General features: G+C 49.1%; 1 protein-coding gene across 3 annotated transcripts; it reads right to left on the bottom strand.

Annotated features, from left to right (window-relative positions):
• Positions 1-29,563: 29,563 nt before the first annotated feature.
• On the bottom strand, positions 29,564-68,217 carry LOC140493970 (uncharacterized). Of its 3 annotated transcripts, none has more exons than XM_072592911.1 (5): positions 68,183-68,217; positions 51,364-51,498; positions 45,550-45,684; positions 36,358-36,485; positions 29,564-30,967 (listed from the first exon to the last, which is right to left on the bottom strand). In XM_072592911.1, exon 5 carries the CDS (start codon positions 30,635-30,637, stop codon positions 29,609-29,611), a length of 1,029 nt encoding a protein of 342 aa, XP_072449012.1. In that variant the 5' UTR covers positions 30,638-30,967; positions 36,358-36,485; positions 45,550-45,684; positions 51,364-51,498; positions 68,183-68,217; the 3' UTR covers positions 29,564-29,608. The 3 variants fall into 3 exon arrangements, with proteins under 3 accessions (XP_072449012.1, XP_072449011.1, XP_072449013.1); XM_072592910.1 differs by lacking the exon at positions 68,183-68,217 and adding an exon at positions 57,858-57,962; XM_072592912.1 differs by lacking the exons at positions 45,550-45,684; positions 68,183-68,217 and adding an exon at positions 57,858-57,962.
• Between the last annotated feature and the right edge of the window lie 3,872 nt (positions 68,218-72,089).

The following is a 72,089-nucleotide window of genomic DNA, read 5'->3' as shown; positions in this document are numbered from 1 at the left end:
GGAACGACATACCTCCCACTGTACAGTAACCATCACGGCCCGACATACCTCCCACTGTACAGTAACCATCTTTGACCGACATACCTCCCACTGTGCAGGAACCATCACGGCCTGACATACCTCCCACTGTGCAGTAACCATCACGGACTGACATACCCTCCACTGTACAGTAACCATCACGGCCCGATATACCTCCCACTATACAGTAACCATCACGGCCCGATATACTTCCCACTGTGCAGTAACCATCACGGCCTGACTTACCTCCCATTGCACAGTAACCATCACGGCCCGACATACCTACCACTGTACAGTAACCATCACACCCCGACACACTTCCCACTGTACAGTAAACATCACGACCTTACATACCTCCCACTGTGCAGTAACCATCACGGCCCGACATACCTCCCACTGTACAGTAACCATCACGACCTGACATACCTCCCACTGTACAGTAACCATCACGACCTGACATACCTTCCACTGTGCAGTAACCATCACAACCCGTCATACATCCAACTGTACCATAACCATCACGGCCCGATATACATCCCACTGTACAGTAACCATCATCGCCCGACATACCTCCCACTGTACAGTAACCATTACGAATTTATATACCTTCCACTGTGCAGTAACCATCACACACGTACACACCTCTCACTGTACAGTCACCATCACGACCTTACATACCTTCCACTGTGCAGTAACCATCACAACCCGTCATGCATCCAACTGTACCGTAACCATCACAGCCCGATATACATCCCACTGTACATTAACCATCACGGCCAGACTTACCTCCAACTGTACAGTAACCACCAAGGCCCGACATATCTCCCACTGTACATTAACAATCACAACCCGACATACCTCCCACTGTACAGTAACCGTCACGGCTTGACATCCCTCCCACTGTACAGTATCCATCACAGCCGATCATACCTTCCACTGTATAGTAACCATCAGGGCCGGACCTACCTCCCACTGTACTGTAGCCATGACAGCCCGAAATACCTCCCACTGTACAGTAACCATAATGGCCTGATATTCCTTCCAATGTACAGTAACCATCCCGGCCTGACATACCACCCACTGCACAGTAACCGTCAAAGCCCGCCAAATGTCTCACTGTACAGGAAACATCACAGCCGGACATACCTCCCACTGTACAGTGACCATCACACCCGAAATACCTCTCACTGTACAGTAACAATCACGGTCCGACATACCTCCCACTGTACAGTAACCATCACACCCCGACATTCCTTTCAATGTACAGTAACGATCACTTCCACACTTACCTCCCACTGTACAGTAACCACCAAGGCCCGACATACCTCCCATGGTACAGCAACAATCACGGCTTGACATACCTCCCACTGCACAGTAACAGTCAAAGCCCGACATACCTCCCACTGTACAGCAACCATCACGGTCCGAAATAGCTCCCACTGTACAGTAACCATCACTGTCCGACATACCTCCCACAGTACAGTTACCATCACGGTCCGACATACCTCCCACTGTACAGTAACCATCACAGCCCGACAAACCTCCCATCGTACAGTAACCATCACACCGAGACATACCCTCCACTGTACAGTAACCATCACGGCCCGACGTACCTCTCACTGTACAGTAACCATCACGGCCCGACGTTCCTCTCACTGTACAGTAACCATCACAGCACGACATACCTCCCACTGCACAGTAAACATCACGGCCCGACATACCTCCCACTGTACGGTAGCAGTCACGGCCTCTTATACCTCACACTGTACAGTAAACATCACACCCCGTCAACCTCCCACTGTACAATAACCATCACGGCCCGAGATACCTCCCACTGTACAGTAACCACCACATTCCGACATACCTCCCACTGTACAGTAACCGGCACAGCCAAACATACCTCCCACAGTACAGTAACCATCACGGTCTGACATAGATCCCACTGTACAATAACCATCACAGTCCCAAATACCTCTCACTGTACAGTCATCATCATAGACCGAAATTCCTCCCACTGTACAGTAACCATCACGGCCCTACATACTGTGCACTGTTCAGTAACCATCACGGCCTGATATTCCTCTCACTGTACAGTAACCATCACGGACCGACATACCTTCCAATGTACAATAACCATCACAACCCGTCATACCTCCAACTGTACCGTAACCATCACGGCCCGACATACCTCGCACTGTACCATAACCATCACGGCTTGATATTCCTCCCACTGTACAGAAACCATCATGGCCAGACTTACCTCCCCCTTTACATTAACCACCAAGGCCCGACATACCTCCCACTGTACAGTAAGCATCACGGCCCGACATACCTCCCACTATAGAGTAACCATCATGGACCGACATACCTCCCACTGCAAAGTTACCATCACAGTCCGACATACCTCCCACCGTACAGTAACCATCACAGTCTGACATACCCCCCACTGTACAATAACCATCACAGCCCCAAATACCTCTCACTGTACAGTAAGCATCACGGCCCGAAATACCTCTCCTTGTACAATAACCATCACGGTCAGACTTACCTCCCATTGTACAGTAACCACCAAGGCCCGACATATCTCCCACTGTACAGTAATCACCAGACCCCGGCATACCTCCCACTGTACAGTAACCGTCACGGCTTGACATACCTCCCACTGTACAGTAACTATCACAGCCCATCATACCTTCCACTGTATAGTAACCATCACTCCCGACATACTTCCCACTGTACAGCAACCATCACGGCCCGACACACCTCTCACTGTCCTGTAACCATCACAGCCCGATATACCTCCCACTGTACAGTAACCATCCCGGCCTGACATACCTCACAATGTACAGTAACCATCCTGGCCTGACATACGTCCCACTGTACAGTAACCATCACGGCCGGACCTACCTCCCACTGTACTGTAACCACCAAGACCCGACATACCTCCCATTGTACAGTAACGATCACGGCTTGACATACCTCCCACTGCACAGTAACTGTCAAAGCCCGACATCCCTCCCACTGTACAGTAACCATCACAGCCCATCATACCTTCCACTGTATAGTAACCATCACGCCCGACATACCTCCCACTGTACAGCAACCATCACGGCCCGAAACACCTCTCACTGTCCTGTAACCATCACAGCCCGATATACCTCCCACTGTACAGTAACCATCCCGGCCTGATATACCTCACAATGTACAGTAACCATCCTGGCCTGACATATGTCCCACTGTACAGTAACCATCACGGCCGGACCTACCTCTCACTGTACTGTAACCATGACAGCGGGACATACCTCCCACTGTACAGTAACCATCATGGCCTGATATTCCTTCCAATGTACAGTAACCATCCCGGCCTGACATACCACTCACTGCACGGTAACCGTCAAAGCCCGGCATACGCCTGACTGTACAGTAACCGTCACGGCCTGATATTTCTCCCAATGTACAGTAACGATCACGACCAGACTTACCTCCCACTGTACAGTAACCACCAGGGTCCGACATACCTCCCATTGTACAGTAACCATTCGGCTTGACATACCTCCCACTGCACAGTAACTGTCAAAGCCCGACATCCCTCCCACTGTACAGTAACCATCACGGTCCGACATACCTCCCACTGTACAGTAACCATCACACCCCGACATACCTCCCACTGTACAGTAACCATCACACCCCGAAATACCTCTCACTGCACAGTAACCATCACGGTCCGACATACCTCCCACTGTACAGTAAACATCACACCCCGACATACCTCACACTGTACAGTAACCATTACGGCCCGATATAACTCCCACTGTACAGTAACCATCACACCCTGACATACCCTCCACTCTGCAGTAACCATCACGGCCCGACGTACCTCTCACTCTACAGTTACCATCACGGCCCGACATACCTCCCACTGTACAGTAACCATCACGGCTTGACATACCTCCCACTGTACAGTAAACATCACACCCCGACATACCTCCCACTGTACAGTAATCATCACGGCCCGACAAACGTCCCACTGTACAGTAACCATCACACCCCGACATACCTCCCACTGTACAGTCATCATCACGGCCTGATATTCCTCCCACTGTACAGTAACCATCACGGCCCGACATACCTCACACTGTACAGTAAACATCCTGGCCTGACATACCTCCCACTGTACAGTAACCACCAAGGCCAGACTGACCTCCCATTGTTCAGTAACGATCACCGCTTGACATAACTACCCCTGCACAGTAACTGCAAAGCCCGGCATACCTCCAAATGTACAGTAACCATCACGGCCCGACATAACACCTACTGTACAGAAACTGTCACGGTCTGACATACCTCCCACTGTACAGCATACATAACGGCCCGACATACCTCTCACTGTACAGTAATCATCACGGCCAGACATACCAACCACTGTACAGTAACTATCACAACCCGTCATACCTCCAACTGTACCGTAACCATCACGGCCCGACATACCTCGCACTGTACCATAACCATCACGGCTTGATATTCCTCCCACTGTACAGAAACCATCATTGCCAGACATACCTCCCACTTTACATGAACCACCAAGGCCCGACATGCCTAGCACTGTACAGTAACCATCACGGCTTGACAAACCTCCCACTGTACAGTAACCAACACGGCCTGACATAACTCCCACTGTACAGTAACCATCACGGCTTGACATACCTCCCACTGTACAGTAACCATCACACCCCGACATACCTCCCACTGTACAGTAACAATCACGGCCCGACATACGTCCCACTGTACAGTAACCATCACACCCCGACATACCTCCCACTGTACGGTAACCATCATGGCCCAACATACCTCCCACTGTACAGTAACCATTATGGCCCGACATACCTCCCTCTGTGCAGTCACCATCACGGCCTGACCTACCCTCCACTGTACAGTAACCATCGTGGCCCGATATAACTGCCACTCTACAGTAACCATCACGGCCCGACATACCTCCCGCTGTACAGTAACCATCACACCCTGACATACCTCCCACTGCACAGTAACCATCACACCCCGACATATATCCCACTGTACAGTAACCATCACAGGCCGATATACATCCCACTGTACAGTAACCATCACGGCCTGACATACCTCCCACTGTACAGTAACCATCACGGCGGGGAATACCTCCCACTGTACAGTAACCATCACGGCCTGACATACTCCCACTGTACAGTAACCATCACACCCTGACATACCTCCCATTGTATAGTAACAATCGCACCTCGACATTCCACACACTCTACAGTCACCATCGCGGCCCGATATACCTCCCACTGTACAGTAACCATCACGGCCTGACATACCTCCCACTGTACAGTAACCATCACGGCCCGACATACCTACCACTGTACAGTAATCATCACACCCGGAAATACCTCCCACTGTACCGTAACCATCACGGCCCGACATACCTCGCACTGTACCATAACCATCACGGCTTGATATTCCTCCCACTGTCCAGAAACCATCACGGCCAGACATACCTCCCTCTTTACATTAACCACCAAGGCCCGACATGCCTAGCACTGTACAGTAACCATCACGGCTTGACATACCCCCCACTGTACAGTAACCATCACACCCCGACATACCTCCCACTGTACAGTAACAATCACGGCCCGACATATGTCCCACTGTACAGTAACCATCACACCCCGACATATCTCCCACTGTATAGTAACCATCATGGCCCCACATAGCTCCCACTGTACAGTAACCATCACGGCCCGACATACCTCCCATTGTACAGTAACCATCGCACCCCGACATTCCACACACTGTACAGTAACGATCACAGCCCGATATACCTCCCACTGTACAGTAACCATCACGGCCTGACATACCTCCCACTGTACAGTAACCATCACGGCCCGAATAACCTACCACTGTACAGTAACCATCACGGCCGGACCTACCTCTCACTGTACTGTAACCATGACAGCGCGACATACCTCCCATTGTACAGTAACCATCATGGCCTGATATTCCTTCCAATGTACAGTAACCATCCCGACCTGACATACCACTCACTGCACGGTAACCATCAAAGCCCGGCATACGCCTGACTGTACAGTAACCATCACGGCCTGATATTTCTCCCAATGTACAGTAACGATCACGACCAGACTTACCTCCCACTGTGCAGTAACCACCAGGGTTCGACATACCTCCCATTGTACAGTAACCATCACGGCTTGACATACCTCCCACTGCACAGTAACTGTCAAAGCCCGACATCCCTCCCACTGTACAGTAACCATCACGGTCCGACATACCTCCCACTGTACAGTAACCATCACACCCCAACATACCTCCCACTGTACAGTAACCATCACACTCCGAAATACCTCTCACTGCACAGTAACCATCACGGTCCGACATACCTCCCACTGTACAGTAAACATCACACCCCGACATACCTCACACTGTACAGTAACCATTACGGCCCGACATAACTCCCACTGTACAGTAACCATCACACCCTGACATACCCTCCACTCTACAGTAACCATCACGGCCCGACCTACCTCTCACTCTACAGTTACCATCACGGCCCGACATACCTCCCACTGTACGGTAACAGTCACGGCCTCTAATACCTCACACTGTACAGTAACCACCACACCCCGACATAGCTCACACTGTACAGTAAACATCACACACCGACATACCTGCCACTGTACAGTAACGATCACGGCCAGACTTACCTCCCACTGTACAGTAACCAACAAGGCCCGACATACCTCCCATTGTACAGTAACGATCACGGCTTGAAATACCTCCCACTGCACAGTAACTGTCAAAGCCCGACATCCTACCCACTGTACAGTAACCATCACGGTCCGACACACCTCCCAATGTACAGTAACCATCACGGTCCGACATACCTCCCACTGTACAGTAACCATCACATCCCGACATACCTCACACTGTACAGTAACCAGCACAGCCCAACATACCTCCCACAGTACAGTTACCATCACTGTCTGACATAGATCCCACTGTACAATAACCATCACAGTCCCAAATACCTCTCACTGTACAGTAACCATCATAGGCCGAATTACCTCCCACTGTACAGTAACCATCACGGCCTGACATACCTCCCACTGTACAGTAACCATCACACCCTTACATACCTCCCACTGTACAGTAACCATGACGGCCCGACATACCGTGCACTTTACAGTAACCATCACGGCCTGATATTCCTCGCACTGTACAGTAACCATCACGGCCCGACATACCCTCCACTGTACAGTGACCATCACGGCACAAAATACCTCTCGCTGTACAGTAATCTTCGCATTCCGACATACCTCCCACTGAACAATAACATTCACGGCCCCAAATACCTCAAACTGTACAGAAACCATCACGGGCTGAAATACCTCCCACTGTACAGAAACCATCACACCCCGACATACCTCCCACTGTACATTAACTATCACGGCTTGACAAACATCCCACTGCACAGTAACAGTCAAATCCCGGCATACCTCCCACTGTACAGTAACCGTCATGGCTAGACTTTCCTCCCACAGTACAGTAACCACAACACCCCGACATACCTCCCACTTTACAGTAACCATCACGGTTTGACATACCACCCACTGCACAGTAACCGTCAAAGCCCGGCATACCTCACATGGTACAGTAACCATCCCGGCCTGACATACCTCGCACTGTACAGTCACCATCACGGCCTGATATTCCTCCCACTGTACAGTAACCATCATGGCCCGACATACCTCACACTGTACAGTAAACATCCTGGCCTGACATACCTCCCACTGTACAGTAACTACCAAGGCCAGACTGACCTCCCATTGTTCAGTAACGATCACGGCTTGACATACCTCCCCCTGCACAGTAACTGCAAAGCCCGGCATACCTCCCACTGTACAGTAACGGTCACGGCTTGACATACCTCCCACTGTACCGAAACTGTCACGGCCTGACATACCTCCCACTGTACAGCATACATCACGGCCTGACAAACCTCCCACTGTACAGCATACATCACGGCCTGAAATACCTCTCACTGTACAGTAATCATCACGGCCAGATATACCTCGCACTGTACCATAACCATCACGGCTTGATATTCCTCCCGCTGTACAGAAACCATCATGGCCAGACATAACTCCCACAGTACAGTAACCATCACGGCTTGACATACCTCCCACTGTACAGTAACAATCACACCTCGACATACCTCCCACTGTACAGTAATCATCACGGCCCGACATACGTCCCACTGTACAGTAACCATCACACCCCGACATACCTCCCACTGTACAGTAACCATCATGGCCCAACATACCTCCCACTGTACAGTAACCATTACGGCCCGACATACCTCGCACTGTGCAGTAACCATCACGGTCTGACCTACCCTCCACTGTACAGTAACCATCGCGGCCCGATATAACTCCCACAGTACAGTAACCATCTCGGCCCAACATACCTCCCACTGTACAGTAACCATCACACCCTGACATACCTCCCACTGTACATTAACCATCACGGCTTGACAAACATCCCACTGCACAGTAACAGTCAAATCCCGGCATACCTCCCACTGTACAGTAACCGTCATGGCTAGACTTACCTCCCACAGTACAGTAACCACAACACCCCGACATGCCTCGCACTTTACAGTAAGCAACACGGTTTGACATACCACCCACTGCACAGTAACCGTCAAAGCCCGGCATACCTCACACCGTACAGTAACCATCCCGGCCTGACATACCTCGCACTGTACAGTCATCATCACGGCCTGATATTCCTCCCACTGTACAGTAACCATCACGGCCCGACATACCTCACACTGTACAGTAAACATCCTGGCCTGACATACCTCCCACTGTACAGTAACCACCAAGGCCAGACTGACCTCCCATTGTTCAGTAACGATCACCGCTTGACATACCTACCCCTGCACAGTAACTGCAAAGCCCGGCATACCTCCAACTGTACAGTAACCATCACGGCCCGACATAACACCTACTGTACAGAAACTGTCACGGTCTGACATACCTCCCACTGTACAGCATACATAACGGCCCGACATACCTCTCACTGTACAGTAATCATCACGGCCAGACATACCAACCACTGTACAGTAACTATCACAACCCGTCATACCTCCAACTGTACCGTAACCATCACGGCCCGACATACCTCGCACTGTACCATAACCATCACGGCTTGATATTCCTCCCACTGTACAGAAACCATCATTGCCAGACATACCTCCCACTTTACATGAACCACCAAGGCCCGACATGCCTAGCACTGTACAGTAACCATCACGGCTTGACAAACCTCCCACTGTACAGTAACCAACACGGCCTGACATAACTCCCACTGTACAGTAACCATCACGGCTTGACATACCTCCCACTGTACAGTAACCATCACACCCCGACATACCTCCCACTGTACAGTAATCATCACGGCCCGACATACGTCCCACTGTACAGTAACCATCACACCCCGACATACCTCCCACTGTACGGTAACCATCATGGCCCAACATACCTCCCACTGTACAGTAACCATTATGGCCCGACATACCTCCCTCTGTGCAGTCACCATCACGGCCTGACCTACCCTCCACTGTACAGTAACCATCGTGGCCCGATATAACTGCCACTGTACAGTAACCATCACGGCCCGACATACCTCCCACTGTACAGTAACCATCACACCCTGACATACCTCCCACTGTACAGTAACCATCACACCCCGACATACCTCCCACTGTACAGTAACCATCACAGGCCGATATACATCCCACTGTACAGTAACCATCACGGCCTGACATACCTCCCACTGTACAGTAACCATCACGGCGGGGAATACCTCCCACTGTACAGTAACCATCACGGCCTGACATACTCCCACTGTACAGTAACCATCACACCCTGACATACCTCCCATTGTATAGTAACAATCGCACCTCGACATTCCACACACTGTACAGTCACCATCGCGGCCCGATATACCTCCCACTGTACAGTAACCATCACGGCCTGACATACCTCCCACTGTACAGTAACCATCACGGCCCGACATACCTACCACTGTACAGTAATCATCACACCCCGAAATACCTCCCACTGTACCTTAACCATCACGGCCCGACATACCTCGCACTGTACCATAACCATCACGGCTTGATATTCCTCCCACTGTCCACAAACCATCATGGCCAGACATACCTCCCACTGTACAGTAACCATCACGGCTTGACATACCCCCCACTGTACAGTAACCATCACGGCCTGACATACCTCCCACTGTACAGTAACCATCACGGCTTGACATACCCCCCACTGTACAGTAACCATCACACCCCGACATACCTCCCACTGTACAGTAACAATCACGGCCCGACATACGTCCCACTGTACAGTAACCATCACACCCCGAAATACCTCCCACTGTACCGTAAGCATCACGGCCTGACATACCACTCATTGTACAACAACCATCATGGCCCCACATAACTCCCACTGTACAGTATCAATCACACCCCGACATACCTCCCACTGTACAGCAACCATCACGGCCTGACATACCTCCCACTGAACAGTAACCATCACGGCCCGTCATACCTCTCACTGTACAGTAATCATCACAGTCTGACATATCTCCCACTGTACAATAAGCATCACAGACCCAAATATCTCTCACTGTACAAGAACCATCACGGCCTGACATACCCTCCACTGTACAGTAACCATCACGGCCCGACATACCTCCCACTGTACAGTAACAATCACGGCGCGACATACCTCCAACTGTACAGTAACCATCATACCCCGACATACATCCCACTGTACAGAAACCATCACGGTCTGACATAAATCCCACTATACAATAACCATCAAGGCCCGAAATTCCTCACACTGTACAGTAACCATGACACCCTGACATTCCTCCCAGTGTACAGTAACCATCACACCCTGACATACCTCCCATTGTACCGTAACCATCATGGCCCGACATACCTCCCACTGTACAGTAACCACCAAGGCCCGACATACCTCGCATTGTTCAGTAACGATCACGGCTTGACATACCTCCCCCTGCACAGTAACTGCAAAGCCGGGCATACCTCCCACTGTACAGTAACCATCACACCCCGACATACCTCCCATTGTACAGTAACCATCACGCCCCGACATTCCTCACACTGTACAGTAACCATCACGGCCCGACATACCTCCCACGGTGCAGTAACCATCACGGCCTGACATACCCTCCACTGTACAGTAACTATCGCGGCCCGATATACCTCCCACTGTATAGTAACCATCACGGTCTGATATACCTCCCACTGTACAGTAACCATCACGACCCGAAATACCTACCACTGTACAGTAACCATCACGGCCCGACATACCTCCCACTATACTGTAACAATCACGGCCCGACATACCTCCAACTGTACAGTAACCATCACACCCCGACATACCTCCCACTGTACAGTAACCATCACGGTCTGACATAGATCCCACTATACAATAACCATCAAGGCCCGAAATTCCACACACTGTACAGTAACCATGACACCCTGACATTCCTCCCAGTGTACAGTAACCATCACACCCTGACATACCTCCTATTGTACAGTAACCATCATGGCCCGACATACCTCCCACTGTTCAGTAACCATCACGGCCTGACATACCCTCCACTGAATAGTAACTATCGCGGCACGATATACCTCCCACTGTATAGTCACCATCACGGCCTGACGTACCTCCCACTGTACAGTAACCATCACGACCCGAAATACCTACCACTGTACAGTAACCATCACGGCCTGACATTCCTCCCATTGTACAAAAACCATCAGGGCCCGACATACCTACCACTGTACAGTATCAATCACACCCCGACATACCTCTCACTGTACAGAAACCACCACATTCTGACATACCTCCCACTGTACAATAACCATCACAGCCCCAAATATCTCTCACTGTACAATAACCATCATGGCCTGACATACCTCCCATTGTACAGTAACCATCACACTCTGACATACCTCCCACTGTAGAGTAACCATCACGTCCCGACATACCTCCCACATTACAGTAACCATCACGGTCTGACATAGATCCAACTATACAATAACCATCACGGCCCGAAATTCCTCACACTGTACAGTAACCATCACAGTCCCAAATATCTCTCACTGTACAATGAACATCACACCCTGACATACCTCCCACTGTACCGTAACCGTCACGGCCTGACATACCTCCCACTGCACAGTAACCACCCCGGCCTGAATTAACTCCCATTGTACAGTAACCATCACGCCCGACATTCCTCACACTGTACAGTTACCATCACGGCCCGACATACCTCCCACTGTACAGTAACCATCACAGCCCGACATTCCTCCGATTGTACAGTAACCATCACACCCCGACATACCTCCCATTGTACAGTAACCATCACGCCCCGACATTCCTCACACTGTACAGTAACCATCACGGCCCGACATACCTCCCACGGTGCAGTAACCATCACGGCCTGACATACCCTCCACTGTACAGTAACTATCGCGGCCCGATATACCTCCCACTGTATAGTAACCATCACGGCCTGATATACCTCCCACTGTACAGTAACCATCACGACCCGAAATACCTACCACTGTACAGTAACCATCACGGCCCGACATACCTCCCACTATACTGTAACAATCACGGCCCGACATACCTCCAACTGTACAGTAACCATCACACCCCGACATACCTCCCACTGTACAGTAACCATCACGGTCTGACATAGATCCCACTATACAATAACCATCAAGGCCCGAAATTCCACACACTGTACAGTAACCATGACACCCTGACATTCCTCCCAGTGTACAGTAACCATCACACCCTGACATACCTCCTATTGTACAGTAACCATCATGGCCCGACATACCTCCCACTGTTCAGTAACCATCACGGCCTGACATACCCTCCACTGAATAGTAACTATCGCGGCACGATATACCTCCCACTGTATAGTCACCATCACGGCCTGACGTACCTCCCACTGTACAGTAACCATCACGACCCGAAATACCTACCACTGTACAGTAACCATCACGGCCTGACATTCCTCCCATTGTACAAAAACCATCAGGGCCCGACATACCTACCACTGTACAGTATCAATCACACCCCGACATACCTCTCACTGTACAGAAACCACCACATTCTGACATACCTCCCACTGTACAATAACCATCACAGCCCCAAATATCTCTCACTGTACAATAACCATCATGGCCTGACATACCTCCCATTGTACAGTAACCATCACACTCTGACATACCTCCCACTGTAGAGTAACCATCACGTCCCGACATACCTCCCACATTACAGTAACCATCACGGTCTGACATAGATCCAACTATACAATAACCATCACGGCCCGAAATTCCTCACACTGTACAGTAACCATCACAGTCCCAAATATCTCTCACTGTACAATGAACATCACACCCTGACATACCTCCCACTGTACCGTAACCGTCACGGCCTGACATACCTCCCACTGCACAGTAACCACCCCGGCCTGAATTAACTCCCATTGTACAGTAACCATCACGCCCGACATTCCTCACACTGTACAGTTACCATCACGGCCCGACATACCTCCCACTGTACAGTAACCATCACAGCTCGACATTCCTCCGATTGTACAGTAGCCATCACACCCCGACATACCTCCCACTGTACAGTAACCATCACGGCCTGACATACCTCCCACTGCACAGTAACCATGCCGGCCTGAATTACCTCACACTGTACAGTAACCATCACGGCCCGACATACCTCACACTATACAGTTACCATCACGGACCGACATATCTCCCACTGTATAGTAACCATCACGGCCCGACATACCTCCCACTGTATATTAACCATCACGGCCGGACATACCTTATACTGTACAGTAACCATCACAGCCCCAAATATCTCACACTGTACAGTAACCATCACAGCCCCAAATATCTCTCACTGTACAATGACCATCACACCCTGACATACCTCCCGCTGTACAGTAACCGTCACGGCCTGACATACCTCCCACTGCACAGTAACCATCCCGGCCTGAATTACCTCCCATTGTACAGTAACCATCACGCCCGACATTCCTCACACTGTACAGTTACCATCACGGCCCGACATACCTCCCACTGTACAGTAACCATCACGGCCGGGCATACCTCCCAATGTACAGTAGCCATCACACCCCGACATACCTCCCACTGTACAGTAACCATCACGGCCTGACATACCTCCCACTGCACAGTAACCATCCCGGCCTGAATTACCTCACACTGTACAGTAACCATCACGGCCCGACATACCTCACACTGTACAGTTACCATCAGGGACCGACATATCTCCCACTGTACAGTAACCATCACGGCCCGACATTTCTCACACTGTACAGTTACCATCACGGCCCGACATACCTCCCACTGTATATTAACCATCACGGCCGGACATACCTTATACTGTACATTAACCATCACAGCCCCAAATATCTCTCACTGTACAATAACCATCACGGTCCGACATACCTCCCACTGTACAGTAACCATCACGGCCCGACAAACCTCCCACTGTACAGTAACCATCACGGCCCGACATACCTCCCACCGTACAGTAACCATCACGGCCCGTTCTACCTCACACTGTGCAGTAACCATCACGGCCTGACCTACCCTCCACTGTACAGTAACCATCACGGCCCGATATACCTCCCACTGTACAGTAACCATCACGGCCTGACATACCTCCTATTGTACAGTAACCATCATGGCCCGACATACCTACAACTGTACACTAACCATCACACCCCGACATACCTCCCATTGTACAGTAAACATCACGACCTTACATACCACCCACTGTGCAGTAACCATCAGGGCCTGACATACCCTCCACTGTACAGTAACAATCACGGCCCGATATACCTCCCACTGTACAGTAACCATCACACCCCGACAAACCTCCCACTGTACAGTAACCATCACAGCCCGACATACCTCCCACTGTACAGTAACCATCACGGCCCGTACTACCTCCCATTGTACAGTAAACATCACGACCTTACATACCTCCCACTGTGCAGTAACCATCAGGGCCTGACATACCGTCCACTGTACAGTAACCATCACGGCCCGATATACCTCCCACTGTACAGTATCAATCACACCCCGACATACCTCCCACTGAACAGTAACCATCACGGCCCGACATACCTCTCACTCTACAGTAACCACCACATTCTGACATACCTCCCACTGTACAATAACCATCACAGCCCCAAATATCTCTCACTGTACAATTACCATCATGGCCTGACATACCCTCCAGTGTGCAGTAACCATCACGGCCCGACATAGCTCCCATTGTACAGTAACCATCACACTCTGACATACCTCCCACTGTAGAGTAACCATCACGTCCCGACATACCTCCCACATTACTGTAACCATCACGGTCTGACATAGATCCCACTATACAATAACCATCACGGCCCGAAATTCCTCACACTGTACAGTAACCATCACAGCCCCAAATATCTCTCACTGTACAATGACCATCACACCCTGACATACCTCCCACTGTACAGTAACCGTCACGGCCTGACATACCTCCCACTGCACAGTAACCATCCCGGCCTGAATTACCTCCCATTGTACAGTAACCATCACGCCCGACATTCCTCACACTGTACATTAACCATCACGGCCGGACATACCTCCCACTGTACAGTAACCATCACAGCCCGACATTCCTCCGATTGTACAGTAGCCATCACACCCCGACATACCTCCCACTGTACAGTAACCATCACTGCCTGACATACCTCCCACTGCACAGTAACCATCCCGCCCTGAATGACCTCACACTGAACAGTAACCATCACGCCCCGACATACCTCACACTGTACAGTTACCATCACGGACCGACATACCTCCCACTGTACAGTAACCATCATACCCCGACATATCTCCCACTGTACTGTAACCATCACGGCCCGACATTCCTCACACTGTACAGTTACCATCACGGCCCGACATACATCCCACTGTACATTAACCATCACGGCCGGGCATACCTCCCACTGTACAATAACCATCACACCCCGACATACCTCCCACTATACAGTAACCATCACGGTCCGACATACCTCCCACTGTACAGTAACCATCACGGCCCGACATACCTCCCACTGTACAGTAACCATGACGGCCCGTACTACCTCCCACTGTGCAGTAACCATCACGGCCTGACCTACCCTCCACTGTACAGTAACCATCACGGCACGATATACCTCCCACTGTACAGTAACCATCATGGCCCGATATACCTCCCACTGTACAGTAACCATCACGGCCTGACATACCTCCCACTGTACATTAACCATCACGGCTTGACAAACATCCCACTGCACAGTAACAATCAAATTCCGCCATACCTCCCACTGTACAGTAACCGTCATGGCTAGACTTACCTCCCACAGTACAGTAACCACAACACCCCGACATACCTCCCACTTTACAGTAACCATCACGGTTTGACATACCACCCACTGTACAGTAACCGTCAAAGCCCGGCATACCTCACACGGTACAGTAACCATCCCGGCCTGACATACCTCCCACTGTACAGTAACCATCACACCCCGACATATCTCCCACTGTACAGTAATCATCACGGCCCGACATACGTCCCACTGTACAGTAACCATCACACCCCGACATACCTCACACTGTACAGTAACCATCGCGGCCCGATATAACTCCCACAGTACAGTAACCATCACGGCCCGACATACCTCCCACTGTACAGTAACCATCACACCCTGACATATCTCCCACTGTACATTAACCATCACGGCTTGACAAACATCCCACTGCACAGTAACAGTCAAATCCCGGCATACCGCCCACTGTACAGTAACTGTCATGGCTAGACCTACCTCCCACAGTACAGTAACCACAACACCCCGACATACCTCCCACTTTACAGTAACCATCACGGTTTGACATACCACCCACTGCACAGTAACCGTCAAAGCCCGGCATACCTCACATGGTACAGTAACCATCCCGGCCTGACATACCTCGCACTGTACAGTCACCATCACGGCCTGATATTCCTCCACTGTACAGTAACCATCACGGCCCGACATACCTCACACTGTACAGTAAACATCCTGGCCTGACATACCTCCCACTGTACAGTAACCACCAAGGCCAGACTGACCTCCCATTGTTCAGTAACGATCACGGCTTGACATACCTCCCCCTGCACAGTAACTGCAAAGCCCGGCATACCTCCCACTGTACAGTAACCATCACGGCCCGACATAACTCCTACTGTACAGAAACTATCAAGGCCCGACATACCTCTCACTGCACAGTAATCATCACGAGCACACATACCAACCACTGTACAGTAACTATCACAACCCGTCATACCTCCAACTGTACCGTAACCATCACGGCCCGACATACCTCGCACTGTACCATAACCATCACGGCTTGATATTCCTCCCACTGTACAGAAACCATCATGGCCAGACATACCTCCCACTTTACATGAACCACCAAGGCCCGACATGCCTAGCACTGTACAGTAACCATCACGGCTTGACAAACCTCCCACTGTACAGTAACCATCACGGCCTGACATACCTCCCACTGTACAGTAACCATCACGGCCCGACATACCTACCAATGTACAGTAATCATCACACCCCGAAATACCTCCCACGGTACCGTAACCATCACGGCCCGACATACCTCGCACTGTACCATAACCATCACGGCTTGATATTCCTCCCACTGTCCAGAAACCATCATGGCCAGACGTACCTCACACTTAACATTAACCACCAAGGCCCGACATGCCTAGCACTGTACAGTAACCATCACGGCTTGACAAACCTCACACTGTACAGTAACCATCACGGCCTGACATACCTCCCACTGTACAGTAACCATCACGGCTTGACATACCTCCCACTGTACAGTAACCATCACACCCCGACATACCTCCCACTGTACAGTAACAATCACGGCCCGACATATGTCCCACTGTACAGGAACCATCACACCCCGACATACCTCCCACTGTACAGTAACCATCATGGCCCCTCATACCTCCCACTGTACAGTAACCATCACGGCCCGACATACCTCCAACTGTACAGTAACCATCACACCCCGACATTCCACACACTGTACAGTAACCATCGCGGCCCGATATACCTCCCACTGTACAGTAACCATCACGGCCTGACAAACCTCCCTCTGTAAAGTAACCATCACGGCACGAGTAACCTACCACTGTACAGTAACCATCACACCCCGAAATACCTCCCACTGTACCGTAAACTCATTGTACAACAACCATCACGCCCGACATACCTCCCACTGTACAGTATCAATCACACCCCGACATCCCTCCCATTGTACAGCAACCATCACGGCCTGACATACCTCCCACTGAACAGTAACCATCACGGCCCGTCATACCTCTCACTGTACAGTAATCATCACAGTCTGACATATCTCCCACTGTACAATAACCATCACAGACCCAAATATCTCTCACTGTCCAAGAACCATCATGGCCTGACATACCCTCCACTGTACAGTAACCATCACGGCCCGACATACCTCCCACTATACAGTAAACATCATGGCCCGACATAACTCCCACTGTACAGTAACCATCACGGCTTGACATACCTCCCACTGTACAGTAACCATCACACCCCGACATACCTCCCACTGTACAGTAACAATCACGGCCCGACATACGTCCCACTGTACAGTAACCATCACACCCCGACATACCTCCAACTGTACCGTAACCATCACGGCCCGACATACCTCGCATTGTACCATAACCATCACGGCTTGATATTCCTCCCACTGTACAGAAACCATCATGGCCAGACATACCTCCCACTTTACATGAACCACCAAGGCCCGACATGCCTAGCACTGTACAGTAACCATCACGGCTTGACAAACCTCCCACTGTACATTAACCAACATGGCCTGACATAACTCCCACTGTACAGTAACCATCACGGCTTGACATACCTCCCACTGTACAGTAACCATTACAGCCCGATATAACTCCCACTGTACAGTAACCATCACGGCCCGACATACCTCCCACTGTACAGTAACCATCACACCCCGACATACCTCCCACTGTACAGTAACCATCACACCCCGACATACCTCCCACTGTACAGTAACAATCACGGCCCGACATACGTCCCACTGTACAGTAACCATCACACCCCGACATACCTCCCACTGTACAGTAACCATCATGGCCCAACATACCTCCCACTGTACAGTAACCATCACGGCCCGACATACCTCCCATTGTACAGTAACCATCGCACCCCGACATTCCACACACTGTACAGTAACCATCACGGCCTGACATACCTCCCACTGTACAGTAACCATCACGGCCCGAATAACCTACCACTGTACAGTAACCATCACACCCCGAAATACCTCCCACTGTAACGTAAACATCACGGCCTGACATACCACTCATTGTACAACAACCATCACGCCCGACATACCTCCCACTGTACAGTATCAATCACACCCCGACATACCTCCCACTGTACAGCAACCATCACGGCCTGACATACCTCCCACTGAACAGTAACCATCACGGCCCGTCATACCTCTCACTGTACAGTAATCATCACAGTCTGACATATCTCCCACTGTACAATAACCATCACAGACCCAAATATCTATCACTGTCCAAGAACCATCATGGCCTGACATACCCTCCACTGTACAGTAACCATCACGGCCCGACATACCTCCCACTATACAGTAAACATCATGGCCCGACATACCTCCCACTGTACAGTAACAATCACGGCCCGACATACCTCCAACTGTACAGTAACCATCACACCCCGGCATACCTCCCACTGTACAGTAACCATCACTGTCTGACATAAATCCCACTATACAATAACCATCAAGGCCCGAAATTCCTCACACTGTACATTAACATCACACCCTGACATTCCTCCCAGTGTACAGTAACCATCACACCCTGACATACCTCCCATTGTACCGTAACCATCATGGCCCGACATACCTCCCACTGTACAGTAACCACCAAGGCCCGACATACCTCGCATTGTTCAGTAACGATTACGGCTTGACATACCTCCCCTGCACAGTAACTGCAAAGCCCGGCATACCTCCCACTGTACAGTAACCATCACACCCCGACATACCTCCCATTGTACAGTAACCATCACACCCCGACATTCCTCACACTGTACAGTAACCATCATGGCCCGACATACCTCCCATTGTACAGTAACCATCACACTCTGACATACCTCCCACTGTAGAGTAACCATCACGTCCCGACATACCTCCCACATTGCAGTAACCATCACGGTCTGACATAGATCCCACTATACAATAACCATCACGGCCCGAAATTCCTCACACTGTACAGTAACCATCACAGCGCCAAATATCTCTCACTGTACAATAACCATCACACCCTGACATACCTCCCACTGTACAGTAACCGTCACGGCCTGACATACCTCCCACTGCACAGTAACCATCCCGACCTGAATTACTTCCCATTGTACAGTAACCATCACGGCCCGACATTCCTCACACTGTACAGTTACCATCACGGCCCGACATACCTCCCACTGTACAGTAACCATCACGGCCGGGCATACCTCCCACTGTACAGTAACCATCACGGCCCGACATTCCTCACACTGTACAGTTACCATCACGGCCCGACATACCTCCCACTGTACATTAACCATCACGGCCGGACATACCTCCCACTGTACAGTAACTATCACACCCCGACATACCTCCCACTTTACAGTAACCATCACGGTCCGACATACCTCCCACTGTACAGTAACCATCACGGCCCGACATACCTCCCACTGTACAGTAACCATCACGGCCCGACATACCTCCCACTGTACAGTAACCATCACGGCCCGTTCTACCTCCCAATGTGCAGTAACCATCACGGCCGGACCTACCCTCCACTGTACAGTAACCATCACGGCCCGACATACCTACCACTGTACAGTAACCATCACGGCCCGACATACCTCCCAATGTACACTAATCATCACACCCCGACATACCTCCCATTGTACAGTAAACATCACGACCTTACATACCTCCCACTGTGCAGTAACCATCAGGGCCTGACATACCCTCCACTGTACAGTAACCATCACACCCCGACATACCTCCCACTGTACAGTAACCATCACGGCCCGACATACCTCCCAATGTACAGTAACCATCACGGCCGGACATACCTCCCACTGTACAGTAACCATCACACCCCGACATACCTCCCACTGTACAGTAACCATCACGGTCCGACATACCTCCCACTGTACAGTAACCATCACGGCCCGACATACCTCCCACTGTACAGTAACCATGACGGCCCGTACTACCTCCCACTGTGCAGTAACCATCACGGCCTGACCTACCCTCCACTGTACAGTAACCATCACGGCACGATATACCTCCCACTGTACAGTAACCATCACGGCCCGATATACCTCCCACTGTACAGTAACCATCACGGCCTGACATACCTCGTATTGTACAGTAACCATCACGGCCCGACATACCTACCACTGTACACTAACCATCACACCCCGACATACCTCCCATTGTACAGTAAACATCACGACATTACATACCTCCCACTGTGCAGTAACCATCAGGGCCTGAAATTCCCTCCACTGTACAGTAACCATCACGGCCCGATATACCTCCCACTGTACAGTAACCATCACTGCCCAATATACCTCCCACTGTACAGTAACCATCACGGCCTGACATACCTTCCACTGTACTGTAACCATCACGGACCGACATTCCTCCCACTGTAGAGTAACCATCATGGACCGACATACCTCCCACTCTACAGTTACCATCACGGCCTGACATAACTCCCACTGTACAGTAACCATCACGGACCGACATACCTCCCACTGTAGAGTAACCATCAAGGTCTGACATAGATCCCAGCATATAATAACCATCACGGCCAAAACTTCCTCACACTGTACAGTAACCATCACAGTCTGACATACCCTCCACTATACAGTAACCATCACGGCTTGAAATACCTCTCACTGTACAATATCCATCACGGTCAGACTTACCTCCCACTGTACAGTAACCACCAAGGCCCGACATATCTCCCACTGTACATTAACCATCACACCCCGACATACCTCCCACTGTACAGTAACCATCACGCCCGACATACCTCCCACTGTACTGTAACCATCCCAGCCAGACATACCTCACACTGTACAGTAACCATCACGGCCGGACATACCTCCCACTGTACAGTAACCATCACACCCCGACATACCTCCCACTGTACAGTAACCATCACGGTCTGACATACCTCCCACTGTACAGTAACCATCACGGCCCGACATACCTCCCACTGTACAGTAACCATCACGGCCCGACATACCTCCCACTGTACAGTAACCATCACACCCCGACATACCTCCCACTGTACAGTAACCATCCCGGCCCGACATACCTCCCACTGTACAGTAACCATCACGGTCCGACATACCTCCCACTGTACAGTAACCATCACGGTCTGTCATACCTCCCACTGTACAGTAACCATCATGGCCCAGAATACCCCCCAAGGTACAGTCACCATCAAGAACTCAGTGCTTTGCACTGCTTTCTCACCTAAGCCCTAGGTTCCATTCTGGCCTTGGGTGACTGTCTTTGTGGAGTTTTCACATTTACCCTGTGTCTGCGTGGATTTCATCCGGGTGCTCCTGTTTCCTCCAGACACAGTCCAAAGATGTGCAGGTCAGCTGAATTGGCCATTCTAAACTGCCCATTGTGTTTCATGCATTAGTCAGGGTTCAATATCGTGCAGGGGAATGGGTCTGGGTGGGTTCCTCTTCTGAGGGTTGATGTAGACTGTTTGGGCTGAAGGGCCTATTTCCACACTGTAGGGAATCTAATCTAATCTCCAAGGTTCAAGTCAGGAATGTGATGGAATTAGCAGTTGTCTGAATGAATGCAGCTTCAACAGTATTCTAGTATGGACTTACTTGCAACAGGCAACACAGTTTTGTGAGGAATATCCTGTCTTACAAACTTGATTATTTTGGGGAAGTGAGACAATTGATTGATGAGGGCATGGGGCTGGATGTTGGCCGTCTGGACCGTAGCAAGGCCTTTGATATGGTTCCTTATGGCAGGCTCATACAGAAGGTGAAGTGAAATGGGATCAGCGGTCAGTTAGTAAGATGGATAGAGAACCGCTTGGTCATAGAAGACAGAGTTGTGATGGAACAGTGTTTTTCTGACTGGAGATCTGTAAATAGATTGGTGGAGTTGCAGATTGTGAGGATGATTGCCAGAGAATACAGCAGGATATAGGTCAGCTGCAGACTTGGATAGAGAAAACACAGATATCATTTTATCTGGACAGTTGCAACGTGATGCGTTTTAGAAGGTCTAATGCAGGAGAGAAGTATAAAGTGGAACGAAAAACTAGTGATTGCATCAACATCCGAAAGGATCTAGGTGTACAGCTCCACAGTTCCCGGAAAGTGGTAACACGGGTGGAGAGGGTGATCAAGAAGACTGACGGTAAACTTGCAGACAGGCATCGGAGTATGCAGTATGAAAATTAGCAGGTCATATTGCAGCTGTAGAGAAACTTAGTTCAGGCACATTTAGAATATTGTGTACAGTACTGGTTGGTACACCAGCAGAACGATGTGGAAGTGTTGGAGAGGGTATGGAAAAGGTTTACCAGGATGTTGTCTGGTTTGGAGGGTATTAGCCAGAAGGAGAAATTGAACAAACATGGTTTGAGTGCAGCTGGACATCATTGGCTATGGGGCTACGTGATAGATATTTACACAATTATCAGAGACATAGAGAGAAGGACAGTTAAAGACTTTCCCAGAGTAGAAATATCAATTACTCAGGACCGTAGGTTTTAGGTAAAGGAGAAAGTTCAGGAGATATACTCGGCAAGTTTTTTTTTTGCTTTTCCAGATCGAATGTGAAAGTGACTGGAATACACTGATAAGAGGGGAAGAAGCTAACATAGCAAAGTTTAAGAGGCATCTTGTCATAGAGAAGAGACAGCAACAAATAGAATTACATAGAATGTGTAGAAGCAAAAACCTACGTTTTAACTTTAGAAGGGCATCATGTGTCAGTGCGGGCTTGCTGGGCTGAAGGGCCTGTTCCTGTGCTGGACTGTTCGTTGAGTCAAGATTTGTATGCAGCAGTGGCGAGATGCTCAGTGAATGATTACTGATGATCAATAACCACACTATTGTTGATCTCTCGTCATCAATTTGCAGGTTCATGTCCTCCCTTCCACTGTCGGGAAACTCAATACGGAGAATTTGACGTGAAAGTCTGAGCTGGTAACTGGTAACTCCATCTCGCCCCTCGCTCCTACGGCCTTCTATCTTGGACACCAATGTCTCAGGGGACACTGCACTAACAGAAGCTGCACTTATGCCACATCCCCGTCGTTGGCATCTGTCACATGCCAGCCTCACCATGCCATCTCAGCACATCTCTGACCCACTGATAGTACACGTGTACTTCAATGCTGCAGTTCATGGTGCACTGACAACTCTCATTGCAATGCTGCTGCAAGGACACTGTGCTCATGGACACACACCCAGCTCATGGCCTGCCCCTCTGGGCCTGCTCACTCCGTGTTTGTACACAGTCATTGCTGCTGCAAGGACACTGTGCTCAGGGACACACCCCCAGCTCATGGGCTGCCCCTCTGGGCCTGCTCACTCCGTGTTTGTACACAGTCAATGCTGCTGCAATGACACTGTGCTCAGGGACACACCCCCAGCTCATGGGCTGCTCAGTTCTTGTTCGTACACATTCACTTTGAGCTGACTTGAATGCTCAAAGAATTATTGCCTTGCCTTACCCTGCCCTCAGCAGTGTTTCTCCTCAGCCAGAGCTACCAGGCTCAAACGCCTGCTGTATTGTCATGGTGTGTAGCACAGACACAAACCAGGAAGCTTGATATCATTGTCCACAGTCAGTAACGGTGCCCAGCACAGTGTGTCAGGGGAAGTCTCAGATCCCAGTGCGGGAGCTTGGACACGGTCAGTCAGCCTCTCGTGGTTGTTAGGGTCAGGATCCTTCCCCTGTGATGGGGTGAGGAGCTGAATGTTGGAGAGACCCTTAATCCTCTTGGCTCTTTCTCTCCTATTGTGGGATGGTTCCATCTGGAATGTGAAAATTAGCAAGAGGTATGAGAGAGACCGAGAGAAAGTACTGCATTTAGGGAGAGTGGAGAACATGCACCTTGGTGGGAGGTGGGTGCAGTAACAGAGAGAGAGAGTGAGGGAGAGGGCACGAAGTGCAGATGGTTGCACTTACCCTGGTGGAGGGGAGAAGGTCACTGACCTCCTTCCTACACTGCTGGGCATTCACCCAGAAGGCTGGCACCTCACTGACCCAGGGGTCAGCTTCGGACCAAGCAGGCAGGGTGTGGTGTCGTGGCCTCCCCTGCCAGTCCTGGAGGAAGATAATGTCCCTCTCCTGCACCATGCAACGCACCAGAACCTCAGGGGCTTGGCAACAAAGTGGTGCCCCAGGTTTACCATATCTGCCATGTCCAGGCCAGTTTTGGCTTGCCAATCTAAGATTGTACTGTCATTTTAATAATGGCCCCTGGAGCAGGAAGGCCGGTGCATTCTGGGATATCCAGGCAGTGCGCAGTTGTTATGATGAAGGGGAAAATCATCGTGTTCGTGTCAGTTGAGAAGATAACCACGTGTGCAGTGAGGGTAATTAATGAGGCAGATTGGGGATGGTATCATGAGAAAATGCACTTCACCTTGTGGAGAGAAACCCTCCATGAAACTGGACTAAAATGAGACTTGACCAAATCATAAAATGGTTCAGGCCTCTGTCTGTCTGAAACAAAATAGGGATGCAGTGTGAAATATTGGGAGCGACAAACTTGGAGCGGAGAATTTTACAGGAGATTCAAATCCTTAAAATGGGGTAACACCATGTTCCAGACTGTGAAAAGAAGCCGGAAAAATTTGCTTCCTTATAGTTACCCACATTATCCAATCCTCACTGGATGAAGGGATGGTGCCGGAGGACTGGAGAACGGCTAACACCTCAGCTTTGTTTAATGTGGAGCAAGGGACTGACTGAAAATATTGAGGCTGGAATTCTGAGACAGTGGATAAATAGTCACTGAGGAAGTCCCAGGGACTCCAGGACAGTCGATCTGGATTTATTTAAGGAAGATCGTGTGTAATTAATCTGACTGTGTCGGTTTGAGGCACTAACCTGTAACTGCATGTGATTGACTTGGATTTAACGAGAGAGCCCATGGCAGGCTGCTTAAAAACAGAAAGTATGGGGTCCAGGTGAATGGAGCAAACAACCCAGAGAAGAGCAAGGCAAGGCATTTGGGGACATCAACAATAGAGAGGAATGTATAATAAAATTAGAATATGGTCAGTGTGGGCAGGTGAACGAAGGTAGCTGAAACATAAATAATATTGTTAATGTAGGAAATGACATTATTTTCTCTATCAGACAAAATAATGAACTTCAGAGCAGGAAGCTTATGCAGGAACTGTATAAGTAATGAGCTCAGTCACAGCTTGGGGACTGTGTGCAGTTCTAGTCACTCTATCACATGGAAGGATGGGATTGGACTGGAGAGGGTACAGAGGAGATTCTCCACCCTGTGACAGTGGAAGTGCAGTTATGAGGTAAGATTGGAACGGAGGATGCTGAGAGGAGATTTAATTGGGGTGCACATATTGTCAGGGACATGGGTAGAAAGGGAGACAACATCTTGTTGCTGTTAGAGAGCTCAATTACCAGCGATGAATCTTTAATGTAATTGGATGAAATATTAGAGAATTGGTGAGGAAAGTTGTTATTTCACCCAGAGCATGGTAGGGACCTGGGAGTCACACATGGAAGCGGAGTAGATGCAGAAATTCTCAAACCATTTTAAAAAGGTGCCGGGATCTGCACCTGAAGTCCTACACTGTCTGGGGAGACAGAACTAGGGCTTTAAAAAACATTACATCTTGTCCAATGCAGACAGTGGACAGAGTCATCTCCTCTATGCTGTGCTATTTTCTGAAGTTTTCAAAGATTACAAATATCTGATAGGATCAATACGCAGTGATGAGGGATGAGGACAGGGAGGAGCAGTGTGTGAATTGATTAGCATCACAATAATACTGATCCCATCCTTTATACATAATACTACTTCACTGTGTTGGCCTACTTATCCTTCCTGTAGAAATGGGGAAAACCTTTGATTATCCATTTCTCAGTCGTGGTCACACTGCAGCCACATCTCCACAATCCCAGCTCCATCTGATCTAGCCATTTAAAGCTACAATTTCACTGACCTTGTTGACAAGTTCCCAGCTTCATTCTTGCCTTATTGAAGGCTGCTCTCAGTCAACTAATGTTTCTCACTGTCAATTATTGCATACCATTCTCTACCATCATTCTGAAGTTTTCAAAAAAAAAATGATCGCTGCACCCCAAAACGTTCCCTACAGACACTGGATCAACTTGTCCCACCTCTTTTCCAAGGACCAGGTCCAACAGTACATGCTCTCTTGGGCTGGACACATACTCTTGAAGTGTGCTCTCCTCCATATAATCCAGGGATACTGGCCCCTCATGACCCTGCACCACCAATAACCCAGTCAATATCTGGATAAATTAAGTTTCTCAGTATAACTAATCGGTAGTATGATCATCACTCTCAAATGCCCCTGCATATTTATTCTCTCCACTCTTTCCAATGGTTGCTGGCTGATAGACTGTACCTCACAGTTTAATTGTACACTTTTTGTTCTGTAGCTCCAACCAAATTCATACTGTCCTTGGATGGATCCTCTTTCTTTTGGACTCCTTAACAAACACTAATCTCAACCAATTCTTCTACCTTCATCCTTTCTCTTCCCTTCTATCATTTTGGAATCCTTTATCCCCTGCAATATTTAACATCCAGTCCTGCTATTCCTTGAGCCAGCTCTCGGTGATCAGTACATCAGATATCCACACACCAAACTGCATCTGGAACTCCCCACACTGAGTATTCATGTCCATGCAGAATACCTCAGATTAAGGCTTTCTTTCTCACTCCATCTTCCACTGATAAACTTGTTGTTGTAAATTAGTACCAACTGTATCTCCCATTATTTTGGGAATCCTGGTAATCTCCTCCACTATTCCTTTTTGGATCCCATACACACGCCAAGTTATTTTCAATTCCACCCACACATTCCAGAAGGAATTCAGTCCCAGCTCTGTCACGTTAGCCCATCCAGTTTGTAGAGTTGCTGCCTTCCCCCGAATCAGTCCCAATAACCCAGGAATCTGAAGCCTTTCCTGCTGCACCATCGTTCCAGTCACACTCTCATCTACCTAAAACTCCGAGTTCTGTTCTCACTTGGACACGGCCCTGGGACTATTCCAGGCATTGATACATTTGAGTTCCCATTTGCTAACCATTCACCTAGCTCCCTAAATTCTGATTCCCAGACCACTTCACTTTTCCTACCCATGCCATCCCTACTGACGTGGACATGATCTTTGACTGCTCATTGGCCACCAGACGATTGTCGTACAGACACAGTAACATTCTTAACCCCACTATCCTGGAATTACAGACATACTTACACCTTCTTCACTTTCCTGACACCTCTGTGACTATTGCTCCTCCTTCCTTCTCCCTCCAATCCTATACAGTCAGGCTGCTTGTGGGGCCACAGACATGGCTCTGACTGCACCTTCATCAGCTTCTGAAAGGGGAAACTGAATTGGGAGGGAGACGTCAGGCTATACCTGGATTCCCTGGCTGTTTCTCTTCGATTGCCTAGACCTTATCCCTTACTTATACCAGGCTGTCATGTCTGCAGGGTGATCTGTTCTGTGTGTGTGCAATCCCCATAACTCTCAGCATGACAGAGTCTCTCGTCACTGTCTGAGCTCCACGACCCAGTGTTCATCGAGGACATGAGCAGGTGCTCTGACTTCCCAATGTAACAGAACACATTTTCCATTTGACAAACATGCCTTGCCATGTCTTAAAATGCAACATGTCTAGAGTAACTTACTTAATTACTTAGAATTAAGTTAACATCAGGGACATCATAATATGTTAAGTCCCTTATTACACTGTGGCTTACTGAGCGTAATTTATTATACTGGCTCAGAATTTCACATCCCCCTCATATATCTGAGATCAATCTTAACTTCAGAAGTTAAAAAATAAATTTGCTGACTTACAGCAATTAACTGACAGTCAGTAATAATGGTGTATTTATTAGCCAATGAACATACAGCCTTTTCTGTGATAGCTCTTGCACTTCATTCAAACTCGGTGCAGGCAGGTCCCAGCAGCAGAAGGTTTTCTCCATGACTCCCAGATACGTGCAATCCTCCAGCTCCCCCTCCAGTCTGCTCCCTCACAGGGTCACTGTTTCTGTGACTCCCAGGGATGTGTAATCCTCCAGCTCCCACTACACTCTGCTCCCTCACAGGGTCACCATCTCTGTGACTCCCACGGATGTGTAAACCTCCAGCTCCCCCTCCAGTCTGCTCCCTCACAGGGTCACCATCTCTGTGACTGCCAGGGGCGTGCAATCCTCCAGCTCCCCCTCCACTCTGCTCCCTCACAGGGTCACCGTCTCTGTGACTCACAGGGACGTGTAATCCTCCAGCTCCCCCTCCAGTGTGCTCCCTCAAAGGGTCACCATCTCTGTGACTAACAGGGGCGTGCAATCCTCCAGCTCCCCCTCCAGTGTGCTCCCTCACAGGGTCACCGTCTCTGTGACTCACAGGGACGTGCAATCCTCCAGCTCCCCCTCCACTCTGCTCCCTCACAGGGTCACCGTCTCTGTGACTCACAGGGATGTGCAATCCTCCAGCTCCCCCTCCAGTGTGCTCCCTCACAGGGTCACCATCTCTGTGACTCACAGGGACGTGCAATCCTCCAGCTCCCCCTCCAGTCTGCTCCCTCACAGGGTCACCGTCTCTGTGACTAACTAGGGCGTGCAATCCTCCAGCTCCCCCTCCAGTCTGCTCCCTCACAGGGTCACCGTCTCTGTGACTCTCAGGGACGTGTAATCCTCCCGCTCCCACTACACTCTGCTCCCTCACAGGGTCACCGTCTCTGTGACCAACAGGGGCGTGCAATCCTCCAGCTCCAACTCTAGTTTGCTCCCTCACAGGGTCACCGTCTCTGTGACTCCCAGGGATGTGTAATCCTCCCGCTCCCACTACACTCTGCTCCCTCACAGGGTCACCATCTCTGTGACTCCCAGGGATGTGTAATCCTTCCGCTCCCACGACACTCTGCTCCCTCACTGGGTCACCTTCTCTGTGAATCCCAGGCATGACTAGGCCTCGATCCTCAGTGCTGATTTATATCGTCCCATGTTGGTGCATTCACCTCCTAGACCTGAGTGAGCCTCAAGCTCCGGCTCCATGTTGTTCCCTCACATGGTCACTCCCTCTGTGACTCGGTGTTGATTTCAAGCCTCCTGCTCTGCTGTTTCTCCAACTCCAAGTCCCAGTCGGCCTTGATCCTCACTGCTGGTTAATATTCTACTGCTCGCTCTCAGGCTCTCTCCCCTTGTGACTCCGAGGTCATGGTAGGCCTCAAGCCTCAGCTGAGATTTATAACAGCCCGTTCCACACTGCTGTCTTACAGGATCGCTGTTGTGCCTGGAAGACAGTGGAAAAAAGGAGGATTAGACAGAGCAGAGGGTGTTACAGTGATTGAGCAAGCTGTATGGGATGGAACAGGTTATCGGGGAGCGAGGGAGACCTGCAGCAAATAAAGAGGTTTACTGGAATATAGTGTGAGAGTTGAAGACACAGAAGGCGGCAAAGGTAATAGAAAGATAGTGGCTTGTTCATGATGGAGCTTTGTAGAGTCTAAAGGGCTTTTTCTGAGCTGCTTACAGAGATGTGTAGACTTCAACAAATACAAATTGAGAGCCAGCAAGTGTTGTATGGTACTGGAGACTGTTGGATGTTACAGAGTTAGAAGACCCGCAGTAACCGTGCGGAATATAAACTTTAAAGCACTGGTGGTGTTCAAGGTCCCTCAGGACATGAGGAGGTGCAGAGAATGGAAGCATTCCAAATATGGGATTGTAGGGGCTGGAAGTCATGAGATGGATAAAGAGGACGAAAAGTGCCAATTTACCACACGCTACCATTGTAATTATAGAGATTTAGGAAGGGAATCTGTGCTGTCATTGATTACAGTTATATGGAGTGTTCCAGAAGCTGAAGGGGTGACACATTTTAAAAGGGAGAGATTTTAGGTGATCAGAATTTCCAACGACTGGTGAAGTGGCTCAGGAAGGCAGCTCACCACCTTCTCAGGAACAACACAAAATCAACAAGAACTGCTGACTCAGCCATCAAAGTTCATGTCCGTGAATGAATGAAGGAATAAAAGGTCTACAAGTAGCACTGAGGTCACTCAGGCAGACCCTTTCAACAGTACTTCACAAACCCGGAACCACTATATCCTGGAAGGACAGGAGCTCCAGGTGCACGGGAACACCAGCATTTCCAAGGTGCCGTCCAAGCCACGCTCCATCCTCCCAGCACTGTGTCTGTCCCTACACCCAAAGGACTGCAATGGGTCAGGAAGGCAGCTCACCACCACCTTCTCCAGGGAATTACAGATGGGAAGGGAATGGTGAAACTCTGCTGTTTACAGCCAGACAGAAAAATAAATCCAGCAGTGGGTGTGAAATGAAATTTCCCTGTCACAACAACATGATTTGTCTGATTGGCACAAGGCAGAGAGTGTGAAGAAAGGGGCCTTTTTCACGATGGGAACTGGTGATGGGGGGAGCTCCGCAGGGGTCAGTGTTGGGACTACACTCTACACGTTATTCATTCAGAGTCTGGACAAAGGTTGTGAAGGGGTACGAGAAATGGGTTTCCAAGAAAGATCTCAGGGATGAAATTCGTGTAATATGAGGAGCAGGTGAAGTCTCTGGGTCTGCACTTGATGAAGTTTCAGAGACAGAGGCAGAATATCATTCAAACTTATAGAATACTGAGGGGCCTGGATGGTGTGGGCAAGATGTTTCCACGAGCAAGAGAGACTAGTTGCCAAGGGCACAGCTTCAGAGTGAAGGGAATACCCTTTAGAATAGAGATGTGGAGGAATTTATTCAGCCAGAGGGTGATGGATCCGTTGAACTCACTACCTCATGGTGCTGTGGGTGCTAAGTGATTGAACATATCTAACTCAGAGATAGCCAGGATCTTGATGAGTAAGGACATCAATGGTTACAGGGAGTAAGTGAGAGAATGGGGTTGTGAAACAATTCAGCCATAATCAAATAGTGGAATAGACCCGATGGACCGAATGGCCTAATTCTACTCCTATAAATGGACTTCGCTTTTTCCATAGGTTTTTAACTGTCCAGTTATCATTTCTGGCAGATCGTTTACCACACATTGCAACACTTTTCTGATTATTGCTGTCACCTCTTGGTTTCAGATCAACTGCAGAAAGCTACACCATGGAGTAACGTGGGAATCCTGGTGCATAAATCTCAGAAAGGTGGCAAACAGGGCCAGCAGGACATAGAGAAGGTAAATGGAATGCTGGCATTGATTCCAAAGGGAATGGAGAAATAAATTAGAAAGGCTTGTAACAACTATAGAGGACTCCAATCAGCTCACACTGAGAATACTGTGAAGAGGTTTGGTCCCCTACCTGGAGGGAAAATGTCCTTCTGTCCAGAGAAAGTTCACCAGGCTGGTCTTCAAAATAGAGGGATATTGATGAGAAGAGGTGGAGAAGGTTGAACTTGCAGTTGTTAAATTTTAGAAAATGACGCAAATATATTTATACACCAAAGATTTTTGTATTCTTACAGATTAGGTACTGAGACATTTTCTCCTGAGCCTCTCTGTAACTGGAGATAAAGGGGAATACAGACACCAGAGAAGCTAACAGAGAAAAGCTGGGCTGTAGAGACTGGAGGATGTTACAGAGTTTGGGTGGTTTGACATCACTGTTGGTGGTTAAAGGTCAGGTAGGTTGTCATGCTGAAAGATGTCAGGGAGAGTTACAGGGTTATCAGTCCTGAAGGAGTTACAGAGATCAGGAGGAATATAGGGACTAGAGATTACACAGATGGGATGGTCATTGGAGCTACAGGAGATACAGAGAGGTGGGATTATCAGGTCTGGAGATTACAGAGATATTGGTGGTAGTTGGAGCTACAGGAGTTTATAGAGACTGGGAGGATTGGACGGACTGGAGATTACACAGATTTGAGTGGTCGTTGGAGCTGCAGGAGTTTATAGAGACCGGGAGGATTGTTGGTGCTGGGAATTACACTGACATGGACAATAGTTGGAGCTTCAGCAGTAAGATAGGGAGGGTTGAAGGAGTTGGTTCAGTTCACACAGCCAGGGAGAAGTGTAGGGATTGGAGGAGCCAGAGATGCTGAGGGTTCTCGGGCTGCAGTAGATCAGAGAGCTAGAGAGGACTGTCAAGGCAGGTTTTCAGCATTCCCATCAGTTACACAGAGATGTGGAGTGCTGCTGAAATCGACAGGGTTGCAGTTACTGGAAGATATTACAAAGACAGTGAGCTGTAGTATTTGAGGAGTTTACAGCAACAGGAAATATTGAGGAGTTGGAGGCTGTTACAGGTGTTAAACATGCTGCAAGGGATAAATAACCTTACATCGATCAGGGGGATTGGAAGCTCTGGAGATACAGAATGAGAACTGCAGTAACTGAAGAATATCACAGAGATGGGGAGTGAAATATGAGTTAGAGGAGTTATAACATGAGATGAGCTGTATTCAATGGAGTCAGGAAAGATACAGGGAGATCTGAAGAGACTGCAGGTGATCACCGTGGGCGGCACGGTGGCACAGTGGTTAGCACTGCTGCCTCACAGCGCCTGAAACCCGGGTTCAATTCCCGCCTCAGGCGACTGACTGTGTGGAGTTTGCACGTTCTCCCCGTGTCTGCGTGGGTTTCCTCCGGGTGCTCCGGTTTCCTCCCACAGTCCAAAGATGTGCAGGTCAGGTGAATTGGCATTGCTAAATTGCCCATAGTGTTAGGTAAGGGGTAAATGTAGATGTAGGGGTATGGGTGGGTTACGCTTCGGCGGGGCGGTGTGGACTTGTTGGGCCGAAGGGCCTGTTTCCACACTGTAAGTAATCTAATCTAATCTAAAAGGACAGTGAGGCTTCACAGTGTAGGATTGGGGTAGTTTACACAGACAGGGAGTATTTTATGGAATGTTGCTATTTACAGAGATTATGAAGTTGTATGAGGAACAAACAGATATGGAAGGCTGTAGTTAATTAAAACATTTGCTGATATCAGATGCTGAGGTTCTGGAAATTATATGTACCGAAAAGCTGGACAATCTGTCAGAGCTTACAGAGACAGGAACAGCAATACAGCCCGGAGACACTAACACAGATAGGGAGCATTGCAATCACTGCTTTAGGGATGGTAGTAAGGGAGTGTAACGTTTACACAGATAGGGGTGTAAGAGCTGGAGAAGGTTATGGCGATGATTAGATTGATGGAGAGACTAGAGGAGCTTACGTTGACAGGGCTGGTGATAGCGACGGCAGAATGTTACATAGATAGTAAGTCTTGTAGAAACTGATCGGGAGAGTCACAAGCATTGGAGCTGGTTCCACAGATCGGGGTGTTGCAGGGACCTGAGAGGATTACGCAGTTAGGGAGGATTGTAGGATGCCCACCTTTTCAGAGTGTTTCAGGACTGGAAAAGGTTACACGGTTAAGGAGGGATGTTGGAGCTGTGGGAGTTCACAGAGACTTGGAGGTTTTAAGGGTTTGGGGCTGTTAATGGATAGAGGGATATATTTAGGGACAGTAAAATGGAACTCAGAGGGAGAGTTTAGATTAGATTCCTTACAGCATGGGAACAGGTACTTCGGCCCAACAAGGCCATACCAACCCTCCAAAGGGTAACACACCCAGACCCACTTCTCGCTGACAATGCACCTAACACTACGGGCAATTTAGAATAACCAATCCACCTGACCTGCACATCTTTGGACTGTGGGAAAAACCGGAGCACCCGGAGAAAACCCACGCAGTCACGGGGAGAATGTGCAAACTCCACACAGTCAGTCACCCAATTCTGGAATCGAACCTGGGTTCCCTGGCGTGTAAGGCACCATTGCTCACCACTGAGCCACCGTGCTCCCCCAAATTGCAGAATTATATGAAGAGATATTGTTTGAGGTGCTGGGAGGGCTGTCGGGAGTGGAGGAGTGAACAGAGATGTGGAAAGTTGTTGCGGCTTGAAAAGGGTCTGGAGGTGTTAATACAGATAAGGAGGTCGGTAGGGATGGGAGAAGTTTACTGAGGTCGTGTGGTGCTATGGGCCAGGAGTGCTTTTGGGCCTGCAGAATGTTACAGTGATATCATGTTTTCGTGGGGATTAGGAAGGTACACAGGTGGGTATTTTGCTCCAGGCTGGAGGATTTTACAGTGACGGGGGCACTGTAAGTATTGTGCAAGATTACAGAAATTGGGATTATTATACAGAGATTAGTGAGATTGGGCATGTTATCGACACTGGAGCAATTTACACATAGGGAGAGTCGTCAGCATTGGAGTAGGTTTCAAATATACAGCGGGAATATGGGAGAGGCGGAGGTTACAGAAATACGAAAATTTCTGGGAATAACAAGCATTCAAAACAACAAGTTAGACCAAAAGGCATTTTTCCATGCTGTATAACTGCATCACATGACAAGAGACAGTGTGAGAGAGGGAATATAGAACAGAAAGATCCCATGTTTCAATCCCATCTCATTGAGGGAAACCTGCTTTCCCCTGTTGAACTGATCCTCACTAAGACAGCACAGGCCTGGATTGATAACTTTCAACTTCCTATATTGTCAGAGGAAGGCTCAGTACAGCAGAGATGAAAATTAACAAGACGGTGGGGTTTGAGCCTGGGACCATCGTGCACTGTGTTCGTTCTTCAACGCTGTATCTATGTCATGTCTTCTAGACCAAAGTTCGATCCCTTAAATACACTCTGCTCTGTTCACTGTGAGTGATCTTACCTCACTGCAGGGTTTATTGAAGGCTTCAGATCTCTCTCTCAATCTCTCTGGCTGTCTGACTGTCTTCAATGTGGTGATGAAGGAAACACGAATGGGGAGTTCTGCTGAGTGAGGAGCATCCTGAGTACCTACAGGATACAGAGAAATGAACAGAATGGGAAATTAGACTGATGCAGTCAGGATTACACATGGAAAATGGCACTGAGTACCACAGAGATCTGGAATATTCTAGTCTCCATCCGTGGCTTGTGCTACCCGTCTCCCTGGAGTGGAGAATTCTGTTGCCTCAGGATCTGGAGTAGCTGCAAAAGGTACGGTCACCGGCAGCAATTAGACCCTCACGATGACAGATATCACATGGAGAGAGACTGCGTGATATCACCAGAACATCACCCTCTGCCCGCCTCCAACAGAGCACCCCGCCCACCCCCAAACCCTCCCTGTGAAACCATCTCCAATCCCCACACCCATCCCAGTCTGGGCCATCTGTTTCAGATCAGGACATTGGTGTTTCTGTTACCTCTGGCACTTCGAGCAAATCTTCCTAATTGTGTCTATTCGTTCAGATCACATCCTCTTCAGCCTCCTGAAACTGCTTCCTGCCATTGTAACCCTCCCTGTTTAGAACACAGCACAGTTTCTCTTGTAAACACATCTTTCTGGTGACCAAATCTTATTTATCCCTGTGTCACAAGTTATTGCTGATACTTTGACAATTCCAAAAAAAACTGTAATGGACTTTTTCCCAGAAATTGCTGTCACAGCCTAATTCGCTAGTTTGCAGTTTTAGTTAAACTTTGACCCTTTCCCGTTCCCTTCTGCTTGTATTCAGTCACATCCTTATGCTGTTCTGCTGCTTCACCTTTCTATTTGGATTTGGAAAGCTCCTTTCACCTGAACCCTGTCCCTGCATCCTCTCTGTCAGTTTAAAGCCCTGTCCATAAACCTACTGACATGTTTGGCCAGGACACTGCTCCCTGCAGTGTTGTTATTATTTCACTCGTGGGATGTTGCTATCTCTGGCTGGCCAGCATTTCATGTCTACCCCGAGCTTCCCTTGAGCTTAGTGGCTTGCAAATCATTCCAGTGGGCAGTTGAGTGTCAACCTCCTTGCTCTGGGTCTGGATTCATACGTAGCCCAGACCGGCAGCACATAACAGATTTCCTTACTTAAAAGGTATTAAGCAGTCAGATGGGTATCCCTGCTACAGGCATTAAATTCTGGATGAAGAGGCGAGTGAGAGTAACACTAGGCCATTGCCTAGCCCACTGATAGCTCCCTCATCCCTGAGTACTGCTCCCAGTGCACATTCTTCCTAACCGTGGTTTGATGTTGGATGAGTTTGGGGGTGGACAGGGTGCTCTGTTAGAAGCGGGCGGAGGGTGATGTTGGATGGGTTTTGGGGTGGGTGGGGTGGCAAGTGGAGGGTTGCGTTGGACGGTTTTGGAGGCGGGGCGGTGTGGGTCGGTGTTGGATGGATTTGGGGTTGGGGGTGAACTGTTGGAGTCGGGCGTAGGGTGAAATTGGATGGGTTTGGGGCGGGCGAGGTGCTCTGTTGGAGGTGGCAGAGGGTAGTGTTGGATGGGTTTGGGGTGGGGGGGTGCTCTGTTGGAGGTGGGCGGAGGGTGATGTTGGATGGGTTTGAGGTGGGCGGGGTGCTCTGTTGGAGGTGGCAGAGGGTAGTGTTGGATGGGTTTGGGGTGGGGGGGTGCTCTGTTGGAGGTGGGCGGAGGGTGATGTTGGATGGGTTTGAGGTGGGCGGGGTGCTCTGTTGGAGGTGGGCGGAGGGTGATGTTGGATGGGTTTGGGGTGGACGGGGTGCTCTGTTGGAGGTGGGCGGAGGGTGATGTTGGATGGGTTTGAGGTGGGCGTGGTGCTCTGTTGGAGGTGGCAGAGGGTAGTGTTGGATGGGTTTGGGGCGGGGGGGTGCTCTGTTGGAGGCGGGCGGAGGGTGATGTCGGATGGGTTTGGGAGCAGGCAGGGTGCTCTGTTGGAGGTGGGCGGAGGGTGATGTTGGATGGGTTTGAGGTTGGCGGGGTGCTCTGTTGGAGGTGGGCGGAGGGTGATGTTGGATGGGTTTGAGGTGGGCGGGGTGCTCTGTTGGAGGTGGCAGAGGGTAGTGTTGGATGGATTTGGGGCGGGGGGGTGCTCTGTTGGAGGCGGGCGGAGGGTGATGTTGGATGGGTTTGGGGCGGGGGGGGTGCTCTGTTGGAGGCGGGCAGACGGTGATGGTGGATGGGTTTAGGGGTGGGGTGACTGGCAAGTGGAGGGTGGCGTTGGATGGTTTTGGAGGCGGGGGGCGGCGTGGGTCGGTGTCGGATTGGTTTGGGGTTGGGGTGAACTGTTGGAGGCGGGCAGAGGGTGATGTTGGATGGGTTTGGGGTCGGGTTGGGTGGCAAGTGGAGGGTGGCGGTGGGCGGTTTTTGTGGCGGAGGGCTGGCGTGGGTTGGTGTTGGAAGGGTTTGAGAACGGGTGGGAGGCGATGTTGAGGTGTGGGTGGGGGCGGTGTTGGAAGGGTTTGGGGCTGAGCAGCGGGGTGTTTTCGGGGGTTGGCGGGGCATGAGGGCTCACACATGGTTTGTTGCTGCCTCGTCACCTCAACGGGGACTAAACATTACCAAAAATTCCGAGCCCCAGGGGAAAGGCATGGAATCAATTAATCGAATAACCAATTATCTGAATGTACTATTGCCCACCCATCTTGTTCAGATAATCAAGGTTCCTGTGTAAACAGCTGGATATTAACCTGGTGTGTGATTTTTACCTTCACCCAATCAACCCCTGCTCAATCCTTCTGAATGGCCCCAATGTTGGCTCTGTTCCAGTTTAAGACCTGAATCTATGGACCTGTCTGGTCTTTTTCCATAACTATGTTAAAAATAAGACAGTTGTGGTGACTGGATCCAAAGTGCTCTCTGACTGATACTTCAGTCACTTGCCTGACCTCGGGTTCTGAGGGGAGGTCCAGTGTTGCATCCACCTGAGTAGCATAGAGCCATCTACATCTTGATTTAGGAAACATTCTTAGACATATTTGACAAATTCCACCCCGTACGGTCCTTTTATCCTCTGGGTCACCCAGTCAATCCATGGGAAGCGAAAATCTCCATCCAATACTACTCTATTATTTTTATAGGTACCTGCAATCTGACTACACATTTTCTCCTTTTGTAACCGCTGGCTATTTGGGGGACTAGAACACCATCCCAGCAGACTGACCACCCCCTTTTTGTTTCTAAATTTTAAAAATACGGCCTCATTTGATGACCACTTAACAATATTGTCTCTCAGCACTGTTTTTCTGTCCTCCCTAATCAAAGGGACAACTTCCCCTCTTAAATTACTTGTCCTTCTGTCACACTTGTAGCTTCTGTATCCTGGAACACTGAGCTGCCAGTCCTGCCCTTCTCTCAGCCATGTTTCTGTTATGGCTATAATATCCCACTCCCCAGAGCTAATCCATGGTCTGAACTTCTCTGCCTTACCAGTCAGACCTCGTGCACTGAAATTAATGCCTTTTAAACCAGAAGTCTTTTTCCTCCCTATACTGTGCCCCGGATATCCTGGATAGGAAATTTGCTCTCGATGGCTCATGTATTTTCCCCTGACTAGTTGATGGCCGCTGTCTTATTCAGAGTCTCAACTCCCTGCCAAGCTCGTTTAAATCCTGCTGGGTAACACTAGCAAATCTCTTCCCAGTGATACTGGTGCCTCTCTGCTTCCAGTGCAACCCATCCCCCTGGTACACGTCACCTCTACCCTAGAAGAGATCCCAATGACCTAAGAACTGAAAACCCTACCCCCATACCAGCGCCTCAGCCACACATCCATCTGGCCGATCTTTCTAATTCTATCCTCACTGGCACGTGGCATGGGAGTAATCTGGAGATCATTAACCTCAATATCCTGTTTTTTAACTTCTTACCTAACTCCCTGTACTTATTTCACAGGGGCCTATCCCTTTGTCTACCTCTGTCACGTAGGCCGATGTACACAATGACCTCTGGATGTTCACCCTCTTCTTCAGAATGTTCAGTAACCACTCAGAGACATCCTTGACCCTGGTACCTGGGAGGCAGCACACCATCCTGGGGTCTCTTCTGCAGCCACACAGTCTCCTGTCTGTCCCCCTCACAACTGAGTCTCTGATCAGTATTGCGATCAGGAGAGAGGATCTGGCAAACAGAGACAGGAGGAACTCCCTGCAGTTGGGTTGATATTAGGAAGGTGGAGTATTTAAAAGTGATGCTGTGAACACTCGGGGCCAGTGTGCTCCTTGAAGAGTGAATAGTAAAGGCAGCAAGTCCAGGGAATACTGATCAAGCAATATCATGAGTTTGATAAAGAAAATCCAGTTCAATAAAATCGGGAGAAGCCATTCACAAGTATAGAGAGTGCAAGAGGATTGTAGAAAATGAGGGACAAACAATGGTCATGAAGTACATTTGGCAGATACAACTGAGGAAAAACCACAAGGTGTTTCATCACCATCGTTAGCATAAGAGGCTTCCCAGCGAAAGAGTGAGGTCTGTTAGAAACCAAAGGGACAATCTGTGCATGGAGCTAGAGGAAGTAGGTGAGGTCTTCAATGAATATGTCCCATCTGTATTCACACAGGAGAAAGGCATTGTAGCCGGGGATTTCAGTCGTGATGGTGAAGTGCTAGAACATGGTAAGATCAATAAGGAGGGGGTATTAAATGCTTTCACAAGCATAAATATGTGGAGAAATCCCCAGTGCCCACTGAAATGTAACCCACGCAGCTATGGGAGGTAAGGGAGGAGGTTGCTGGGGCCCTGGTGGATATATTTAATACTTTGCTGGCCACAGGTGAAGTGCTGCATGACTGGAGGATATCTAATGTGGGTCCTTTGTTCAAGAAGGGCAGCAGGGATAGGCCAGGTTATTACAGAGCAGATAGTCTGACAGCAGGGGGAGGGAAATTATTGGAAACAATTCTGAGGGACAGTTTGAATTCATAACTGGAAAGGCAGGGATTGATTAGGGTTAGTCAGCACGGATTTGATACAGGAAGATTTATCTGGTGAAATCAGTTCAGTTTTTTGAAATGGTGTCTGAAAATATTGATGAGGGCAGTGCAGATGAGGTGGGTTCCATGGAGTTCATTAAGGCCTTTGACAAGGTCCCACATGGAAGACTGGTCCAAAAGGGAAGAGCCCATGGGATCCATGGTAAGTTGGCAATTTGAATCCGCAATTGCTGGAGGGTTGGTTTTGTGATTGAAATCCTTTGCTCAGCGAGTGTACCACAGAGTCCTGTGCAGGAGGCTTTGCTGTTCCTTAGGGGCATTAATCACTCGGATATGAAACAGAACGTATCATTATTAGGTTTGCAGATGACATGAAAGGTGAGGGTGTTGTCCACAGTGAGGGCGATGGTCTCAGGCTACAGTCTCAAGGTTGAGGCTGGGACAGAATTTCAACAGAGTCATTTCAATTGATAACCAGGCTAGAGCACAGCAGGCAATGAGGGAAAACTGATGAATTAAATTGCAATTACTTTGATGTAAAATGCCTGACAGGTCAGGCAGATGAACACACGGCATTGATGGGAACATGGGACTGGGAAATGACAGGAATTACAGAAACACAGCTGAGGGAGGGACAGAGCTCGCAGATCATTGTTCCAGAGGACAGATTCAACAGGGAGGATAGATGGGGAGGCAAGGGAGGAGGGGGAGTGGAGTTTTTGATCAGTGAAAACATCACTGCAGCACTGAGAGAGGATATTCCTGGGGATCGCCCAGTGAAGCTGTTATGGAATTGAGAAATAAGAATGAATAATCAGTTTGATATGACGGTACTACAGGCCCACAGTAGTCAGCGGGAGATTGAGCAGCAAATATGTCGGAGATCTCAGATATCTGTAAGAAGTATAGGGATGTTAATGGTCGGGGATTTAAACTTTCCAAACCTAGACTGGGACTGCCATAATGTTCACAGCTTGGATGGGAGGGATTTGTTCAGTGTGTTCAAGAAAACTGTCTCAATCAGTGTGTAACTGGCCCGACAGCAGAAAAGGATAAAACCTGACCTCCCCTTGGGAAACAAGGTAGTGAAAGTGGCTGAATTGTTTGTGGGGGAGCACTTTTGCAAAGTCACCACAATTCTATTAGTTTGAAAATAGCGATGGAAAAGGACAGGCCTGGTCCACATGTTAAAGATCAAAACTGGCCTTGCCCCGTCCAGAAGGTATTAGGCAACACTGTCCAAAAGTTGATTCGTGGAGGCTATTTGCAAGTAAATGAATGTTGGGGAAGGGGGACTCTTTCAAAAGAGAGATAAATTAATATTTCAGGGCCAGCATATTCCTGTTAGTGTGAAGAACAATGCTGACACAATTGGGATACACTGGATGACCGGGAATATTGAGGTTCTGGTCAAGACCAAAGGGGGCACATGTCCTATATAGCCAGCTGGATTAAGTTAATCCCTTGAAGAACATTGTGGGTGTAGTAATACTCTTAAGAGGGAAACCATGAGGGTCTAAAGGGGAACTGACAGAGCTTTGGCATAGAAGGTTCAGGAAAATCCAGAGAGATTCTAAAAATATATTAACAACAGAAGATTAACTCGGGATACAATGTGAGCCCTTAAAGTCATCTATGTGTGAACCCACAGGAAATGGGTGAGATTCAAAACAAACACTTCACGTCAGAACTTACTGTGGAAAACACACTGGGGAAGCAGGGAAATAAACAGTGATATTTTCAAACGAGTCCACATTGGAGAACAGGAGGTGCTGACGGCTTTCAAACACATTAAAATTAGACAAGTCCCTGGGAACTAATCAAGTATATCGCAGGACATTGGGGTAAGTTAGGGAAGAAACTTACAATGATATTTCTATCACTGACAGCCACGGGTGGTGAGCTTGGAGCCTGGAGGTTGCCGAATGTTGTGCCAGTATTTAGGAATGGCTGTGACGGAAAGCTAGGGACATAAACACCAATTAGCTTGATGTCAGTGGTGCAAATGTTGTTGGAAGCAATTCCGCAGGACAGGACTTGCATGCATTTGGAAAGGCAACACTTGAATAGGGAGAGTCAGTACAGCTTTGTGCATACAAAATCGTGTCTCTCAAACTTGATAGAGTTTGTTGAAGAGGTGACCAAGGAGATGGATGAAGGCAGAGCGGTCGACGTTGTCTATCCTGACTTCAGCAAGGCCTTAGACAGGGTTTAGCGTGGTGCACTGGTTAGTAAGGTTAGATCACATGGGATCAGGGAGAGCAAGACAAAAGGACACAAAAGTGGCTTGACAGTAGGAGACAGAGGATCGTGGGAGAGAGTTGTTGTGCAGACTGGTGGGCTCTGACCAGCGGTGTGCCGTAAGCATTGGTGCTGGAGTCACGCATGTGCATTATTGACATAAACAAGAATATATAAATTATTGTTAGTAAGTTTGTATATAGTAAAATAAGTGTTATATTGGGCAGTGAATACAGTTATCAAAGGTGCTCTTAACCAACTGAGCCAGTGGGTCAAGAAATTAAAGATGGAGCAGAATGCAGGTATTGGATTTTGTTAAGATAAACCAGGGACGACTAACACAATTAATGGCAGAGGTCTAGACAGTGTTGTCTAACAGAGAGAGACCAAGGGCTGCATTTACATTGTTCCTTGGAAGTGGTGTCACAGGTGGACAGGATGGGGAAAACAACATTTGGCACACTGGCCCTCATGGGTCACAGCATTGAGTACATGAGTTGGTCCATCATGATACGGCTGTATCAGACATTGCTGGGTCTCCAGTTGGAGTACTGTGTAGAATTCTGATCCTCCTGCTTCAGGAAGCATATTCTGAAACTGTAAATGGAGTAAAGATTGACGAAGATGTTACTGATACTGGAGCGTTTGACAGAAACAGAGAGGCTGGATAAGCTGGAAAGCAACATGGGTGGAATGAGATAGATTTGGCAGATAAGGTTAAGGAGAATCCAAAGAGATTCTACAGCATACAAGTACAAAAAAGCTACTAGAGAGATAATGGGGCCCCTCAAAGATCAATAAGGCCATCCATGCCTGGAACCACAGGAAATGGGAGCGACCTGAAATCAATTTTACATGTCAGAACGTACTATGGACAAAGACTAGGAAACAAAAGGAAATAAATAGTGATGTCTTGAAAAGAGTCCCCATTACAGAAGAGGTGGTGCTGGAGGTCTTAGCACACAAAGGTAGAGAAAACCCTAGGTCCTGAACAAGTGTATCCCAGAACATTGTGGCAAAGTCGCAGTGGGGACCGTGGCAGAGATATTTGTATCAATATCCTTCGTATTTCCATTGGGTGTAGGTGGCTGAGGGCTAACTTTATAAAGGTTTATAAAAACATGATAGGTATACATAGGTTTAACAGTGAAGTTCTCTACCCCAGGGTAGGGGAATCCATAACTAGAGGGCAAAAATATGAGGTGGGAGAGGAAATACTTAAAAGCAACCAGAGGAGAACATTTCCACACAGAGAATGGTGCACATATTGAATGAGCTGCCGCTGAAGTGGTAGAGAAAAGTACAATTCCATCATGGAAAAGACATTTGGGCAGGTACATGGAGAGGAGAAGGTTTGACGAGACCGGGACTAAACGCAGGCAAAGGTGACTCGTTCAGGAACCATGGTCAGCATGGACTAGTTGGATCGAAGGAACCGTTTCTGTTCAGCATGGCTCTTTCTCCAGTTATTGGAGGAGGAGACTACTGAGATAAGGCACGTTTTCGGCATTGAAGCAAGTTACAGCGATGGATATGGTAGTCTGGAATGCAGTATATTTCAAATCGATGGAGGGACTATCAGGAAGTGAGGAGGTTACAGGGACAGGAACTGTTATAGGAGTTACAAATTATTGAAGACACTGGTCCACGAGACATTGTATATGTACTGTTGGGGAACACAGAGCAGAAAGATCCCAGGCAGCATTCCCACACACTGATGAGAAACCTGCTTTCCCTTCTGTCACACTGATGATCGCGAAGACATCACAGGTCTGGATTGATACTTGTGACACTCCCGATGCTATCTCAATGCAACAAAACTTACAGTAGGGCTGGTGATTGACCTGGGGTGTGTCTGTACTGTGCTCCCCCTCCAGAACTGTATCTAAGTGATGTCTTGTTAGCCGATGTTTGGAGCCCTCTCATTGCTCTCTGCTCTGTTCACTGTGAGTGATCTTACCTCACTGCAGGATTTACTGAAGATTCCAGATTTCCCTGCCCTTTGTCTGTCTGGCTGACCGACCACCTTCAGTGTGGTGATGGACGAGACATCCTGTAATTGGGAAGTCTATTGAGTCAGGAACCTCCTGATTCCCTGCAGGAGACAGAGAAATAAACAGGATGGGAAATTAGACTGATGTAGTGAGGATTTCACATGGAGAATGGCAGTAATTCCCACAGAGATCTGGAAAATTCCAGTCTCCATTCTTGGCCTGTGCTGGTGTTTCTCTGTGGAGTGGAGAACTCTGTTGGTTCAGGATCTGGAGCAGCTGTAAGAGCGGGAGACACTGATAGAGGCATGAATTGGACCACTACAATGAGGAATACCACATGGAGAGATACTGAGTGATATCACCAGAGTGCAGGAAGGTATCAGGATCAAACAATCATGAAATAGAAACAGGTTTGTCTCCAGGATGCACTGGTATCAGTGTTCAGGGATGTGATAGCCTAGTGGTGTTATTGTTAGAGCATGTATCCACAACCTCAGCTAATGTTCGTGGGAGGAAGGTTTGAACACCACCAACTGAAATGGTGGAATTTGAAATAGATTATTTTAAAAATAGTAATTGTCAATCCATCAATACCATTACTGATGTTCAATAAATCCAAAAACTTCGCCTTTCAAGAAAGACATCTGCCCTTCCTCATGTGGTCTGCACGACATCCCCACAGCAAAGTGTTTGCCTCTCAATAACCCTCTGAAATGGTCGAGCAAGTTACTCAGCTCAGGGGCAGCTAGGGCTGGGCAAGAAAGTTTGGTCAGCCAGTGACACCCATAACCCATACTTGATATTTTTTAAAAATCCATTCCGATGGTCCCACTGGAGCTGTGCTGGGGCCAGTGTCCTGGCCAATCATGTCGGTTAGTTTATGGACAGGTTTTTAAACTGACAGAGAAGATGCAGGGACAGGATTCAGGTGAAATGAGCTGTCCCAATCCAAAGAGAAAAGGTGACGCATCAGAACAGCATGGGAATGTGGCCGGAGAGAAGCAGAAAGGAACAGGATGGGACAGAGTTTAACTAAAACTATATATCAGCGAATCGATTTGTGCCAGGAAATTGTGGGAAAGAGTAAGTTATCTTTTTTTTTGAATGGACAAAGTCTCTTCAATAAGGTGGATGGATTTGTGACACAGAGGTGAAAGAGATTTCAACACCAGAGACATGTGGTTACAGTGCGAACTAAAGGTGGAAATAAATACTCAATATTTCACAAGCGTGCAGAAACTCAGGCAAAATGGGCAAAGCCAACAATAATGGATAACAAAGGCATTACAGAGAAAGCATTTGGTCTCAGATCATGAAGTAGAGTCAGTCTGAATGTAAATTCTGGCTATTACTTGCCAAGGACACAAGGAGCAGAAGAGATTTAGTCACCTAACAGCATTTCACTGCTCATCATTGCATTAAACAGGAACTCATTGGAACTTTTAATAAAGGTATTATGATAATTTAGTGAAACTTCAATATTCATATAAGCTTGACAATCATACTGACAAGAGTGATATTATAGAATTTTATTTCAGTGTTTCTTTGAATAACAAATTGTGCAACTGGCAAGGGACATAACTATCTCAGAGCGATCGTTGCGTGATGAAACTTAGTGAATGAGTAGTGTCACCTGGAGAGATCCTCAGGGAAATTGTGATAAAGTGCAGTTTAAAGAAATATAAAGTTTTAAAGTGAATCACAGAAAGGACAAGGTACAACTAGAAACAAAAACAGCCAATTACATGAGGTTGAGAGGAGAACTGACCAAGGTAAACAGGCGAAACATACTGAAACATGTGTCTGTCAATGAACAGAGGAAAACATTTGAAGGAACAGTGTAAAATATTCAACAAAAGGACATTCCATTGAAACAGACAAAACCTCAGCAAGAAATTCCCTCCCATCCCTCATTAAGGACAAAATGGATCATATTAGATTATGAGGCTTAGAAGATCACTACAAAGTACTTAAAATCCTGAAATGAGAGAGTTTAACCAGTAAGTATTAGAGGGATTGCGAAGGGTCTGCTCGCAGGAAGAAGGCAGTGGGAAGGGGAATCATTGTCAGCGATATGAACAGGGAGAGGTGACGGTGCTGGAGGTGGTGAGAGTGTTACAGAGAGTGGTCAGGGCCTGAAGGGTATTACAAAGCCAGTACGAATTGCTGCAGCTGGAGGGGTTTGCAGAGGTAGGGAGGGACATCTGCATTTTTATTTATTCATGCATGGGATGTGGGGGTCACTGATTGGACCAGTATTCTTTGCCCCCACTGCTAATTGCCCAGAGGGCAGATCAGAGTCAGTTATATTGCTGTGGGTCTGGTGTCACGTGGAGGCTAGACCAAGTTAGAATGTCAGATGTCCTTCACTAAAGGAGGTAAGTGAACCGGGTGAGTTCTTCCAACTGATCAACAATGCTTTTATGGTGGCCTCACCAATGTCTTGTTCAGACAACATGAACTGTGTACCTGAAGGGTGAGGGTGTTATCCACAGTGATGTGGATGTTCTCAGGCTACAGCCTGAAGGTTGAAGTTGGGACTGAATTTCAAAGAGTTATTTCAATCGATAAGGCAGACAAGAGCAGAGCAGGCAATGAGGGAAAACCGATCAATTAAACTGCACTTACTTTGATGTAAAAGGCCTGACAGATAAGGCAGATGAGTGCATGGCATAGGATGGGAACATGGGACTGAAATATCACAGGTATTACAGAACAACAGCTGAGGGAGGGACAGGACCGGCAGCTCAATGTTCCAGGGACAGATGCTGCAGGAAGGACAGAACAGGAAGCAAAAGTGGAGGGAGAGTGGAGTTCTTAATTAGTGAAAAAAAATCACTGCAGCACTTAGAGAGGATATGCCTGGGGATCGCCCAGTGAAATTCTCTTAGTGGAACTGAGAAAAAAGAATGAGTCATCACTTTGATATGACTGTATTACAGGCCCCCAATAGTCAACGGGAAATAGAGCAGTAAATATATCAGGAGATCTCAGATATCTAACAATAATAGAGATTTAATGGTTGGAGATTTTAACTTTCCATACCCAGACTGGGACTGCCATAATGTATACAGCTTGGATGGGAGGAATTCATTCAATATGTTCAAGAAAACTGTCTCAGTCAATATGGAAATGGCCTGACTGCAGAAAGGGATAAAACCCGACCTCCCCTTCGGAAACAAAAGTAGGGAAAGGGACTGAAGTGTTTGTAGGGGAGCACTTTGGCAAAATCACCATACTTCTATTCGTTTGAACATAAATGTCATGTCAGAACTTACTGTGGAGAAACTCCAGGGAAGTCAGGGAAATAAACAGTGATGTCTTCACAAGACACCCCATTGGCGAACAGGAGGTGCTGAAGGTTTTAAATCGCATAAAAAGTAGACAACTCTCTCGGAAGTAATCAGGTGGATACCATGGCATTCTGGGGGGGGGGGGGGGGGGGGGAAGGGGGTGGGAGGGAAGAGTTAGGGAAGAAATTGCGGGGTACCTTAGAGAGATATTTCTATCAAATACAGCTACAGGTAATGAGCTGGGAGTGTGGAGAGTGACTAATGCTGTGCCAGTATTTAAGAAAGGCTGCGAGGGAAAGCCAGGGACCTAAAGACCAATTAGCTTGGTGTAAGTTGTGCGAATGTTGTTGGAAGCGATTCTGCGGGACAGCAGTTACATGCATTTGGAAAGGCAATGATTGATTATGGATCGTCAGCACAGCTTTGTGCTTACAAGATAGTGTCTCACAAAGTTGAGTGAGTTTGTCGAAGAGGTGATTAAGAAGATAGACGAAGACAGAGCAGTAGACATTGTCTATCCTGACTTCAGCAAGGCCTTTGACAGGGTTTATCGTGGTGCACTGGTTAGTAAGGGTAGATCACATGGGATCAGGGAGAGCGAGACAAACGGACACAAAATGGGTTTGACAGTAGGAGAGGTTTGTTGTGTGGACTGGAGGCTCTGACCAGCGGTGTGCCATAAGGATTGGTGCTGGGGCCACATGTGCATTATTGACATAAACGAGAATATAGGAATCATTGTTATTAAGCTAAATAAGTGTTACAGTGGGGAGTGAAGACAGTTATCGAAGAGGCTCTTGATCAACTGGACAAGTGGGTCAAGGAATGAAAGATGGATTTTAATTAATGGATTTTGTTAAGACAAAACAGCGATGACTAACACTGTTAATGGTAGGGCCCTGTTCAATGCTGTCGAACAGACAGTGAGACCAAGGGGTGCAGTGACATTGTTCCTTGTAAGCGGTGTCACGGGTGGACAGGGTAGTGAAAGTGGATGAGGCACACTTGCCATCATGGGTCAGAGCATTGAATACCTGAGTTGGTCCATCATGATACGGCTGGACAAGACATTGCTGGGTCCCCAGTTGGAGTATTGTGTCGAATTCTGATCATCCCGATTTAGGAAGCATTTTCTGAAATTGTACACGGAGCAAAGATTGACGAAGATATTATTGATACTGAAGGGTTTGACTTCCAAGGACAGGGTGGATAAGCTGGAAAGCACAACAGTGGGAATGAGATAGCTTTGGCAGATAAAGTTAAGGAGAATGCAAGGAAATTCTACAGCATACAAGTACAAAAAAGCAACTAGAGAGACAATAAGGCCCCTCAGGTATGGAACCACAGGAGATGGGCAAGACCCTAATAAATATATCATGTCAGAACATACTGTGGTCAAAGACTAGGAAACAAAGGGAGAGAAACAGTGATGTCTTGTAAAGAGTCCCCATTACAGGAGAGGTGGTGTTGGATGTCTAAGAACTCAAATGTAGAAAAAGCCCTAAGGTCCTGAACAACTGTATCCCAGAACATTGTAGCAAAGTAGTGGCAGGGACACGAGCAGAAATATTTATATCATTGTCCTGCGTATTTCCATTTGGCATAGGTGGCTAGGGGGTGACCTTATAAAGCTTTATAAACCATGAGGGGTACAGGTAACGTGAATCGTGAAGGTCTCTATCCCAGGGTAGGGGAGTCCATAACTAGAGGGCAGAAATATGAGGTGGGAGAGGGAAGACTTAAAAGGGATCAAAGAAGGACATTTTTCACAGAGAGCATGGTGCACATATTGAATAAGTTGCCAGGGGAAGTGATGGAGAGAAGCACAATGACAACATGGAAAAGACATTTTAGGTAGATACATGGAGAGGAGAAGGCTTGAAGGGATATGAGCCAATTGCAGGGAAACGTGACCCGTTCAGGAACCATCTTCAGCATCGACTAGTTGGATCAAAGTAAAGGTTCTGTTTCTGTTCTGCATGACTCTGTCATTGGAGGGGGAGACTACAGAGATAAGGCACACTGTAGACACTGAAGCAAATTACAGTAATAGGGATGATAGTCTGGAATGCAATACATTTCAAATCTGTGGAGGGACTATAGGGAAGAGAGGAGGTTACAGAGACAGGAACTGTTACAGGAGTTAAAAATTATTGGAGACATCGGTCTTCACCATGCCATAGATACAGTGTTGGAGAGGGAAATACAGAACAGAAAGATCCCAGGTAGCATTCCCACTCTCTCTTGGGAAGCCTGCTTTCCCCTCTGTTGTACTGATGCTCACTGAGACAGCATAGGCCTGGATTGATAACTGTGATACCCCGATGCTGTCTCTGTACAACAAAACTTACAGCAGGGGTGGTGATTGAGACTGAGGTGTGTCTGTACTCTGCTCCCCCTCCAGCACTGTATCTATGTCATGTCTTGTTAGCCGATATATGGAGCCCTCTCATTGCTCTCTGCTCTGTGCACTGTGAGTGATCTTACCTCACTGCAGGATTTATTGAAGGCTCCAGATCTCCCTGCCCTTTGTCTCTCTGGCAGACCAACCATCTTCAATGTGATGATGGACGAGACACCCAGCAGCTGTGAAGTCTATTGAGTCAGGACCTTCCTGAGCACCTACAGGAGACAGACAAATAGACAGAATGGGAATTTATACTGATGTAGTGAGAGTTACACATGGAGAATGGTCCTGAGTAAAACAGAGATCTGTAAAATCCCAGATTCCGTCCCTGGCCTGTGCTGCTGCATCTCTCTGGGGTGGAGAATTCTGCTGATTCAGGATCTGGAGTGGCTGTAAGAGCGAGGGGCATTGACAGATGCAGCAATTAGCCCCACACAGTGAGGGATACCATATGGGGAGATACTCAGTGATATCACCAGAGTGCTGGAAGGTATCAGGCTCAAACAATCATGTCAGAAGGTTTTAGAATCAAACAATTGTGTAGGAAGAAGGGGTTCTGCTTCATGATGGAAAAACTGGTCAGGAATGAGCAACCAGTGAGCAGGTGAAGTGATGGACTAGTGGCATTATTGCTAGAGCATGTATCCAAAACCTCAGCTAATGTTCACGGGAGACAAGTTTGAATCACACCATCAGAAATGGGGGAATTTGAAATCAATAAATTTAAAGATAATAATTAATAATCCATAAATAACTATGAGACAATTGCCAATGAACAAAAAATCCAAACACTTGTCATTTCGAGAAGGACATCTGCTATTCTCACGTGGTCTGCACGACATACCCACAGCAAAGCGATTGCCTCTTAATTCCCTCTAAAATGGCCAAGCAAGTTACTCAGCTCAAGGGCAACTAGGACTGGGCAAGAGAGGCTGGTCAGCCAGAGACACTAAAATCCCACGAGTTAATAAAAGCAATCCCGTTACACTGGGCCCCACTGGAACCATGATGGGACCAGTGTCCGGGCCAATCATGTCAGTAGGTTTATGGACAGGGCTGTAAACTGACAGAGAGGATGCAGGGAAAGGGTTCAGGTGAAAGGAACTTTCCAAATCCAAATAGAAAAGGTGAAGCATCCGAACAGCATGGGAATGTGACTGAAGACAAGCAGAAAGGAACAGGAAAGTTTAGTTAAAACTGTACATCAGTGAATCGGGTTGTGACAGGAAATTGTGAGAAAGAGTAAATTATGATTTGTTTGGAATGGACAAAGTCTCTGCAATAAGGTAGATGGATTTGTGACACAGAGATAAAAGAGATTTAGACAGCAATGAGACTTGGTTACAGGGCGAACAAAAGGTGGATCATAAATATTCGATGGTTCACAACCTTGCGGAAACCCAGGCAAAATGGGTAACACTAACGATAATGGATACCAAAGGCATTACGGAGAAAGCATTTGGCATCAGATCATGAAGTGGAGTAAGTTTGAATGTAAATTCTGGCTACAACTTGCAAAGGACACAAGCAGCAGAACAGTTTTAGCCACCGAACAGCATTTCATTGTTCATCACTGCAATAAACAGGAATCAATTAGAATTTTTAATAAAAGCATTGTGATAACTTTGGGAAACATCAATATTCCCAAAATCTAGGACATCCACACAGACAAGAGTGATATTGGAAGAGGAGTTCAGAGAATTTTCTTTCAGTGTTTCTTTGAATAACACATTGTGCAACTGACTAGGGACGTAACTATTTCAGAGCGACTGTTGTGTGATGTAACTTAGTGAATGAGGAATGTCACCTGGAGAGATCCTCTGGGAAATTGTGAGAAAGTGCAGTTTAAAGAAATATAAAGTTTTAAAGTGAATCACAGAAAGGACCAGCTACAACTAGAAACAAAAATAGTCAATTATATGAGTTTGAGAGGAGAACTGACCAAGGTGAACACGCTAAACAGATTGAAACATGTGTCTGTAAATGGACAGTGGAAAACATTTAAAGGAACAGTATAAAACACTCAACAAAAGGACATTCCATTGAAACAGTAAAAACCTCAGCAAGAAATCCCCACTGGTCCCTCACTCAGGACAAAAGGGATCATACTTGATTATGAGGCTGAGAAGATCACCACAAAATACTTAAATCCTGAAGTGAGAGAGAGTTTTAGGAGTAAATGTTAAATGGATTGCAAAGGGTCTGCTCGCAGGAGGAGGGCTGTGGGAAGGGGAATCATTGTCAGGGTTTAATGACACAATGGGAACAGGGAGAGGTGAAGGGGCTGGAGGTGGTGAGAGTGATACAGAGAGTGGTCAGGGCCTGAACGGTGTTACAAAGCCAGTACGGATTGCTGCATCTGCAGGGGTTTGCAGAGATAGGGAGGGACATATGTATTTTTATTTATTCATTCATGGGATGTGGGTGTCACTGCCTGAACAATATTTTTTGACCCCACTGCTAATTATCCAGAGCGCAGCTCAGATTCAGCCATATTGCTGTGGATCCGGAGTCACATGTCGACCAGACCAGGTTAGAATGTCAGATGTCCTTTACTAAATGAGGCAAGTGAACCACGTGTGTTCTTCATAATGAACAACAATGTTTTTATGATAGCCCCACCAATGTCTTTCCTACTCTCAATGCTCTCCTAATGAAGATAACCGTCCCAAACTCCTGCTTCATCAGCCTGTCTCCCTGGGGTCTCTGACTGACAACACTAACCAGGGCCCGAACATTAACTGTACAAGTCCCACCCTGGTTTGTTTCACCAAAATGAAACACTTCACATTTATCTAATTAAAATTCATCTGCTATTCTTCAGCTCACTATCCCAGCAGTACTGTTAATTTTGTTGTATCATATAATCTTCTCCACTAACCACTTTACTACCAGTGTCAGTGTCACCCAAGAAGCTTAGTTACCAGGAAACCAATAGTCCCATCCAAACCATTTGTCCAAATGACAAACAAGAGTGGACCCACTTCACCGCTGGTCACATGTCTCCGGTCAGAAGAAAAATGTCTCCCATCACTCTCTGTCTCCTACCATCAAGTAGTCTTTGTATCCAGTTGACTAGCTCCTCCTGAATGCCATATCCTTTTACACTGATCTGAGCTTATTACCCACTTTACCACACAGAACGTAGAACACAGAACAGTGCAGGACAAGACCCTTCGGCCATGATGCTATGACAACTTTTTATCCGACTGTAAGATCAAACTAATCTACATACCCTTCATTTTACTACTACCCATGTGTCTGTCCAAGGGTCTATTAAATGTCCCGGATGTATCTAATTTTACTACCACCATTGGCAGTCCATCCAACCACCTACCATTCTCTATCCTCTTATCCATCCTCCAATCACCTTAAAATTATGCCGCCTTGTAATAGCCATTTATTCCACAGGAGGAAAAGTCTCTGACTATTCACTCTCTCTGTGTGATTCTCATCATCATGTTCACCTCTATCAAGTCACCCCGCCCCCTTCTTCACTCCAATGAGAAAAGCCTTAGCTCCCTGAAACATTCTCCATAAGAAATGCCCTCCTTTCCAGGCAGCATCCTGGTAAATCTCCTATGTACGCTCTCTAAAACTTGCACATCCTTGCTGTAAAAATGGGACCAGAACTGAACACAATATTCCAAGTGTGGTCTCAACAGGTCACTATAAAGATGCAGTAAAACCTCACGGCTCTTAAAATCAATCCCCTTGTTAAGAAAAGCCAACACAACATATGCCTTTTTAACAACCCTACCAACGTGCGTGGCAACTTGAGGGATCTATGGGCATGGACCCCATGATCTCTCTGTTCCTCCGCACTGCCAAGTATTCTGCCTTTCACCCTGTATTCTGTATTCAAGGTCGGCATTCCAGAATGAATCACTTCACACTTTTCCAGATTGAACTCCATCTGCCACTTCCAGCCCAGCTCTGCGTCCTGTCAATGTTCCATTGCAACCTCCAACAGGCCTCCACATTCCCCATCACTCAAGCAACCTTCGCATGAATGGCAAACTTACTAACCCACTCTCCAACATCCACATCTAAGTCATTTACAAAAATCAAAAAGAGCAGGGTCCCGGAGCTGATTGATACAGAACCCCACTGGTCACTGAGCTCCAGGCTCAATACTCTCCGACTGCTGCCATACTCTGTCTTCTCTGGGCCATCCGATCCTCTATGCAGACAGACAGATTTCCCTGTATCCCAATCATCCTTCTTTTCTGAATGAACCATCAAAGTATTCTGTCATATCCTCAAAGAATTCAAAAAGGTTTGTGAGGCATGACGTACCCCTCATAGTCATGCTGACTGTCTCTAATTTAACTATGGTTTTCCAAGTAGTCATAAATCCTGTCTTTAGAGTCCTCGCCAATAATCTGCACACCACAGACATAAGACTAAATCGGTAATTCCCAGAATTCTACCTCCGTAATATGGTCCAGACGCTACAAATCTTCCCTCCTCTGCCATGTTCCCCGGAAGGGCACTGGAGGGTGGTGGGGGTTACAGAGATAGGGAGGGATATCAGAGCACGAGGATTGTGCAGACATTAGGAAGTTTCAGTAATTGTGAGGTTTCATGGTGATGAAGGCATTTGAGGAGGGAGGGAGGGAGGATTGTAGGGAAATGAGAGGTTTCACAGTTTAGGTGCTTTGTTAGGACTGCAAGTGGTTACAGATTTGGGGAGGGTGTAAGCACTGGTGGATATTACAGAAACATGTGGTTTTGGTTGCAATGCAGGAAGAGGATTCAGGAAGCTGGAGAATATGGGGTCTGAACGAGGTTACACAAATGGGAAGAGTTGTCAGGAGTGGAGGTGTTTACAGAGACAGCAATGGTCTGATCTGGAGCAGAGGACCCAGACTGGGAGGGATATGGGGACTGGAGGTGGTTTCACAGGGAAGGAGGACCATAGACCCACAGGAGGTTACAGAAATGTGGAGAGCTGTCGGGCTGACAGAGGTTCATAGAGATGGGAATGTTGGGAGGGATAGAGAAGTTTACAGGGAAAAGGATGTTTGTAGGACAGGGCTGGATCACAGACAGGGACTGTTTTAAGGAACTGAGCAGATTACAGAGATAAAGATGTTTGTATCGACTGGAAGAACAAACAGAGATATGCAGGGTGATCGTGACTGAAGATGTTTATAGACATAGGAAGGCTTAGGTTCTGGGGGTTATGGAGGCTGTGGAATCTGGATTTCTTTTCAGAGACTGCGATAACAATTTTGGTCAGAAACAGTTTCACAGATAAGGGAGCATAGCACAAACAGGAGGAAGTTGTAGAGGAGGGTGACGTTTAAACAGATAGTGGTGTAAGATCTGGACAAGATTATGGAGATGGGTAGATGGTGGAGACACAGGAGGAGCTTACATTGACATGGGGGTGAGAGTGACAGGAGGGTGTTAAATAGATAGTAGGTTTTATAGGGACTGGATTGGGAGAGGCACAGGCATAGAGTGAGTTCAACAGATCATGATTCCTGCAGAGACCTGAGAGTATTACACTGATAGGGATGGTGGTCGGGTCTCCACAGACTGTTGGTGTTTAGGGACTGGAAGAGATTTGGTCGATAGGGAGGGATGTAAGAGCTGCAGGAGCTTATGGAGAGTGGAAGAGTTGGAGCAGTTTGCAGAGGTATGTTTCTCTGATCGGAGTAGGTTATAGATATGGAGGGTTGTGTGGTCTGAGTAAGTCAAAAAGAGGAGAGTTTTCACTTCTGGAAGGGGTTACACTGACAGGGACAGTTGAAGAGACTGAAGCAAAAATGAATGGAGAAGGTTACACAGATAGGGAGGTGAGTAGGGACTGAAGGTGAATACTCAGACATGGAGGGTTGCATTATTAGACGGAGCTGAGAGGGATAGGGACTGGTGTAGGGATTTACAAAGATAGGGAAGGTTGTGTTTCTGGAGAAGGTTATAATGATACAGACAGTGTTAGGGAGTGTTTAGTCGACTACAGAGGAGCTCAGAGAGAATGTATTATGGGGAGTGGAGGAGATTACAGACACAGAGATGGCTGTCAGTTTGAAAAGACCTTCTACAGATCCTCAGTGCTGTAAGGCTGGAGGGAGATTATAACAGTGAGTGTTGCCAAGACTTAATTACTTCACTGATATAGAGCAGGTCTCAGCATGTAACTGTCAAAGGGAAGTTGAGACAGTCCAGATGAGTTTTCAGAGATACAAATGTTTCTGGGAGTTTCAAGGGGAACAATGTTTGGGAGTGCTGTACCAAATGGTAATAGTTATAGGGAGGGTTCTAAAAGCAGGAAGAGATGTCAGACATATCGATCTTTGTAAGGACTGGAGAAGGTTACATAGGCAAGGAGTGTTTTAGAGTCTGGAGGAGATTACAGTGTTAAGGAGAATATTGGGGATAAGGCAAGGTGTAAGAGATGGGGATGGTTGACAGGGCTGGACAATAACCTGAATAGAATCGCCATCGTGTGCAACCACGCCATTCGGCCCAACCAGTCCATTCCAAAACTCTGAAGAGCATCCTACCCAGACCCACCCCTCTACCTATACATTAAACCCTGCATTTCTCGTGGTGAACTTACTTAAACCACACATTCCTGAATACCACAGTCAATTTATGATGGCCGATTCACTGATGGTGCAAATTTTGGACACACACACACACACACACACACAGAGCAAGGGAGCGACACGCAAACACACAGAGTGAGGGAGATACCCGCAGACACACAGTAAGGGAAGGACACACACACACACGCACACGCACACACACACAGTGAGGGGGATACACGGAAACACATAGCGAGGGAAGGACATGCAAACACACACAGTGAGGGGATACACGCAGATACACAGCGAGGAAGGGACACACATGCAAATCGAGTGAAGGACACATACTCACACACACACAGCAAGGAAGGTACACACACACACACACACACACACACAGCGAGGGAGGGACACGTGCACACACTGAGGGAGGGACACGCACAGACATGCAGCTAAGGGACACACACACACACACGCACTCACATACACAGTGAGGGAGGGACAAGCTGAGACACGCACTGAGGGAGGGGACATGCACATACACACCGTGGGAGGGACACGCACACATACAGTGAGGGAGCGAGACGCAAATACACAGCAAGGGAGGGACACGCACACACACACCGTGAGGGGGAAGGCATGTGCACACAAATTGAGAGGGGGCACACACACGCAAAGCGAGGGAGGGACACGCAAACAGACACACAGTGAGGGGAATACAGACACACATACTGTGAGGGACGGGAACACACAAACACAGTGAGGGAGGGATGCGCACATACACACAGCAAGGGAGGGACACACACACAGTGTGGGAGTGACACGCATACACACACGCGCAGCGAGGGAAGGACACTCACATACACTGTAAAAGGGTCACACATACTCACAGCAAGAGGGGACACGTACACACAGCGAGAGAGGGGCACGCACACACATAGCTAGGGAGGGACATGGACACACACACACACACACACACACACACACACACAGTGAGGGAAGGACACTCACATACACTGCAAGAGGGACACACATACTCACAGCAAGAGGGGAACACGTACACACAGCAAGGGAAGAACACGCACATGCCCAAGCACACAAACACAGATACACAGCGAGCGAGGGGCATGCACACACACAGCCAGTAAGGGACATGGACAGACAGACACACACACACACACACGCACACACAGCGAGGGAGGGACACACACACACATCCTCAGCAAGAGGGACACACACACACACACACAGAGCAAGGGGGTAACTCACACATACACAACGAGGGAAGAACACGCACATACATACAGCAAGGGAGGGACACGCACACACACAGACAGCGAGGATGAGAACACACACACACACACAGCGAGGGAGACACACACACACACACACACACACACACAGAGCAAGAGAGGGACACGCGCACCCACAGCGAGGGAGAGCCACGCACAGCAAGAGGGACACACACACACACACACACACAGAGCAAAGGGGGGAAACTCACACATACACAGTGAGGGAGGGCCATGCACAGCAAGAGGGGCACACACACACACAGAGCGAGGGAGGGACACACACACACACATACACACGCACACACACAGAGCCAGGGAGGGACATGCATACACAGCGAGGGAGGGACACACACACACACACACACACAGCGAGGGGGGAGACACATGCTCACACAACGAGGGAGGGCCAAGCACACACACGCACAGCAAGTGGGACACATACACACATACACACACACACTGAGGAGGGACACACAGACACACACACACACACACACACACACACACACACACACACAGAAAGGGAGGGACACGCACACACACAGACAGCGAGGATGAGAACACACACACACACACAGCGAGGGAGACACACACACACACACACACACACACACACACACACACACACACAGAGAGCAAGAGAGGGACACGCGCACCCACAGCGAGGGAGAGCCACGCACAGCAAGAGGGACACACACACACACACACACACACACACACACACACAGAGCAAAGGGGGGAAACTCACACATACACAGTGAGGGAGGGCCATGCACAGCAAGAGGGGCACACACACACACAGAGCGAGGGAGGGACACACACACACACATACACACGCACACACACAGAGCCAGGGAGGGACATGCATACACAGCGAGGGAGGGACACACACACACACACACACACAGCGAGGGGGGAGACACATGCTCACACAACGAGGGAGGGCCAAGCACACACACGCACAGCAAGTGGGACACACACACACACACACACACACACACACAGAGCAAGGGAGGGACACGCACACACACAGCGAGGGAGGAACACACACATACACACAGTGTGAGGAAGGGACACACACACAGTGAGGGAGGGACACACACACACAGAGCAAGGGAGGGACACGCTGAGACACGCAGCGAGGGAGGGAGCATGGACACACACAGCGTGGGAGGGACACACACACAGCGAGGAAGCGACACGCAAACACATAGCAAGAGAGGGACACACAGTGAAGGAGGGACACGCGCACACATAGCCAGGGAGGGACATGGACACACACACACACACGGCAGGAAACTGACACGCAAACAGTGAGGGAGGGACACACATGCGCGCGTGTACACACACACACACACACACACAGACAGAGCGAGGGAAGGACACTCACAAACACTGCAAGAGGGACACACAGACGCACAGCAAGAGGGGAACACGTACACACAGCGAGGGAAGAACACGCACATGCCCAAGCACACAAACACAAACACACAGCGAGAGAGGGACATCGACACACACACACACACACAGCAAGAGAGGGACACACACACACACACATGCACACACACAGAGCAAGGGGGTAACTCACACATACACAGCGAGGGAAGAACACGCACACACACAGACAACAAGGATGAGAACACACACACACACACACACACACACACACCCCGAGGGACAGACACATACACACACAGAGCAAGAGAGGGACACATGCACACACAGCGAGGGAGAGCCACACACAGCAAGAGGGGCACACACACACAGCCACAGAGGGACATGCATACACAGCGAGGGAGGGGACACACACACACACACACACAGAGCAAGAGAGGGACACGCGCACACACAGCAAGGGGGGAGACACATGCTCACACAACAAGGGAGGGCCAAGCACACACACGCACAGCAAGAGGGACTCGCACACACACAGCGAGGGAGGAACACAGACACAGCGAGGGAGGGACACGCACACAGCGAGGGAGGGACACGCACACAGACACAGCGAGGGAAGGACATGCACACACAGTGAGGAAAGGACATGCACGCGCACATACACAGACAGCGAGGGACACACACACAGTGAGGGAGGGACACACACACACAGAGCAAGGGAGGGACACGCTGAGACATGCAGCGAGGGAGGGAGCATGGACACACACAGCGAGGAAGCGACATGCAAACACACAGCGAGAGAGGGACACACAGTGAAGGAGGGACAAGCACACACACCGCGAGGGGTCGTGCATGTGCACACAAATTGAGAAGGTGTACACACACGCAAAGCGAGGGAGGGACACGCACAAATACACACAGTGAGAGGGATACACGCAGACACACGGCGAGGGAGGGACACACACACACTGCAAGGGACGGGGACACACACACACACAAAGCGAAGGAGGGACACGCACACACCGTGAGGGATGGACAAACACACACATGTCGAGGGGGAGGGCATGTGCACAGAAATTGAGAGGGGGCACACACAGACACAGCGAGAGAGGACACACATAGACATGGCAAGGGTGGGACACGCGCACACAGCAAGCTGGTCACACACACACACATACACACAAGGGACAGTGACAAACACGCAAAGCGAGGGAATGACACACACACATATACACACACACACAAACACAGAGCAAAGGAGGGACATGCACACACGCACACATGCACACAAGGGACGGACACATACACGCAAAGCGAGGGAGTGACATGCACACACACACACACACACACACACACACACACACACACACACACAAAGCAAGGGATGGACGCGTGCACACACAGTGAGGGACCGACAAAAAAACACACACGGTGAGGGGTTTACCCGCGAACACACAGCGAGGGAGGGATACACACACAAACACACACACAGAGCAAGGGAGGGACACACACACACATACAGTGAATGAAGGGACACGCACGTCAAGGGGGAGGGCATGTGCACAGAAATTGAGAGGGGACACGCACAGACACGGCGGGGGGGACACACAGACACACAAGGGACGGACACACAAAGCGAGGGAGCGACACGCACACACACACGCGCACACACACTCGGGATGGAAACACACACGCAAATCGAGGGGGGACACGTGCACACACAGCGAGTGTGGGATACACACAGCGAGGGAACGACACGCAAACACACACAGTGAGGGGGGTTACCCACAGACACACAGCGAGGAGGGACATACACGCAGCGAAGGAGGGGACGCGCGCGCGCGGGCGCACACACACACACACACACACAGGGAAGAACACGCACACACAGCGAGGAAGGGGTACACACACATGCAGCGAGCGAGAGACACACACAGCAAGGGAGGGACACGCGCACTCACACACCGAGGGAGGGATGTGCTTGCGCACGGACACACACACACACACACACACACACACACACACACACATACAAACACTCAGAGCGAGGGAGGGATACGCAAACACAGTGAGGGAATGACATGCACACACAGCAAGGGAGGAACATACACAAACACACAGAGCGAGGGAGGGACACACACACAAACACAGACAGAGCAAGAGAGGGACACACGCACACACAGCGAGGGGGAGACACATGCACACACAGCGAGGGAGGGTCACACACACATACGCACAGCAAGAGGGACACACACACACACGCACAGCGAGGGAGGGACGGACACACACATACAGTGAGGGGGTCACGCACACACACACAGCGAGGGGGACCTGCACACACAGCGTGGGAGGGAGACACACTTACACACACACACATACAGAGGGAGGGACACTCACACACACAGCGAGAGAGAGACACATACACACAAACACCGAGTGAGGGACACGCAGTGAAGGGGGAGACACACAAACACATACTGTGAGGATGTGACACAAATACACGAACAGCGAGGAAGAGACACACACACACACACAGAGCGAGGGACTTGCTGACACACGCAGCGAGGGAGGGACGTGCGCACACACAGCGAAGGAGGGACACGCACACACACAGCGAGGAAAGGACACGCACACACACAGCAAGGGAGGGACAAGCAGACACACGGTGAGGGGGAGGGCATGTGCACAGAAATTGAGAGGGACACACGCACACACAGCGAGAGAGGACATGCACAGGCACAGCGAGGGAGGGACACACGCACACACAGCAAGGGGGGCATGCACTCACACACCAAGGGGAGATGCGCACATATATTGAGGGGGATATACACAAAGAGCAAGGGAGGGACACACACACAGAGCAAGGGAGTGACACGTGCACACACAATGAGAGAGGGACTTGCACACACAGCGAGGGAAGGACATGCACATACACAGCGAGGTAGGGACATGCACACACACACAGCGAGGGAGGGACACACACATACACAGCAAGGGAAGAACACGCGCACATCCACACACACAAATACACACGCACACACACAGCAAGGGGGGACACGCACACTCACAGCAAGGGAGGGAGACGCACACACAAAGCGAGAGAGACACATACACACAACGCGAGGGAGTGACACACACGCAACCAGCGAGTGAGGGACACGCAGCGAAGGGACACACACAAACACACACTGTCAGGGTGTGACACACACACACACACACACACACAGCAAGCGAGACACACACAGCGAGCGAGGGACACACAGCGAGCGAGGGAATTGCTGAGACACACAGAGAGGGAGGAACATGCACACGCACAGCGAGGGAGGGACACACGCACACACAGCGAGGGAGGGACACGCGCACACACAGCGAGGGAGGGACACACGCACACACAGCGAGGGAGGGACACACGCACACACAGCGAGGGAGGGACACACGCACACACAGCGAGGGAGGGTCATACACAAACACACACAGCGAGGGAGGGTCATACACAAACACACACGGCGAGGGAGTGGGGCGCACACACACACACAGGGAAGGAGGGACAAGCACACACATGGCGAGGGGGAGGGCATGTGCACAGAAATTGAGAGGGGGCACACACGCACAGCGAAAGGGGACATGCACAGACACGGCGAGAGAGGGACACACACACCCAAGGGACGGACACACACACACAGCGAGGGAGTGACGCGGACACACAGCAAATGTGTCTCACACACACACACACAAAGCAAGGGAGGGACATGCACACATATCACAGTTAAGGGGATACACGCAGACACGCAGCGAGGCAGGGACATACACACACACACACAAACACACAGACCCACAGTGAGGGAGGGACACTCACATACACTGCCAGAGGGACACACATACTCACAGCAAGAGGGGGACATGCACACACAGCGAGGGAGGGACATGTGCATGCGCGAGCACACAAACACAGGCACACAGCGAGAGAGGGACACACAGAAACACGGCAAGGGAGGGACATGCGCACACATAGACAGCGAGGGTGGGACCACACACATATAGAGAGCGAGGGAGAGACACACACACATACACAGAGCGAGGGGGTGACACATGCACACACAGCGAGGGAGGGCCACGCACACACACACGCAGCAAGAGGGACACGCACACATACACACAGTTAAGGGGATACACGCAGACACACAGCGAGGGAGGGACACTCACATACACATCAAGAGGGACACTTACTCACAACAAGAGGGGGACACGCGCACACACACAGAGCAAGGGAGACAAGGACATGAACACACAGTGTGGGAGGGACACGCACACACAGCAAGGTGAGACATGCACTCACACACGCACAGCAAGAGGGACACACACACACACACACAAACACACACACACACACACACGGGGTGTGGGGGAACTGACACATACACAGCGAAGGACATGCACGCACACACACACAGCGAGGGTGAGACATGCACACACACAGCAAGAGAGAGAGACACATACACACAATGCGATGGAGTGACACACACACACACACAAACAGCGAGTGAGGGTCAGGCAGTGAAGGGGGGACACACAAATACATACTGTGATGGTGTGACACGTACACACACAACGAGGAAGGGACATGCGCACACACACAGCGAGCGAGGGACACACACAGCGAGCGAGAGGCTTGCTGAGACAAGCAGCGAGGTAGGGACACGCACACACAGAGCGAGGGAGGGAAACGCACACACACAGCGAGGGGACACACGCACACACAGCGAGGGAGGGACACGCACACACAGCGAGGGAGGGACACGCACACACAGCGAGGGAGGGACACGCACACACAGCGAGGGAGGGACACGCACACACAGCGAGGGAGGGACACGCACACACACAGCGAGGGAGGAACACGCGCACACTCAGCGAGGGAGGGACACAAATACAGAGCGAGGGAGGGACACACAGCGAGGGAGGGACACACGCACGCATAGCGAGGGAGGGACACGCACACACACAGCGAGGGAGGGACACGCACACACACAGCGAGGGAGGGACACGCACACACACACAGCGAGGGAGGGACACGCACACACACACAGCGAGGGAGGGACACGCAGTGAAGGGTGACACACAAACACATACTGTGACGGTGTGACTCGTACATATACACACACACACACACACACACACACACACAGAGCGAGCCAGAGGCTTGCTGGGACAATTCTGGTCTCAATGTCATCGGAAGGATGTCGTGGAACATGAAAGGGTTCAGAAGAAATGACTAAAGATGTTGCCAGGGTTGGAGGGTTTGTGCTTCAGGGAAAATCCTGAATAGGCTGGGGCTGTTTTCAGTTGAACATGGGAAGCTGAGGAGTTAACCGATAAAAGGTGTTTAAAATCATGATGGGCATCGACAGGGTCAATAGACAAGGTCATTTCCCCAGGCGAGGGAAACTTTTCAAAGGAACCTCAAGAATAACTGGCCCCCGCAGAGTGGATGGAATAACCTGCCAGAGCAAATAGTGGAGGCTGATAGAAATACATTTTAAAGGCATGTGGATGGGTGTCTGAATAGGATGGGTTTAGAGGGATACTGGGAAAATTGTGGTAAATGCGACGAGAAATGTCATGCAGGAGTTGGTCCGAAGGGCCTGTTTCCGTGCAGCAAGGGAGGGACACGCACACACAGTGAGGGGGGGACACATACACTGCAAGAGTGAGAGACCTACAAACACAGCGAGGGAGGGACATGCGCACTCACAGCGAGGGAGGGACACACACACACTCACAGCGAGGGAGGGACACACACACACACTCACAGCGAGGGAGGGATACACGCACACACAGCGAGGGAGGAACACGCGCACACTCAGCGAGGGAGGGACACAAATACAGAGCGAGGGAGGGACACAAATACAGAGCGAGGGAGGGACACACACACACACAGCGAGGGAGGGACACGCGCACGCATAGCGAGGGAGGGACACGCGCACACACAGCGAGGGAGGGACACGCGCACACACAGCGAGGGAGGGACACGCGCACACACAGCGTGGGAGGGACACGCGCACACACAGCGTGGGAGGGACACGCACACACAGCGAGGGAGGGACATGCACACACACAGCGAGGGAGGGACAAGCACACACACAGCGAGGGAGGGACACGCACACACACAGCGAGGGAGGGACACGCACACACACAGCGAGGGAGGGACACGCACACACACAGCGAGGGAGGGACACGCACACACACAGCGAGGGAGGGACACGCACACACACAGCGAGGGAGGGACACGCACACACACAGCGAGGGAGGGACACGCACACACACAGCGAGGGAGGGACACGCACACACACAGCGAGGGAGGGACACACACACACACAGCGAGGGAGGGACACGCACACACACAGCGAGGGAGGGACACGCACACACACACAGCGAGGGAGGGACACACACACACACAGCGAGGGAGGGACACACACACACACAGCGAGGGAGGGACACACACACACACAGCGAGGGAGGGACACACACACACACAGCGAGGGAGGGACACACACACACACAGCGAGGGAGGGACACACACACACACACACAGCGAGGGAGGGACACGCAGTGAAGGGGGACACACAAACACATACTGTGACGGTGTGACTCGTACATATATACACACACACACACACACACAGAGCGAGCGAGAGGCTTGCTGGGACATGCAGCAAGGGAGGGTAACGCACACACAGCGAGGGAGGGACATGCACACACAATGAGGGGGACACGCACACACTGCAAGAGTGAGAGACATGCACACACAGCGAGGGAGGGACATGCGCACTCACAGCGAGGGAGGGACACACACACACAGCGAGGGAGGTACACACACACACACACACACACACAGGGAGGGACATGCAGTGAAGGGGACACACAAACACATACTGTGATGGTGTGACTCGCATACACACACACACACACACACACACACAGAGCGAGCGAGAGGCTTGCTGGGACATGCAGCAAGGGAGGGACACACACACACACACATCGAGGGAGGGACACACACACACACACACACACACACACACACACACACACAGCGACGGAGGTACAGGCTCACACATAGCAAGGGAGGGACACACACACACACACACACACACACACACACACACACACACACAGCGAGGGAGGGACACACACACAGCGAGGGAGGGACACACACACACACAGCGAGGGAGGGACACACACACACACACACACACACAGCAAGAGCAAAGCGCACACAATGAGAGAGGGACATGCGCGCGCGCGCACACACACACACACACACACAGCGAGGGTGGGACACGCAGACACAGCGAGGGTGGGACATATGCTCAGAAAGCGAGAGGGGACACACAAAGTGAGGGATGGTGACACACAGACATACGCACTCACAAACAAACACACACAGTGAGGGAGGGACACGCACACACACATAGTGAGGGAGGGACATGCTCACACACAGCGAGGGAGGGACAAACACACACAGTGAGGAGAGTTAAACACACACAGTGAGGGAAGGGGAAATACACGCATACAAACACACACACAAACACACACACAAACACAGAACAAGGGAGGGACATGTGCACACACAGTGATGTGTCTCCTCTAACGTGTAATCGTCCAGCTCTCACTCCAGTCTGCTCCCTCACAGGGTCACCGTCTCTGTGACTCCCACGTACAACTAGGCCTCGATCCTCAGTGCGGATTTATATTCTCCCAGGTGTGAGTCAGCCTCAAGCTCCTGCTCCAAGTTGCTCACTCACATGGTCCCTCCCTCTGTGACTCGGTGCTGATTTCGAGCCTCCTGCTCTGCTTTTTATCCAAATCCAAGTCCCATTCGGCCTTGACCCTCGCTGCTGATTTATATTCTCCCGCTTTGTGCTGCACTCGCTCAGGTTCTCTCCCCCTTGTGACTCCCAGGTAATGGTAGGACTCAAGCCTCAGCTGAGATTTATAACATTTCATTCCGCACTGCTCTCTTACAGGATCGCCGTTGAGCCTGGAAGACAGTGGGAAAGAGGAGGATTAGACAGAACAGAGGGTGTTAGAGTGATTGAGGGAGCTGTAGGGGATGAAACAGGTTATCTGGGGAGCGAGGCAGACCTGCAGTAACTAAAGAACGTTACTGGAAGATACAGAGAGTGTTGCAGACACTGAAGAGGGCAAAGGAAATAGAGAGATGGTGGCTTGTTCATGACAGAGCTTTGTAGAGTCTAAAGGGCTTCAAAGTTTGTGAGAAGATTTGTTGCACGGGTGCGCATTATTGTGGTTCTGTTTGCAGAGCTGGGAATTTGTGTTGCAGACGTTTCGTCCCCTGTCTAGGTGATATCCTCAGTGCTTGGAAGCCTCCTGTAAAGCGCTTCTGTGATGTTTCCTCTGGCATTTATAGAGGTTTGTATCTCCCGCTTCCGGTTGTCAGTTCCAACTGTCCGCTGCAGTGGTCGGTATATTGGGTCCAGGTCGATGTGCTTATTGATTGAAACTGTGGATGAGTGCCATGCCTCTAGGAATTCCCTGGCTGTTCTCTGTTTGGCTTGTCCTATAATAGTAGATTTGTCCCAGTCAAACTCACGTTGCTTGTCATCTGCGTGTGTGGCTACTAAGGATAGCTGGTCGTGTCATTTCATGGCTAGTTGGTGTTCATGGATGTGGATCGTTAGCTGTCTTCCTGTTTGTCCTATGTAGTGTTTTGTGCTGTCCTTGCATGGGATTTTGTACACTACATTGGTTTTGCTCATGTTGGGTATCGGTCCTTCGTTCTGATGAGTTGTTGTTGGAGAGTGACTGTTGGTTTGTGTGCTGTTATGAGTCCTAGTGATCGCAGTAGTCTGGCTGTCAGTTCCGAAATGTTCTTGATGCATGGTAGTGTGGCTAGTCCTTTGGGTTGTGGCATGTCTTCATTCTGTTGTCTTTCCCTGAGGCATCTGTGGATGACATTGCGTGGAGTTTGACCCCACCCCGCAGCTCACCAACAGGAAAAACAACACACTGAGAAATCTACAAAAAAAAAACGGACAAATAACCAGGTTAGACCTCCAGAGAATGAAAACTGAAAGCAACAACATCCCCAAATTCTATGGACTACCTAAAGTGCACAAACCAGACATCCCACTCAGACCCATCGTATCACTACCAGGGACACCATCACACAAACTGGCTAAAGAACTACAGCAGAAACTGAAACACCTGATCAGCGGATCCAGACACTCTGTACAGTCAACACAGGAATTCTTGGACAACATCAGAAATATACACATAGACAAGGAAGAAACTATGGTCTCACTCGATGTAACGGCACTGTTCACCTCTATCGACAAAACCCTAGCCAGAGAAACAATAGCCAACCTGCTGGACATACAGAACAGACAACAAGACGGGGAACCTATCAACAAAGACGGCATACACAAACTACTGGACCTGTGCCTCACAACACACTTCACATTCAACAACCAAATATATGAACAAATCAACGGCACACCCATGGGCTCACCCATCTCTGGACTCATAGCAGAAGTGCTAATGCAAAGATTAGAACAAACAGTCTTACCGCAAATTCAACCCAAACTGGGGGTCAGATATGTGGATGACACCTTTGTAATCATTAAAAACACAGAAATAGAGACCACACACCGGATCATCAATGCCACACTCACAGGAATCCGATTCACTAGAGAGGAAGAAAAGGACAACCAACTCCCATTCCTAGACGGGACGGTACAGAGAACACCGAACGGAGAATTCACCACAAAGGTTTACAGGAAATCCACACACACAGACCAAGTCCTGAAAAATGAAAGCAACCACCCCAACACACACAAAAGAAGTTGCATCAACACACTGCTCAAAAGGGCCACAACACACTGCAGTACACCAGAACTGCAAAAAGAGGAAGAACACCTATACAATGTATTCGCCAAAAACGGATACCCCCACAATTTCATTAGGGATCGTCTGTATGGATTTGCTAGATGACTGTCCTCTGATATTGATGAGGGCAGTGCAGATGATGTGGTTTATGTGGAGTTCATTAAGGTCTTTGACAAGGTCCCACACGGAAGGCTGCTCCAAAAGGGAAGATCCCATGGGATCCAAGGTAAGTTGGTGAATTGGGTCCACAATTGGTGGAGGGTTGGTTTTGTGATTGAAAGCCTTTGCCCAGCGGGTGTACCACAGGGATCTGTGCAGGAGCCATTGCTGTTCATTATGGATATTAATCACTCGGATGTGAAATCAGAAGGTAACATTAGTAGGTTTGCAGATAACATGAAAGGTGAGGGCGTTGTCCACAGTGAGGGGGGTGGACTCAGGCTGCAGTCTGATATCGATCAGATGATAGACTGAGCAGAGTAATGGCAGACAGAGTTTACTTCTGATCACTGTGAGGTCATGCACTGTGGGAAGTCTAATAAATGAATGATACACATCATGAATGGTCGGTACTCCTGGAGTACTGAGGAATACAGGGACCTTGGTGGGCAAGTCCCTGGATGTCTGAAGGTGTCAGCACAGGTAGACAGGGTGGGGAATACACCTGAACTGGGAGAACGAGGGGGACCCACATCCTGGTGGGGAACGTTGCTGGAGCTGCTCGAGAGAATTTAAACTCGTCTGGCAGGGCTGTGTGACCCCAAAGATTCGTAAGGCCAGAAAGAAAGTTGAGGCTCGTACAAATGTTCAAGAGAGCAATATAAGTGGACAAGGCAGGCAAGAACATAGCAGACAATTAGGGAAAACTGGTGGATTAAACTGCAGTTATTTCAATGCAAAAGGCCAGACAGATAAGGCAGATGAACCCAGAGCATGGATGGGAACATGGGATTGGGATCCCATAGATATTACAGAAGCACAGCTGAGGGAGCAACAGGAGCAGCTCAATGATCCGGAGACAGATACTACAGGAAGGATAGAACAGGAGGGAAATCAGGGGGAGAGCTGGTGGGTTTGATTGCGGGAAACATCCCAGCAGTACCTAGAGGGAGGATTCATGTAGGATCGCCCAGTTAAGCGATATTAGTGGAACCGAGAAATAAAAATTGACCATTAGTTTTCTATGGTCGTACTACAGCGATAGGCAATGGGAGATGAAGGAGTAAATATGTCAGGAGATTTCAGATAACTCTTAGAATAATAGGGTTGTAATGATAGGGGATCTTAACCATTCCAAACCTGGACTGGGATTGCTACTAAGTTAAACATTTGGATGGAAGGAATTTGTTAAGTGTGTTCAGAAAACTCCCAGTCATTATGTAAGGGGCCTAACTGGAGAATGGGGCTAAACCTGACCTCCACTTGGGAAACAAGGTCGGGAACGGGACTGAGGTATTAATAGAGGAGCACTTTGGAAAGTTACCACAATTGTATTAGTTTGAAAATAGCGATGGAAAAGGACAGGCATGGTCCACAATTTAAAGTTATTCAATGGAGCAAGATAGTATTAGACATGAATTTTTAAAGTAGATCTGGGGAGGCTATTTGCAGATAAAAGGAAGTCTGGCAAGTAGGAATATTTTAAAACTGAGATAAAAGGAGCGTTCAGCG

Source organism: Chiloscyllium punctatum, chromosome 23, assembly GCF_047496795.1.
Source record: "Chiloscyllium punctatum isolate Juve2018m chromosome 23, sChiPun1.3, whole genome shotgun sequence".
Lineage (NCBI taxonomy): Eukaryota > Metazoa > Chordata > Chondrichthyes > Orectolobiformes > Hemiscylliidae > Chiloscyllium > Chiloscyllium punctatum.
This window is presented reverse-complemented; position numbering and strand designations above follow the sequence as displayed.

What these genes read in the sequence shown, in the direction of transcription:
- LOC140493970 (XM_072592911.1), bottom strand. Translation starts at nt 30,637, where the DNA reads ATGCCTGGGATTCACAGAGAAGGTGACCCAGTGAGGGAGCAGAGTGTC.